At 30.7% G+C, this 72,089-nt stretch overlaps 3 protein-coding genes across 3 annotated transcripts; all 3 read right to left on the reverse strand.

Moving 5' to 3' along the window:
* Window positions 1–24,417: 24,417 nt before the first annotated feature.
* LOC119605562 (suppressor protein SRP40) lies at window positions 24,418–25,822 on the reverse strand. Its single transcript, XM_037958753.1, has 2 exons — window positions 25,035–25,822; window positions 24,418–24,959 (listed from the first exon to the last, which is right to left on the reverse strand). The coding sequence occupies exons 1-2, from the start codon at window positions 25,537–25,539 to the stop codon at window positions 24,418–24,420; spliced, it is 1,047 nt and encodes a 348-aa protein (XP_037814681.1). The 5' UTR covers window positions 25,540–25,822.
* Window positions 25,823–46,555: 20,733 nt separating this feature from the next.
* LOC119605555 (serum factor response D) lies at window positions 46,556–47,829 on the reverse strand. The gene has a single exon (XM_037958744.1). It carries the CDS (start codon window positions 47,767–47,769, stop codon window positions 46,642–46,644), a length of 1,128 nt encoding a protein of 375 aa, XP_037814672.1. The 5' UTR covers window positions 47,770–47,829; the 3' UTR covers window positions 46,556–46,641.
* A 21,475-nt stretch (window positions 47,830–69,304) lies between these two features.
* On the reverse strand, window positions 69,305–69,844 carry LOC119605557. Its single transcript, XM_037958746.1, has 2 exons — window positions 69,733–69,844; window positions 69,305–69,654 (listed from the first exon to the last, which is right to left on the reverse strand). The coding sequence occupies exons 1-2, from the start codon at window positions 69,742–69,744 to the stop codon at window positions 69,430–69,432; spliced, it is 237 nt and encodes a 78-aa protein (XP_037814674.1). The 5' UTR covers window positions 69,745–69,844; the 3' UTR covers window positions 69,305–69,429.
* Between the last annotated feature and the right edge of the window lie 2,245 nt (window positions 69,845–72,089).

Genomic DNA, 72,089 nt, shown 5'->3' on the forward strand with positions numbered 1-72,089 from the left:
TATAGACTGAACTATAGACTGCACTATAGTGTAGACTATAGACTGAACTATAGACTGCACTTAGTGTAGACTATAGACTGTACTATATTTTGTTGACTACATATTCAACTATAGACTGTACTATAGTGTAGACTATAGACGGAACGATAGTCTAGACCATAGACTCGACTAAAGCCTAGTCTGTTGACTGAACTATAGTATAGACTATTGACTGAACTATGACCTTGACCATTGAAAGAACTATAGTCTAGACTATAGACTGAAATTTAGTCTAGGCTATAAATTGGAATATAGTCCTGTACTATAGCCTAGACTATGTAAATTCTGTAATATAGTCTAGACTATATGATGTACTACAGTCTAGGCTACTACTACCGCTGTACGATAGTCTAGACAATAGACTGTACTGTAGTATAGACTGTACTATAGTCTAGACTATAGACTGTCGTATAGTCTAGACTATAGACCGTCTAGATTATATACTGAACTATAGAATGTTCTATAGACTGAACTATAGTCTAGACTATAGACTAAACTATAGTCTAGAAAATAGACTGAAATATAGTCTATACTGAACTATAGACTGAACTATAATCTTAACAATAGACTGAACTATATCTGGACTATAGACTAAACTATAATCTGAAATATAATTTGGATTATAGACTGAAATATATCTAGACTATCCACTGAACTATAGTCTACAATATAGACTGAACTATAGTCTAGACTATAGACTGAACTATAGTACACTCTATAGTCTAGACTATAAACTGAAGTATAGTCTAGACTATACATTGAACCATAGTCTAGACTATAGAATCGACTGACTGAACTATAGTCTAGACTATTAACTGAACTATGATCTACACCATTGAATGAATTATTGACTAGACTATAGACTGAACTTTAGTCTAAGCTATAGACTGTACTATAGTCTAGACTATAGACTGTACTATAATCTAGACTATAGACTGTTCTATAGTTTAGACTATAGACTGTACTATAGTCTAGACTGCGCTATAGTCTAGAATATAGACTAGACTATAAACTAGACTATAGTCTATACTATGATTGGACTATAGTATGGACTATAGTCTATACTATGATTGGACTATAGTATGGACTATAGAATATAATCAAGTCTATTGACGGGACTAATGATTAGACTATACATAGTCTAGGGTGTAGACTTTACAATAGTCTAGACTATAGACCATATACTGAACCATGTATGGCCTAGAATATAGACTTGCCTATATTGTAGAGTATGGACCAAACTATGGTCTAGACTATAAACTGGACTATAGCGTGTCTGGAATATAGACCGACTATTGACTGTAGACTTTTTACTCTAGAATATAGACTGGAATATTGTCTATTGTTTACAGTCTAGACTTGACCAGATCATAGGCTGAACTATAGTCTAGACTATAGACTGGACTATATCCATTAGCATTTGTACTATACATTGTACTATAGTATAGACTGGGCTATAGTCTCGACAGAACTATAGTCTAGGCTACAGTCTAGAATTTTATTTTTCAATTTTATTACTTTTTTTTATGTATAGTGCTATAAAAAAGTTCTCGAAATGATAATATTTAATGTCGAAGGTATCAAATATGAAATTACTAAAAATAAACTTAAGAAATCCATCAATAATTCAATATCAATACAATTTGATTTGAACAGATTCAAAATATATTTTAACAAGCAAATAAAACATAAAATATAATTCATATGCATAGAGGAATAGTAATAATAACAATAAAATACTCTATTTTATGTGTGTCATGTTTTGTTGCGATTTTTAATTCATTTTCACATAATTTCACTTTGTTTTTGCATTTCTTTTGTTTTATGAAGCGATGTGTTTTTGAATATGTATAATTAACTCTTATTGTACATAAATAAAGCATTTATAATTGTTTCATAAAAATATGTTCACTGGGTAAATTTTCTTTTGAATGGATATTACATCTCTTATCGTATAAATACTTTTCTAGCATGCTATATTTTTTCTTGCATATGGACAAAGAGTAGTTAACAAGCATACGTACATACAAATATGTAAATATATATGTAAGATTGTTAATGCTGAGAATTTACACTCCAAAAGCTTAATATCTTTTATGATCGCATTTTTTTTGTCTTTCTTTAACTTTTGACATGTATGTAAGTTTGTTAACTCTGAGAGATTCAACATTTTTTTTTATTTTTTTTTATACTTATTTTGGTAATATTTTTGTCTTTTTTCAACTTTAATCAAATTAATGATAATTCCAATGTCATTCAGATCTCCTTGACAAAGTGCGTAATTTATTAAATGTGAGTAATTGATATGCAATGCCTATATTAATATTCTATTTTTGCGCTTTGGTCATTTCAAGGTAAAGTGTTTAAGAGTAAAGTAACTAACTCGCATTGTTAATATACAGTGATATACATACATATATAATTCGTTTTTAAAAGACATAAGTTTTCTTGATTAAAATTTGATCAAACTATTATAAATTAATAGAGCAATCAAGCTAATGTTTCAAAGTAGTGTTACTAAGAGAAAAATTGGAAAATTTTAAAGTCTCCAAACAACTACTACATGTCGAAATTTTTCTTGAGGTAAGATAATTTATTGGATCCATTATATAACTTTGTCGTCCTAACGTGGTTTCAACCTTTTATTAGGGAAGTGCATCTATTTCATAATTCAAAGTTCGTTTTAAAAGAAGATCCCACAACTATAGTGATTTTTAAGGCCATGTTCAGTACCCAGTATTATAACCTAAAAGTCTTTGAGAGGGTCTAAACATGTGTCTGGGAAACATACAACAGGCCAAGTCACATCACATGTCTACGATAATAAGTCTCACTAAGGCGCAGAAACCACGTGCTTAAAGCTTTATATTGCACATAATTTGGCATCAAATGCCACCGGAATCAAACTATATCATCATCAATTTCATCAAAGACAAATTCTACATCGGGCATAAGTACAGTGAACCAAATTCCAACAAGATATTGTATAAATTGCATATCTACTATTAGACATCAACATTTTCACCTAAATTCAATCTAATTCAAATAGTCCAAATTATACCTAAATAAGCCAATTAAAACATAACTTAAATCCACTAATTAAAAGCTAACCTATACATAATTTTAATCATGTTCTAAATTTATTCTAAATTTCCTAATTAAAACTATTGAAAATATGCAAAATTTAACCTAAATTCCCTAATTAAAACTATTGAAAATATGCAAAATTTAACCTAAATTCCCTAATTAAAACTATTGAAACTGTGCAAAATCTAACCTATATTCACGAATTTAAAACTATTACAAATATTTAAAACCTATTCTAAATTTTCTACTTAAAACTACATATATACATTTTCTAGTTAAAACTACTTATAATATTAAAACATATTCTAAATTTACTAAATAAGATTGTCTAAATATGTTTATATAATTTCCTAAACTTAAACTAATGAATTTATAAAAATATTATAACTAAAATTACTCAATTTAAAATTTCAATCAAATTGAATTACTTAAAATCATAATTTTAATTTTATAATCCTAATTATATATTCATTATTTCTCATATTACTTATAAGAAGAACTTTTTCCCATTATTAATTACTAATATTTATTCTTTAGTGTATATAAAAACACTATGAAATAGCTTTTTATATTTCTGAAACTAAAATATGTATGAAATCTCAGATTATAATTTATATTATTAAATTAAATTGATTTATAATTAACAACACTTTTTTGTTAAGTGTAAAATACGTATCTTTTCTTAAATTTTTTTCTAAACATTTTCCCATACTAATATCTAAATCAAATTGAATCAGTAATCATTATTCACATGTAGCAGAGATCATCACAATAACAACAACACTCTTTGAATTGCTGGGCCCATCATCTCAATAGAAGTGGAATGAAACATTGTAAGTTATTATGATTCTCTCTTATTTAATTTACTTTTAAGTATTTTCTTTATCATTATACGTATTTTGCGTTTGCCATTATGCATTGTCAGTCCGTATTCCATTTGTCCCCACTGTCCGACTTGTGAAATTTATTTTTAAGAAAGTTAAAAACCAAAACAAAACATAATATTATTTTTACATCGATTAGTTTATTTATGACTCTCATTGAGTAATGATCATTTCTTTATATTACGCTTTATTATCATTTTTCTACTTTGTTTTAATAAAGTTTTGTTAATTTTGAATTTACGAAAATGAATCTATAAATATTTTAATATGGGAAGGATAACTATAACTAAGCTGTGAGTATGAGGTAAAAATTGTGTCGTGTACAGGGACAGATTTTAAATTGTAGGGTATCCAGTCTGTCATAGGCGTCTGTTCGTACAGTAGGGAGGGAACAATGTACCCTATATGGCATACCACCTTGCCATCAATTCGTTTGTATGAAACTTGTTTTATTTTAATTGTAATTTGCTTCCTTTTTTTATCATACTCCATGGGTATGGGAGTATGATATATGCTTACGCGGCCAGACACAGGTTAAGAATCATCATGTAGAGCTAGCGGGTCACCATTTCTATGCCCCTTAACCATGTATTGGTATTGTCATATATTTTTTTCAACATACGAAACTTGTACAATTTTTATTTTTCGAAAGAAATTAGGCGGCGCGTAACATATATGGCGCCCAACGAAAAGGCCTTTTGTAAGGCCAGTGGAAGAAGTTTTGTTTAAAGCCTAAGCGGCTTATGATTTTGCACCGCTTTAAGATCTTCTATGTGATATTTTAAAACAGTTTTAATCAAATGTTAATGGTTAAAATATTTAGTAAAGTTTATGTTAATTTTACTGCTTATACTTTTTCCCTTGTAAGTCATAGCTTTTTATAGATATTAAAATCGTTAAACCTATTTGCAACATTAGGAAATAAGTATTTTAAATATTTTGCCAACACAAGTGGTTTGCTTGTTATTTGAAGTCCATGATTTGGAATCAAAATTTCAAACTTGAAGCATCTTAAACAAGTAAACTAAATATATGCTGTAATTAAGTCCATTAAACTTCAATTTATAAGATTGGTTAATGTTGTTGATTGCGATTTGCATAAAAATACAATTAGTTTGAAGTAGATCCGCAATCTTTGTATACAAAGAATTACGCTGCATTTTACTCTAATTGAGACACAATTTTTTACTTTTATGAACAGTTGATGTTATAGTTTATCTTTCCCAATAAATGAATATAATAGTTTGAAACTTAGATTGTTTTTTGTACACATACTTATATCATCTTTTGAACGTTTTCTTATAAGCGATAAGGAAAATTTATAAACACTTTTGAAACTTCGAATTTTTACAATTTATTGATTAGAATATTTTCATATTTTTTTAAAATTTGCATCCTATGTGTTGTTTGGCATTCATAAGCAAACTCTTGTGAATAGTTTCCATTGTCTTTGAGATACTTGACATACATTTTTTCCATTTTTTGTTTTTCTGAATTTGTAATGAATACTAGAAATTCCGCTCGTGGTAACCTAAGTAGTTCTGGAGTTCGAGGACGTTCTACTAGAAGAAGTATTTCTGGTTCTAGAAACAATATTTCGATAGAACTTCAAGATTCTTTACCCAAAACAAAACCAAGAGTTGTACACTCTCCCAAGGCCAATACATCAACCCACAGAAGCAATCCTAACGAAGAAGTTCAGGGCCCAAGTAATTTAGATTTGTCTTATACAAGTATATCAGGTCCTAAACTAGTACAAAGAACACAAAGTACAAATAGGCTAAACTCTCCATCTGCTAGCAACTCAGCTTCTAAACCTGTAGAAAGAACTCATAGTTCAACTAGTTTGCCTACATCTTCTCTATTTAATGATATTGTTATAATGGATAACCAAGATTTATCTGCAAATGCGAATGTGTTCGTTCCCCTTAGTGGAAGAATTTCAGATTCTGTTCAAACCCCTGTAACAAATCCTACATATCAAGCACCTCAAGGCGATGCTAATAATGCTCCCCTTGTTTCAAGCAATAATGCCAATTCAAATGTAGGCACTCCTTTTGACACCCTAATTGCTCTCATGGAACAATCTATGAGAACCACAAGAGAAGAGTTCCGAAAAGAACTCAACTCTATTAGAACCAGCATTTCCCAAATTGGTGTTACAAATCAGCCAACTACATTTCGTCCACCTGAATTCAACTATACTAACTCCAATACTCCAAATTCGAACAGTAATAGATCCTCTAATAACCAGAGTGACTCGTATAAAAACGAAGAAAACAACATAAAGTTAGAAAAGTGGAAAATCAGCTATGACGGCTTAGGATCGGTTTCTGATTTTCTTTTTAAAGTGGAAACACTTTGTACTCGATCCAAGTGCTCTGACGAACACTTGTTGTCGAATTTCCACGTACTTTTAGAAGGAAAGGCTGAAAATTGGTATTGGCTATTCACTAGGCAAAATAGAAATGTCACATATCCAATGTTACGTCATGCACTCACAAAGGAGTTTGGTCACCTGGAGTCCGACCACGATATCCTTTTAAAAATGTCGTTGCGAAAACAACAATTTAAAGAGTCATATGACGACTTCCATTCTGCCATCATATCTATGAATCTTCGACTTCAAAACCCTTTACCAGATACGACACTAATTGAGATTTTAAAGAAAAACTTGAACTCAAATTTACGTTTTTTATTGTTTAATGCAGAGTCGAGGGACATAAACCAATTCAGGGATACAGCACGAAAGGCTGAAAAGGTTATAAAAGATACCAAAACTCAAAATCCTACTGGTACATCTAGAAATGTAAACGAAATTGAGGCCTTGTGCCCAGATTCAGAAGACTCTGACCCTCAAATCGAAGCAATTAGTTACTCTCAAAGAAAATCAAACCATGATTATTCAAAAATACAGTGTTGGAACTGTTGTTCTTACGGGCATTCATATATTTATTGCTCAGAAGAGATTAAGCAACCTTTCTGTTTTAAATGTGGTAATAAGGGCGTTTTGACACCCAAGTGTCCAAACAACCACAATCAGGGAAACAGAAAAATGGGCGAACTGGCGACCGGGGACACTCGTCCATCCCACAAAACCCCGAGTTTCAATTAGAATATACAAATTCCAATAATTCTCAAAATATTTTACTCAAATCTGAATTAGTTAAATCTAATTCTATTTCTACCCAAACTTATTTACCTGATTTTGATCACAATTTTACCGCTGCCAAGAAACCTAATTTGAAAATTTTTAAATGTAGGTTAAGGTATAAGAAACGGAAACATTTTAGAAAGCTTTTAGAATCGACGTTTATTTCTGGACCTGATGATAGACCTTTTGCTAAGGTTAAAGTTTTTGATGAGTACCTAACTGGACTTTTGGACTCAGGAGCAAATATATCAGTTTTGGGAAAATCTTGTTTGGAGTTTTTACAAAAGATTAATATATCCTACAAACCTATAAAATCTTCAGTTAGAACTGCAAATAACTCAAAACAAAATGTAATTGGTTTTTGCTCCTTACCAATATTTTTCAAGGGTGTTTCCAAAAATATCGATTTTTACTTAGTCCCATCTCTAAGTCAGGAGGCTTACTTTGGAGTAAACTTTTGGCGGGAGTTTGCCTTAGCGCCGGAAATAGTTCCATGTATTTCTCCTAAAGTTTCAGAGTTGTCCCATGATTCAAATGATTCAGAAAACTTCCATGAGTTATCTCCAGAGCAGAAATTGGTTTTTGAACAGACAATACTAAAGTTTCCTTCGTATGAAAAGCTAGGCCTGGGATGTACAGATCTTTTAGAGCATCACATTGATACAGGTGATGCTGTCCCTATCAAGAGTAGGCATTATCCGCTGTCTCCGCCAAGGCAACAAGAAGCCTATGACGAAATAGATCGGTTGCTAAAAATGGGAGTTATAGAGGAATCGAATTCGCCTTGGTGTTCCCCAGCAGTCTTGGTAAGGAAACCAGGGAAGGTAAGGTTGTGCATAGACTGTAGAAAACTAAATGCAGTAACCAAAAAGGATTCGTACCCACTGCCACATATAAATGGCCTTTTAAGTAGGCTTAAGGATACTTTTTTCATTAGTGGTATTGACCTTAAGGACGCCTTTCTTCAAATAAGGCTCACAGAGTCCTCAAAGGAAAAAACTGCCTTTGCAATACCAGGCAAACCATTATACAACTACAAGTATATGCCCTTTGGTCTTTGCAATGGCCCACAGACCATGAGTCGCCTCATGGATAGGGTCATTCCATCGCGTCTGAGGGAAAATGTGTTCATCTATTTAGATGACTTACTTGTCTGTAGTCCAGACTTTCAGTCACACATGAACCTTTTGTCTCAGGTCGCCACTTGCCTAAAAAACGCTAAACTTACAATTAACGTTAGCAAAAGTAATTTCTGCAAAAAAGAAATTAGATATTTAGGCTATATAGTTGGCAATGGATGCCTAAAGGTAGATCCAGAAAAAGTTCAATCTATTGTGTCATTTCCATTACCTAGAACTCCAAAACAAGTCCGACGTTTTATCGGCATGACCAATTGGTATAGGTCATTTATAAACAATTTTTCAGATCTTTCCGGCCCACTAACAGATTGCATAAAAAAGTCTAACAAACCTTTCGTTTTAACCGATCTTGCAAAGTCCTCTTTTGAAAAACTCAAACTAGCCCTTACATCTGCACCTGTATTGGCCCAACCAAACTTTAATAGAGAATTCATCATACAATGTGATGCTTCTAAAGTTGGAGTTGGTGGTGTTTTATTTCAGCATGACGATCATGGCAATGAACATCCTATTGCATACGTCTCACAAAAGCTGAATAAAGCTCAAACTAACTATACGGTGACGGAACTAGAATGCCTAGCGGCAATTGTATGCGTGAAAAAGTTTCGTCCCTATATTGAAGGACTTCCCTTCCGTATTATAACCGACCATAGCTCCTTAAAATGGCTCATGTCACAAAAGGATTTGAGCGGACGGTTAGCCCGCTGGAGCCTTCAGCTACAAAGGTTTGATTTTGTGATTGAGCACAGAAAAGGGTCTCTAAATGTGGTACCCGATTGCCTTTCCAGAATGGATGTGGACGAGGTGGTTCAAACTGAACCGAACCTTGAAGTTGATTTATTGTCCCCAGAATTTAACAACGATGAATATAGCAACCTCAGGAAAAATATTGCTCAGAATAGTGAATCTCTGCCAGATATTAAAATCTTAGATAACCACGTATTCAAACGTGTAAAGTTTAGACAGCCTGGTGAAAACGAGGAAGACTTATGGCGTTTATGGATTCCAGAATCCCTTTCTGAAGCAGTAATCAGAGCTGCCCATGATTCTAATACTTCTTGTCATGGTGGATTCTCCAAAACATTATCAAGAATACGTCAAAAGTATTTTTGGCCTAAAATGGCAAAAGATGTAAAATCATTTATTGATAAATGCGACATTTGCAAATGTATAAAGTCTTCAAATGCAATTACAAAACCCTTAATGGGTGATCAATTTGTGACAAATAGGGCATTTCAAAGGTTTTATTGTGACTTTCTGGGTCCATATCCGTTCACAAAAGCTAAAAACTCTGTCATTTTTATTTGCTTGGATCATTTGACCAAATATATTTTCCTTAAACCTTTAAAATCAGCCACATCAACAAACGTTATTTTGTTTTTTCAAAACGAGATATTCCCAACATTTGGGGTCCCTCAGTACGTGCACAGTGATAATGCAAAGCAATTCACATCAAAAGAAATGAGTGATTTTTTCAAATTATATGAAATAAAACATATCACAACAGGTTTCTATGCCCCACATTCAAACGCTTCTGAGAGAGCAAATCGTGAAATTATTACAAAGATAAGATGTTTTTTGAAAGATCAAAAAGAACACTCAGATTGGGACAAATACATTCCGCAGATCTTATCGATTCTGAGAAGCGATTACCATTCGTCGATTGGCTGTTCCCCCTACTATGCCACCTTTGGTCAGAATATGATCCAACATGGCTCATCATATGGAATTCTGGAAAAGATTGGATGTATATCTGGAGAAGACTTTAATATTCAAAATAACGTTGATAAATTGTCAAAAATAAGGGAAACAATTAAGAAAAATTTGGATAATGCACATGAAAAGGCATCGAAAACATACAACTTAAGAAGTAAAGCAATAGAATATAATGTTGGTCAGGTAGTGTATAGGAAAAATCATATACTTAGTAATATGTCGAAACGTATAAATCGAAAATTCATGCCTAAATTCATAAAATGTAAAATTAGGGGAAAAATCGGCAAAAATTTATATGATATCGAAGATTTAAAAGGAAGGTATATTGGCAAATACCATACATCTGATTTAAAATCTTAAATAACTTAACCCGGCTTTGTGGATCGTGCCCCACGTTTTTGATTTCGTGGAATAATAAAAATTGTAACATTTTACTTGAAAATCGATTTACTGTTCGTACTTAAAAATAAATTATTTTCAATACGAAGCAGTTTTGTTGCGATTTTTAATTCATTTTCACATAATTTCACTTTGTTTTTGCATTTCTTTTGTTTTATGAAGCGATGTGTTTTTGAATATGTATAATTAACTCTTATTGTACATAAATAAAGCATTTATAATTGTTTCATAAAAATATGTTCACTGGGTAAATTTTCTTTTGAATGGATATTACATCTCTTATCGTATAAATACTTTTCTAGCATGCTATATTTTTTCTTGCATATGGACAAAGAGTAGTTAACAAGCATACGTACATACAAATATGTAAATATATATGTAAGATTGTTAATGCTGAGAATTTACACTCCAAAAGCTTAATATCTTTTATGATCGCATTTTTTTTGTCTTTCTTTAACTTTTGACATGTATGTAAGTTTGTTAACTCTGAGAGATTCAACATTTTTTTTTATTTTTTTTTATACTTATTTTGGTAATATTTTTGTCTTTTTTCAACTTTAATCAAATTAATGATAATTCCAATGTCATTCAGATCTCCTTGACAAAGTGCGTAATTTATTAAATGTGAGTAATTGATATGCAATGCCTATATTAATATTCTATTTTTGCGCTTTGGTCATTTCAAGGTAAAGTGTTTAAGAGTAAAGTAACTAACTCGCATTGTTAATATACAGTGATATACATACATATATAATTCGTTTTTAAAAGACATAAGTTTTCTTGATTAAAATTTGATCAAACTATTATAAATTAATAGAGCAATCAAGCTAATGTTTCAAAGTAGTGTTACTAAGAGAAAAATTGGAAAATTTTAAAGTCTCCAAACAACTACTACATGTCGAAATTTTTCTTGAGGTAAGATAATTTATTGGATCCATTATATAACTTTGTCGTCCTAACGTGGTTTCAACCTTTTATTAGGGAAGTGCATCTATTTCATAATTCAAAGTTCGTTTTAAAAGAAGATCCCACAACTATAGTGATTTTTAAGGCCATGTTCAGTACCCAGTATTATAACCTAAAAGTCTTTGAGAGGGTCTAAACATGTGTCTGGGAAACATACAACAGGCCAAGTCACATCACATGTCTACGATAATAAGTCTCACTAAGGCGCAGAAACCACGTGCTTAAAGCTTTATATTGCACATAATTTGGCATCAAATGCCACCGGAATCAAACTATATCATCATCAATTTCATCAAAGACAAATTCTACATCGGGCATAAGTACAGTGAACCAAATTCCAACAAGATATTGTATAAATTGCATATCTACTATTAGACATCAACATTTTCACCTAAATTCAATCTAATTCAAATAGTCCAAATTATACCTAAATAAGCCAATTAAAACATAACTTAAATCCACTAATTAAAAGCTAACCTATACATAATTTTAATCATGTTCTAAATTTATTCTAAATTTCCTAATTAAAACTATTGAAAATATGCAAAATTTAACCTAAATTCCCTAATTAAAACTATTGAAAATATGCAAAATTTAACCTAAATTCCCTAATTAAAACTATTGAAACTGTGCAAAATCTAACCTATATTCACGAATTTAAAACTATTACAAATATTTAAAACCTATTCTAAATTTTCTACTTAAAACTACATATATACATTTTCTAGTTAAAACTACTTATAATATTAAAACATATTCTAAATTTACTAAATAAGATTGTCTAAATATGTTTATATAATTTCCTAAACTTAAACTAATGAATTTATAAAAATATTATAACTAAAATTACTCAATTTAAAATTTCAATCAAATTGAATTACTTAAAATCATAATTTTAATTTTATAATCCTAATTATATATTCATTATTTCTCATATTACTTATAAGAAGAACTTTTTCCCATTATTAATTACTAATATTTATTCTTTAGTGTATATAAAAACACTATGAAATAGCTTTTTATATTTCTGAAACTAAAATATGTATGAAATCTCAGATTATAATTTATATTATTAAATTAAATTGATTTATAATTAACAACACTTTTTTGTTAAGTGTAAAATACGTATCTTTTCTTAAATTTTTTTCTAAACATTTTCCCATACTAATATCTAAATCAAATTGAATCAGTAATCATTATTCACATGTAGCAGAGATCATCACAATAACAACAACACTCTTTGAATTGCTGGGCCCATCATCTCAATAGAAGTGGAATGAAACATTGTAAGTTATTATGATTCTCTCTTATTTAATTTACTTTTAAGTATTTTCTTTATCATTATACGTATTTTGCATTTGCCATTATGCATTGTCAGTCCGTATTCCATTTGTCCCCACTGTCCGACTTGTGAAATTTATTTTTAAGAAAGTTAAAAACCAAAACAAAACATAATATTATTTTTACATCGATTAGTTTATTTATGACTCTCATTGAGTAATGATCATTTCTTTATATTACGCTTTATTATCATTTTTCTACTTTGTTTTAATAAAGTTTTGTTAATTTTGAATTTACGAAAATGAATCTATAAATATTTTAATATGGGAAGGATAACTATAACTAAGCTGTGAGTATGAGGTAAAAATTGTGTCGTGTACAGGGACAGATTTTAAATTGTAGGGTATCCAGTCTGTCATAGGCGTCTGTTCGTACAGTAGGGAGGGAACAATGTACCCTATATGGCATACCACCTTGCCATCAATTCGTTTGTATGAAACTTGTTTTATTTTAATTGTAATTTGCTTCCTTTTTTTATCATACTCCATGGGTATGGGAGTATGATATATGCTTACGCGGCCAGACACAGGTTAAGAATCATCATGTAGAGCTAGCGGGTCACCATTTCTATGCCCCTTAACCATGTATTGGTATTGTCATATATTTTTTTCAACATACGAAACTTGTACAATTTTTATTTTTCGAAAGAAATTAGGCGGCGCGTAACAGTTTATATGTGAGAATATTAGGGTGGTACCGTTAACAGAGAAATTTAGATATTTATAAAATATCAAAGTAAAAACTTTCTAGTTCTTGAAACAGTCAATAGTTTCGAATATTCTGTAAAATAGGGCACACCCTATTATATTTAAATGTTCCTGAACAAAAGAGCATCTGAATGTTTGTTTTACTTGTGTATGTATATAGAGCGGAAATTGAATTTTCATACACATTATGTTTCTTCCTCCATGTACTTTTCGACGACATAAATTGTAAAATGGCAAATACTGTTCGATAATGTGGCATATATTCAAACAGATAATAAAACTGGCAAAAAGAAAAAAAAACATACAACTGAATATCAATTAGACTTTCAAAAAACACTAGAATATATAAACCATTGCTATTTTTATCATTATTCTTGCTCGAATAAATACTGATAATAAAAATAAAACTGAAGTTACTTAAAACTAAGAAAGAATATAATGATGATAATAATGATGTTACTGATAGCTGAAACAAATCTAGCAAATAAATACATATGTATGTATGTAGGCAAGAACATACAACTTTACTAACATAATATGTATGGGTGTGTGTGTGTGTTTTGTCAAAGTAGGACACATTTCCTTTATTTCCGCTTTTGTTTGTATGTTTGTTTTCTGTAGGAGTGAGTATGTGTGCGTTGTTTTATTTCTAATAAAAGAAATCTGATACTTAATACTTTAATGTAAGAATGTTTATTTATTTGAATGTGTAAAAACAAAAATAAATTTTTGTTTGTAGCAAAATAATTATAGGAAATTTGTTTATAAAAATATAAATGTTAAACAAAAATAAACATATTTTTAGTATTTCTCTTACATACACCAGTTGTTACAAATTCTCCTTAATACAATCCCTAATTGAGTACTTCAATAATAAATTTTAAAATGAATAATGCTTTTGCTTAAAGAATTAAAAAAAAGGGAAAAAATATCAGCACTATCCCAGCAAAAACATACATTGAAAGGTAAGGGGCAGAAATATAAAAAATTTAAAGTGAAAAGAATAGTATTAAGGATTTGACCGACAAGTACTGAAAACCCTCGCTTGCAAATAGGAAGATAAGGAAGTACTTACTCCTGTCCTGATCGCCTGTAAATAGGGAGTAAAGTAATCAGTTTTGTTTTTGAAGAACAAATTTCTTTCTAGGATACGTCCAATGCGTCTTTTAATAGTTTTTACAAAAAATAGTTATTTAGTTAATTAGTTAGTTAGTTAGTTAGTTAGTTAGTTAGTTAGTTAGTTTAGTTAGTTAGTTTTAGTTAGTTAGTTCGTTAGTTAGTTAGTTAGTTAGTTAGTTAGTTAGTTCGTTAGTTAGTTTAGTTTAGTTCGTTCGTTTGTTTTAGTTAGTTTTAGTTCGTTAGTTAGTTTAGTTAGTTCGTTTTTTTTTTTAGTTAGTTCGTTAGTTAGTTAGTTCGTTCTTTCGTTAGTTAGTTTAGTTCGTTCGTTTTCGTTCGTTGTTCGTTCGTTCGTTTCGTTCGTTCGTTCGTTCGTTCTTTCGTTCGTTCGTTCGTTCGTTCGTTCTTAGTTCCTTCGTTCGTTGGTTCGTTGGTTCGTTCGTTCGTTCGTTCGTTCGTTCGTTCGTTCGTTTTGTTCGTTCGTTTCTTCGTTCTTCGTTTCGTTCGTTCGTTCGTTCGTTGTTCGTTCGTTCGTTCGTTCGTTCGTTCGTTCGTTTCGTTCGTTCGTTCTTAGTTCGTTCGTTCGTTGTTTCGTTCTTCGTTCGTCGTTTCGTTCGTTCGTTCGTTCGTTCGTTCTTCGTTCGTTTTTCGTTCTTCGTTCGTTCGTTCGTTGTTCGTTCGTTTCGTTCGTTCGTTCGTTCGTTCGTTCGTTCGTTCGTTCGTTCGTTCGTTCGTTTTCGTTCGTTCGTTCGTTCGTTCGTTCGTTCGTTCGTTCGTTCGTTCTCGTTCGTTTCGTTCGTTCGTTTCGTTCGTTCGTTCGTTCGTTCGTTCGTTCGTTCGTTCGTTCGTTCGTTCGTTCTCGTTCGTTCGTTTCGTTCGTTCGTTGTTCGTTCGTTCGTTAGTTCGTTCGTTCGTTCGTTCGTTCGTTCGTTCGTTCGTTCGTCGTTCGTTCGTTCGTTCGTTCGTTCGTTTCGTTCGTTCGTTCGTTCGTTCGTTCGTTCGTTCGTTGTTCGTTCGTTCGGTTAGTAGTTAGTAGTTAGTTAGTAGTTAGTTAGTTAGTTAGTTAGTTAGTTAGTTAGTAGTTAGTTAGTAGTTAGTTAGTTAGGTTAGTTAGTAGTTAGTTAGTTAGTTAGTGTTAGTTAGTTAGTTAGTTAGTTAGTAGTTAGTAGTTAGTTAGTAGTTAGTTAGTTAGTTAGTTAGTTAGTAGTAGTTCGGTAGTTAGTTAGTTAGTTAGTTAGTAGTTAGTTAGTTAGTTAGTTAGTTAGTTAGTTAGTTTAGTTACGTCAAATACGAAGACCTACATCTCAACCTCAATCGGTCCTGTAGTCCAAATAAAATTGTTCGGTCTAACAATTAATTTATTGATAATTGTAATCCAAATTTAGGCCTCTTTAAAAATTTTGTTAATTTTTTCTTACATAAAAATTCATTGCCTAAGAGCATAATTTATGTTTGTTATTACATTTTATAATTAACTCACAAATTTCTTTTCTATAAGATTAAAAGAACTATAAGGCAATATAGAAAGAAAAGACATGAATACATTACCTTATAATTACACATACTTCTGCTAATGAAATGCTGGTAATAAGATTACTAAAAAACAATTTCAAAATAAAAATATGGACATAAAGTATGTGCCCGAAAATGACTTTACAACTAACAATAATAAGAAAATTATACAAATTAAACGGCTATTCACCTTTCTTCTTCAAACACACTTTTAATGTAATCTCTTAATAAAATAAAACAACCCCCAGCGAAATTTATTTACTGTTAGTTACAGTTCTATATAAAAAATTCATAAAAAGAAACCAAATATCACCATGCCTGCATTAAAACAAAATCTTTCTTTAATTCAACAACTCAAAGGAAAGGTAACAAAAAAAACCTAATTTTGTTTTCTTGAAATAATTATTGTAAGGACCACCCAACGTATGATTAATATTTAATTTAAACATCAAGTTATCAACACTCATACGGCATTAGTTAGCATATCATCATATTGCCCATAGCAGTTGCATGTTGGTGATATAAATAAAAAAATAATTAAACTTAAAATTTTTAAATTGAATGTTAGAAATTTACACTGTGCTACAGTAATAAAAAAATGTGTTTTTGTAAGGTTAAAACGAAAACATTTTTTTTATCGTAAATAAAGGTGATTAGGAAACAAAATTAACTCTTTTACTGGACCTTAGACTAATCTATAGATTGTTGTCTTGACTATAGATCAATTCATAGTTTTTACTATAGACTGATCTGCAACATTTACTATAGACTGATATATAGTCTTGATTAACGACTGATCTACAAGTCTTGATTAGAAACTCATCTATAATTTTGATTAGAGAATATAGTTTTAACTATAGACTGATCTATAGTCTTGCCTATAGACTGATCTATAGTCTTAACTATAGACTGATCTATAGTCTTGCCTATAGACTGATTTATAGTCTTAACTGTAGACTGATCTATAATCTTGACTATAGATCGATCTATAGTATTGACTATGGACGGATCTAAAGTATTGACTACAGATTGATATATAGTCATATCTATAGACTCATCTACAGTTTTGACTATAGACTATGGACTGATCTATAGTCTTGACTATAGAGCCATCTATAGTCTTAACTATAGACTGATATATAGTCTTGACTATAGAGTCATCTATAGTCTTAACTATTGACTGATCTACAGTCTTAACTATATACTGATCTAAAATTTGACTTTAGACAGACCTATAGTCTTGACAATAGACTGATCTATAGTCTTGACTATAGACTGATCTATAATCTTAACAATGTACAGTCTTGACTATAGACTGATCTATAGCCTTTACTATAGACAGATCTATGGTCTTAACTATAGGTTGATCTATAGTCTTAACTAAAGGCTGATCTATAGTCTTAACTATAAACTGATATATAGCTTGACGATAGACTCATCTACAGTCTTGACTATAGACTGATCTATAGTATTTACTATAGACTGATCTATAATCTTGACTTTAGTCAGATCTATAGTCTTGACTATAGGCTGATCTATAATCTTGACTTTAGACAGATATGTTGTTTAGACAATAGACTGATCTATAGTCTTACCTATAGACTGATCTAAAATCTTGCTTATAGACTAACCTATAGTCTTTACTATAGACTGATCTAAAGTCTTGCTTATAGACAGACCTATAGTCTTTACTATAGACTTATCTATAGTCTTGGCTATATACTGATCTATAGTCTTGACTGTAGACTGATCTATAGTCTTCACTATAGAATGATCTATAGTATTGACTGTGGACCGATCTTTAAACTCCCTATTTGTAAGTACTTATTGAAGTTGTTATTTGTAAGCGAGCGTGAGAAGTACTTGCCTCTAATGTCCTCGTGTTAAATAAATAACTCATTACTTTTCAATGTAAATTTTTGCTAAAAACATAAGCTTTAAAAAATATATTCCCAATAAAACTCTCTATATATTTCGCATTTTTCAATAAAGTTTTTCTTTTATTAAATACTAAATTGTAATACTTTTTTTATATAAGTAAGTAATGTATAAGTATAATTTTAGGCGCAAGTACATTTCATGTATGTTTTTCTTTTTCATTAATATTATTTTTATACGAATAAAATAATATTTTTATTATTTTTTTTAATGTATAATAAATGCTGGTATTATTTTCGTTTATAATTTCTGGGGTTTTTATTGCAATTTAATGTCAATTTTAATTATAAGTAATAAATGCTTGTATTAATTTTAATAAATTAATATATAAATATTTGATGCTTTTTAATAATATTGCTTATTTAGTGTAATAAATATTTTATTTTAATTTTTTTTACGTAAAATTTTTATTATTGTGTGGTATTTGGTGTATTTGATATACTATTTTTGCTTTGCTCTTATTTTAAGTATATAAATTTAAGAAATTTTAATTTAGCCTTAAAAAAGCGATAGTAGGCAATTTGAGAGGATTTGTTTTGATAATAATTTTTCAAGGATGTTGATATTTGAAAATGCTTCTAACTAATATTTCTGAATTATTCTTTTAAGAAATTAAAACATTTCTTAATTATTTGTTTAATTTTTTCTAATTGCAGTCTTATCGCTTTTTTGTGGTAAATTGCTTTTTTTAATATTGTAAAAGTTTGTGGCAAAAAACGCAGCTAATTTAAATGCAATAAGTATTTTATATTGGCTTTTATAAAGTAGTTTGTAATTTTTTTTTGGTATATGTGGTTCTTAATTGTTTAAACTTTATTTTCAGATATATTTTTTTTAATATTTTTATTTGTGTATATTGTTTATTTTGAATATATTGTATAATTTTATTTATTTTTAAGTATTTATGTATATTATTAATGTCTTGTTAAATTTCACGGTTTGGGTTTTTATAATTAAGTTTAATTAAAAAGAAATATTAAATTAAATAATTTGGCTTTTATTCATCGTTCATTTATTATTTTAGTAAACTGTTTTACATATTAAAAGAAATGAAAAAAAAAAATAATAATTTAATAAATTTTAAAAGTTAAAAATATGTCGAATTTTATATATTTTTCTCCAATGCACAGTGGGATAGAATTAATATTTTTTAAATAAATCTACTATTTCAAAACGGCTATTCTGATCAGGATAAAATTTGACATGGACAAGCAGTTTCGAGCTTAAGATTTGAAAATGGACCGAAAACAATGGAAAATGAATGCTCCAGCGTGACATTGATAAAGACTAGACTATAGACTGGACTATGGACTAGATTATAGACTAGACTATAGACTAGTCTATAGTCTAGTCTATAGTCTAGTCTATAGTCTAGTCTATAGTCTAGTCTATAGTCTAGTCTATAGTCTAGTCTATAGTCTAGTCTATAGTCTAGTCTATAGTCTAGTCTAGTCTAGTCTAGTCTAGTCTATAGTCTAGTCTATAGTCTAGTCTATAGTCTAGTCTATAGTCTAGTCTATAGTCTAGTCTAGTCTAGTCTATAGTCTAGTCTATAGTCTAGTCTAGTCTAGTCTATAGTCTAGTCTATAGTCTAGTCTATAGTCTAGTCTATAGTCTAGTCTATAGTCTTGTCTATAGTCTAGTCTATAGTCTAGACTATAGTCTAGTCTATAGTCTTGTCTATAGTCTAGTCTATAGTCTAGTCTATAGTCTAGTCTATAGTATAGTCTATAGTCTAGTCTATAGTCTAGTCTATAGTCTAGTCTATAGTCTAGTCTATAGACTACACACGGCTGGCTCAAAACTGGCAGACATATACTTATGCAAATAAAACTTGCCGTTTTATTTGCATATTTTATTTGATTGCACTCTAGCAATTGTTGTTTTTCTGTCTGAAAACCAACCGCTTTTTTACTCCCTACGTGTAAGTACTTATTTAAGTAGTTACTTGTAAGCGTGGTAAGTTTTTGCCTGCCATATCGTTACCGTGTTAAAATTTTGAGCTAAAATTCTTAGGGAGAAGTAGTTAAAAGAATCTCTTTTTAGCTTTTCAACTCATTACTTTTCAATGTAAGTTTTTGGTGGGTGTTTAGACTTTTGGCCAAAATCTCAATAATATGAAAGCTTTTTATATCGCTTCCTGGTATTGTGTTTAAATAGAAAAACTGATAAAAAGGAGTATTTTTGCTTTTACCCCCAGATTACACTATTTAACGAAAGTCAAACCGTACTAATAATTATGACTTCTCACATTACATGATTATTAATTAAATTCGAATAATAGCGTGGGGATTTCAAGAAATTACTATGTGTTTTTGTTTTTAAAAATATATGTTTTTCTCTTATTTTACAAAATACATAAAAGAAAAAAATAATAAATCGTAGTTATTAAGAAATAACTATACTACTTGACTGCGTATTGTATTCTAGACCACCTGCTGTTTCAAACTAAAGTAACTTCCTTTCTTGGGTAGTTATTGTGAAAAAATGTTTTCGTTATAAAATCAAAATAAACAAATATACATACATACATATATATTTTATAAAAATTCCCTAGAATTTGATAAATAACTGGAAAAATGTTTACAATGTTGATTTAAAATTAAATATATATATTAAATTTTATATAATAATTTTTGGGTGTTTTTCATCTTAACTGAGGTTTATAAATAGGTTATTTAAATAACAAATTTCATAATTTTTCTTGGGGAATATTGAATTTTTTTTTTTAAGAATTTTGATAAATTAAACAGGGCAACAACATTTGATGAAATAGAAACCCAGTGCCATGTTTACGAGATATCGTGTCATAAAGATACTATTATCTGAACATTTTGTTATGCCATCCGAAAGTTTAATATATCTTCTTCCTTTCTTGAGATTAGGTTACAATATCTCAAAGAAGGAGTGAGAGATTAAGCCGTTATTCTAAAGTCCATAGATTGAACTTTGGGATGACAAAACAAATTTATATAATATTTATTTGTTGGTAAAAGTAATTTGTAAGAACAAATATAATTTATTCTGAGAGATATCTCTTCTCTATGAGGCCACTCATAATTTACCACTTTAACTCGAAAACTAACCCTCTATTCGTTTTTTTTTTTTTTGTCTGTAAAACATTGATTTTCTATATAAATATCTACATTTTTATTTAATTATATATTTATATATTTAAGAATTTTAAACAGTCTTTTTTGCTAACAAATCCTGTGTATAATATATATATATTTTTTTTAATTTGTTGCTTTTATGGTATAATTAATTTCGTTTTAATATAAAAAAGTAAGAAATTATTTATTTGAAGCTTATTATTTTTATAAGGATAAATTATGTGCAAAAATGTTTAAGTTAATTTGATTTTTATTTTTCTGTTATACTTACTAGTGGAAAAAAAACTTTATTAATAAAATTATTATTTAATTTAAACTACAAGTTATTAAACTAGACGATGTTGAGAATGATGAGTGATTTCTTTAAACATTTCCAATTACATTAATTTTAGAAGTTTCTGAATATAATTTAGAAAGTATTTAAAAATTTGGCAATGAACTGTAATGACTTGTACCTACATAACCACTTAATTTTCAATCCATTACTTTTGAGTACTCTTATAATGACTTTTATAAGACACGTAACTACATATTTAAGTAGTTATTTTTTAAGCGTGTGTGGTAAGTACTTGCTTCCAATAACATCACCGTGTTAAAATAATGAGTTAAAATGTTAATTAAGAAGCTAGTTTAGTTTTTGAACACATTACTTTTCTATGTAATTTTTTGCTGGAATCGGTTCCACATTACTTCAATGAAATATATATTTATTTTGAACCGTTTTACAACAAAAACTTTCTAGACAATGAAGTATTTAAAAAAAAAATTTTAAACTGGGTATAGAGACAAGTATATTAGGACTGTTTGTTTGTTAGGACATTATAGACAGCTAATCAGCTGGACCGATTTCTATGAAATTTGCACAGTGTCTTCCTGTATGTCTGCAAGGAACTATCGGCTACTAAACTTCAAAATAAGTATTAAAAGTCACATATCTCGGAAACTGCAAGAGCTAGAATCAAATTTTGTATGGACAACTTTGACATCCATATGTAAAGTGGGCGTGTCACCTCCCATATATTTGAGAAAATGGTATATTTGAGAAAATATAATAACTAGAGTCCGGAGCTAGAGGGCGAACTTTCATATGCAGGTCTTGGCACCTCCCGGAATGAACATAAAAATTTGTATATCTGAGAAACTATTAGAGCTAAAATTTTGCTACGAACTACTGTGGCATTCATGTGAACATTCGGGAAATTGGTGGATTCGATTTTAGGGGCGTGGTACCTACCATATAAAGTAAATTCAAAAATTTGTTAATCTAGGAAACTATTGGAGCTAGAATCTTAAAATTTTGTACGATGAATTTTAACATCTATTTGATCATTTGGGAGAAAAAAAGGACGGATTTTTATTAGGGGGCCTGTCACCTCCCATATGAATTAAATATAAAAATTCGTATATCTGGCTAACTGTTAGAGGTAGCAAAGCACACTGGGTATAGCTAGTGTCTATATAAATTTGCACCGAAATTCATATTGAGATAAACGTCAGAGTAGTTTTCTGAAAGGGACTTGCAGCATATAATGATAAGAGACGCGACATAATCAAGTTTTATAAGCACCGAAATCTTTATACAATATTTTATAAACATCGGTCTATAATAGACCCTACCCTTCATGTAAGGTCCCCTTTAGAAAATGAATTTAACGTTTATAACGGTCTAACAATATGTTTTGTAGTAATCAAAATCACTCTACCAAGTTTTTTTTAGATTCGGTCCATAATTGATGGTACCGCCTATATAAGGTTCTATTCAGAAAATTACTTTAACAGACATAAAAATGTCAGTATAGCAATGAGAATAAAAGTATCGAGTTTTACATCAACCGAAATCTCTATTCCAATTTGTATATACTATATCAGAGATGGGTCACCCTAATGTTATGTATCTTGCGCACAGACAGACGGCTAGGTAAATATGGTTTAGCTGGTTGTTAGTTTTAAAGGAGAACGTATGTTACGTCAAATCAGAAGAAATATATCTAGGCTTCTATTCGGCCTGTTGTGCACTCGTTCATAAGTGTCTTTGGTGGGAATCGAAGCCACTAGCTCCGGTCTGATAGACTAGAACACTAACCGCTAGCCTACCGAAGGTACAAACATTGACATAGCTTACTCGACTATGAAATTGACTCTGAGCCGATTCTGACATTTCGTGACGTCATCAAAATTGGAAGTCCAGAATGAGCAGTCCACGTCATATAAGACCAAAATTATTTGTAAATGTGTTATTTGTTAATGTCATGTCTTGATCATAAAAAATATATAAATATAAATTTCTGGAAATTACCTCGAGATTTTTGATGATAATTTTTGAATACAGTTGGAAATGGTGTATGAGTTTGAAAATAGAATAAAATGAGCAAAATTATATTTTAAATTTTGTAATGTTTTCAATATCACAGTTTAATAAATGAATAAATTAATGAGTTTTTTTCTGGAACAGAAGCCGAAAAAAAAACTTGTCCACATACCATTTATTCTGTTTAAGACCACTTCATTAAATGTTAATCCGAGAATTAGTTGATGATTTCTTGATTTCATTTACATGTATTTCCCTCAAAGGAATGATATCATAAACAATTCTTTGAAGGATGCTCTATAATGTGAATGAAAAATTCTCGGAATATTCGTGATAAAAATTATTTTCTCAGTTAAAGCTAAAATTGAAAAAGAAAAAATGGAATGAAATGATATGATCGTTTTAGCGGAGCTTATTTGAAATCACTAAATGTTGGCTAATAAACTATTTATCATAAATAAGTGGACCATTTATTTTCGGTTTCCATTAATAATGGTTATTTTTGGTTTTACTTGTATGAAACACATTTTGGTTTAATGATTGTGAATTATCTAAACCAGATTGCAAAGAAATTATATGTTAAAACTATGTAGTGTCCTGCTCTATAGATACACACACATTTATTTAATAAAATAAATGAGAATAAATTTCAACACAAATTTCTAATCAGTATTCTTATCACATACAAACTGAAATTTTATGACAACGAAAAAAAGAAAAATTAAATATTATTTTCTTTAATGTTTCTATCTACAATTGCATATGTATGTGTATTATTAAATACTGTGGTATGTACGTTATAAGTATGATATCATATGTGTATCTATTGTAAGTATAAATATGTGAGTATGTATGTATGTATGAACTTTAAACTTTCAATTATTTACTTAAGTATGTATGTGTATTGCACTATAACTGTTGTTTTACTGTCAGTCCCATCCTTGAAATTGTAGCTGCTGCTGCTGCTACTATATATTTTAAAAATGTCTCTAACAAACTTAACGTCTGGCATACTGACAACATACCGAATTACGTGGTACCCTCTGGGTTGGTAGACCCGAAATGCCCTTCAGATATGTATATGAGACTGGCTGACGTAGTATACGTTGTGGCGGTGGTTTTGTTTTGGTTTTTGAAGAAGACGATGATGAGGATGATGATGCTTTACCCGTTACCGAGGCTGAACAGGATGAAGCTGAACACGAAGAAGTTTTCTTAAGACATGAAGTTGTCGCTGCTGAGGAAGAAGTTTGTGATTTTTTATTGAGTTCTAGGTTAGAGGATGATTTCAAAGCAGATTTAATGGGTGTGCCATTGTTGGTGGATGCCGAAGCCGATGACGTGGGTAAAGTGGGTGGGGGTGTAACACCGCTGCAGGAAAGGGAACGTGATGATAGAGAGAATGCCTCAAAGGCTCGCCTTAAAGAGGTGGTGGAACGTCGGTGAAGGCGCGAAAAACTAGAACGTGCAAATGATTTACGCTCTTTATTGTAAGCATTAGGCTGTTTTACAGCTTCATCAGTATTCTCATTATTATCATCTGCAGCATTCTCATCTGTATTATTGTCACCAGTCTCCTCATCAGTATTCGCCACAAACGAACTATTTACTTTACTAGCACTTTGCCGCTGTTGTTGTTGCAACTGCAATTGCTGCAGTTGTTCATCAATATCAACTGTACTGCTAGTTTCACTCGAGGCACACGATACATACTCACTGGCTGCACAGGCCGCAGTAGAAGAAGAGTTAAGCAATAGATTAGTATCTTTTTTATTGTTATCGCCTGTCGCTGATGATGTTGATGATGCTGCTGATGCTATTGCCGATGAAGGTGGTGTATGCGATGAACACGAATCGGTCGATGAACTTTGATTGTCCTCCTCATTGCTGGCCGTATAAACTAGGTCATCATTTGACCTCAAACCAAAACGTCGACTCAGTTGACGAAAGAAGCCCATATTACGTTCATAACGAGGTATTGGCGAATTGCCACTACAATTGGGTGATATACTGCGGCTGTGATGTATTGCGTCATCATTTAAGGCATCCAGGGGTGTATGGCCTTCTCGAACAGCCGCTGCCACTGGCATATCGGCAAAATATACATGAGTTGTACTCATTGTTATCTAGAAATGTTGCTATTTTTTAAATTTTAATAGATTTTTTTTTAATTCCAATACCTTCTTTTTAATTTATGTATCTATTGTTTTTAGATCTTTTCTAATTTTAATATTTATTTATGCATTTTATTGCATTTATACCGGTATCATGTTTTTTTTTTGTTGTTTTGATTTGCTCTATTTTCTATTTACACTCACTCTTTCTCTTTAGTGTCTGCAATTTGTTTGTATTTATTTCATTTACCGTTACTTTTACTTTATTTTACTTTCATTTAACTTTGTTGTTTTCCTTTTTCACTTTTTTCTCAACCACCACTCACTTTGACTGTCCTTAAAGTACTGAAGGATTTTTCTGCAAGCGGCTTACTTTTATACCACTTGCTCTCTTTTTGTCTTTATGCTACAATTTTTCTCCATTTCTCTGTGTAACAGTTTTTACACATGCTAAATTTTCTGCATACTATGTTTATGTTTTTATTTTGCACTAGTCTGCAAAGTTAATGTGCGTTAAATTTATATTTAGTATGTGTAGAAAAAGTACATTTTGAGTACTTTTTTAGAAACATTAGTAAAAGTACCGCTAACAAAATTAAAAATAGCTATAATTTTAAAACGTTTTGAAGGCTGAGAATATTATATTTATAGGCTTCTAGGGCACATAAATGACTACATTTTCCAAAAACGATATTTATTTAACGTAAATCACTAAAATAGTGGGGTGTAAAAAATGTTCATTAATTTAGCATATGTACACTTTCAATACAAGAAATCCTTACTAACAACTAGATCAAAATCATTTAAAGCATGAAATTTATTCCAATTGGCTTAAGATTACTTTTTGAGTCGATTAATTCCTGCTCGCTAGTGAATATGATCGTTAAAGGTATTTTCTGAATAGGCCTTTATATGGGTGGTAGCATCAATAATGGACCGATTCTCATAAAACTTGGTAGAGTGATTTTACTGCCAACAGACTAACTAACTAACTAACTAACTAACTAACTAACTAACTAACTAACTAACTAACTAACTAACTAACTAACTAACTAACTAACTAACTAACTAACTAACTAACTAACTAACTAACTAACTAACTAACTAACTACTAACTAACTAACTAACTACTAACTAACTACTAACTAACTACTAACTAACTAACTAACTAACTAACTAACTAACTAACTAACTAACTAACTAACTAACTAACTAACTAACTAACTAACTAACTAACTAACTAACTAACTACTAACTAACTAACTAACTACTAACTACTACTAACTAACTAACTAACTAACTAACTAACTAACTAACTAACTAACTAACTAACTAACTAACTAACTACTAACTAACTAACTAACTAACTAACTACTAACTAACTAACTAACTAACTAACTAACTAACTAACTAACTAACTAACTAACTAACTAACTAACTACTAACTAACTAACTAACTAACTAACTAACTAACTAACTAACTAACTAACTAACTTAACTAACTAACTAACTAACTAACTACTAACTAACTAACTAACTAACTAACTAACTAACTAACTAACTAACTAACTAACTAACTAACTAACTAACTAACTAACTAACTAACTAACTAACTAACTAACTAACTAACTAACTAACTAACTAACTAACTAACTAACTAACTAACTAACTAACTAACTAACTAACTAACTAACTAACTAACTACTAACTAACTACTAACTAACTAACTAACTAACTAACTAACTAACTAACTAACTAACTAACTAACTAACTAACTAACTAACTAACTAACTAACTAACTACTAACTAACTAACTAACTAACTAACTAACTAACTAACTAACTAACTAACTAACTAACTAACTACTAACTAACTAACTAACTACTAACTAACTAACTAACTAACTAACTACTAACTAACTAACTAACTAACTAACTACTAACTAACTAACTAACTAACTAACTAACTAACTAACTAACTAACTAACTAACTAACTAACTAACTAACTAACTAACTAACTAACTAACTAACTAACTAACTAACTAACTAACTAACTAACTAACTAACTAACTAACTAACTAACTAACTAACTAACTAACTAACTAACTAACTAACTAACTAACTACTAACTAACTAACTAACTAACTAACTAACTAACTAACTAACTAACTAACTAACTAACTACTAACTAACTAACTAACTAACTACTAACTAACTAACTAACTACTAACTAACTAACTAACTAACTAACTACTAACTAACTAACTAACTACTAACTAACTAACTAACTAACTAACTACTAACTACTAACTAACTAACTAACTAACTAACTACTAACTAACTAACTAACTAACTAACTAACTAACTAACTAACTAACTAACTAACTAACTAACTAACTAACTAACTAACTAACTAACTACTAACTAACTAACTACTAACTAACTAACTAACTAACTAACTAACTAACTAACTAACTAACTAACTAACTAACTAACTAACTAACTAACTAACTAACTAACTAACTAACTAACTAACTAACTACTAACTAACTAACTACTAACTAACTAACTAACTACTACTAACTAACTAACTAACTAACTAACTAACTAACTACTAACTACTAACTAACTAACTAACTAACTAACTAACTAACTAACTAACTAACTAACTAACTAACTAACTAACTAACTAACTACTAACTAACTAACTAACTAACTAACTAACTAACTAACTAACTAACTAACTACTAACTAACTAACTAACTAACTAACTACTAACTAACTAACTAACTAACTAACTACTAACTAACTAACTAACTAACTAACTAACTAACTAACTAACTAACTACTAACTAACTAACTAACTAACTAACTAACTAACTACTAACTACTAACTAACTAACTAACTACTAACTAACTAACTAACTAACTAACTAACTAACTAACTAACTACTAACTAACAACTAACTAACTAACTAACTAACTAACTAACTAACTAACTAACTAACTAACTAACTAAACTACTAACTAAACTAACTACCTAACTAACTAACTAATAACTAACTAACTAACTAACTAATTAACTAACTAAAACTAAATAAACTAACTAAACTAACTAAACTAAAAACTAACTAACTAACTAACTAAACTAACTAAATAACCTAACTAACTAACTACTACTAACTAACTAACTAACTAACTAACTAACTAACTAAACTAACTAACTAACTAACTAACTAACTAACTACCTAACTAACTGGTTTACTGGCGGGTCCAAACACACAGACTGGTGATACTGGAGCAGGCATTTGTGGTCTTCAATCTTCATGGGAAAATATCCCTCAATCTTTCAGGTGGAAATCTACGCCATCTTCTTCTGTGCTAGAGAGTGCGTGAGGAGAAAGTTAAGGGGTCTGAGAATTTACATAATGTCAGACAGCCGAGCAGCCCTCAAGGCCTTACTTTCGTATGAAGTTAGGTCGGAAAATCCCAAAAGTTGTTACCTACATCAGTTGATAGGACTATCTTTAGGCATTTTAATCAATAATCACCCCATTGGGGTTCTAATCGTGTTGCGTGTCCATTAGGGAGATAACTGTTAACTTTTTTTTGCAAATGTGGAAGTTGGCATGGGAAAGTCGAATAGAACATTAAAAGATATGAAAAACGACGGTATTCTTTTTTCGCGATTATTAAAACAGTTCAGGCACCTAATGTCTGTCTGTCTGTTTTTGGAGGCCCCACATATCTTTGGAATCCCAAGCTTAGATGGTTTCATTAGATAGGATTTTAGGACCTTAGCTGTTTAGCTTTCGATTAGGGTATGTAAAATTTTATATTTGCAAAAAAAAAAAAAAAAAACAGAAAGTCATTACCCTAATGAATGTGCATTTCCACATCGGTGGAAATGCCTGCATTTTAAATAAAAACTATTAAATTTAATGTATTAAAAAAATATAAAATTTTTCATTACTTATACGACGTGGTGGTATATCAAAAATTTCGTAAAATTTTATATCCCTAATGTTAGAAACTAGATTACGAAATCAGTATCAATTAGAAGAGTGTAAAAAAGAACCATTTCCCATAAAATAGAAATTAATTACACATTTTACATCGATTTCTTATGTTTTTGCTAATTTATTTTTATTAATTTTTTAAATTCAGTAATTTCGTACCTATTTCATAAAGTACCAAATATTAAATCCTATGCATATGTTGTATTGTAAATGCATACATACTAATATTGTAAAATTTTCTCCTGCACAATTTACAATTCTCTTCGAATTTTAAACTAACGTTAAGATTTAGATAATGTACATTTAGGTTTGTTACTTAGTTTGTAACAGTTTCGAACTGCTAGCGATTGGAAGACTGGTTTTCAATGGTTTAAATACATATTAAGAACACATGTTTACGTTTTTGTTGTAAGTAGTTTCTTTCCATATTATTTGTTTTATCATAGAAGGGTGTTTAAGATTCGTTTTTGTCAACTTCTACGTCATTATCTACGTCTCATACCCATCCCATAGTTTAACAGTTAAATGCATAGTGTTGTCTTAAATAAACGAAATAATGTGTTTACTTCCGTTGTTTACAATTGTTGACAAACCAAAAGAAACAAAAAAAAAAAACATTTTTATACAAAAAAAAAAAAAAAATCTCATGCCATTATAATGTCTCTTTACAGAACGAAGTCATTGTCCTGTAGCAAGTTGTAATCATTTCTATTGACAAATATTTGTACTTTCAATTAATTGCATTTTCTACAATGCAATTAAATGTTTGTAAGAATGTGTCGATAGGAAGCATTAATTACATTTTAAGGCAATGGACAAAAGATCTTCTTCCAATGACAGACAACAATATACAAGAAGTTGCTGCTGACAATATAATTGCTTTTTTTAGTTTTTGTATTTTGGGAGTAGGAGTTGGAAAAAATATTCAATTAGATTGTTTTATTCTTATCGAACAAGGAATTTTTGAGTATTGAACTTTAATTAACACAAGTTACCAAGTTTATGTGTTATGAAAGCTTAACAAACTATAGTATTATTTCAAACTATAGAGAGTTGTTTGGGAGGTCAACGTTCAGAGTGTCCACAGTCCTAGGGGTTTCGTAGAAAAGAGGTTCAGTTCTAGTTCAGTTCGAGTTCTGTACTAGTTCAGTTCTAGTTTAGATCTAGTTCAGTTCTAGTTCAGTTCTCGTTCAGTTCTAGTTCAGTTCTAGTTCAGTTCTAGTTCAGTTGTAGTTCAGTTCTAGTTCAGTTCTAGTTCAGTCTAGTTCAGTCTAGTTCAGTTCTAGTTCAGTTCTAGTTCAGTTCTAGTTCAGTTCTAGTTCAGTTCTAGTTCAGTTCTAGTTCAGTTCTAGTTCAGTTCTCGTTCAGTTCTAGTTCAGTTCTAGTTCAATTCTAGTTCAGTTCTAGTTCAGTTCTAGTTCAGTTCTAGTTCAGTTCTAGTTCAGTTCTAGTTCAGTTCTAGTTCAGTTCTAGTTCAGTTCTAGTTCAGTTCTAGTTCAGTTCTAGTTCAGTTCTAGTTCAGTTCTAGTTCAGTTCTCGTTCAGTTCTAGTTCAGTTCTAGTTCAATTCTAGTTCAGTTCTAGTTCAGTTCTAGTTCAGTTCTAGTTCAGTTCTAGTTCAGTTCTAGTTCAGTTCTAGTTCAGTTCTAGTTCAGTTCTAGTTCAGTTCTAGTTCAGTTCTAGTTCAGTTCTAGTTCAGTTCTAGTTCAGTTCTAGTTCAGTTCTAGTTCAGTTCTAGTTCAGTTCTAGTTCAGTTCTAGTTCAGTTCTAGTTCAGTTCTAGTTCAGTTCTAGTTCAGTTCTAGTTCAGTTCTAGTTCAGTTCTAGTTCAGTTCTAGTTCAGTTCTAGTTCAGTTCTAGTTCAGTTCTAGTTCAGTTCTAGTTCAGTTCTAGTTCAGTTCTAGTTCACTTCTAGTTCAGTTCTAGTTCAGTTCTAGTTCAGTTCTAGTTCAGTTCTAGTTCAGTTCTAGTTCAGTTCTAGTTCAGTTCTAGTTCAGTTCTAGTTCAGTTCTAGTTCAGTTCTAGTTCAGTTCTAGTTCAGTTCTAGTTCAGTTCTAGTTCAGTTCTAGTTCAGTTCTAGTTCAGTTCTAGTTCAGTTCTAGTTCAGTTCTAGTTCAGTTCTAGTTCAGTTCTAGTTCAGTTCTAGTTCAGTTCTAGTTCAGTTCTAGTTCAGTTCTAGTTCAGTTCTAGTTCAGTTCTAGTTCAGTTCTAGTTCAGTTCTAGTTCAGTTCTAGTTCAGTTCTAGTTCAGTTCTAGTTCAGTTCTAGTTCAGTTCTAGTTCAGTTCTAGTTCAGTTCTAGTTCAGTTCTAGTTCAGTTCTAGTTCAGTTCTAGTTCAGTTCTAGTTCAGTTCTAGTTCAGTTCTAGTTCAGTTCTAGTTCAGTTCTAGTTCAGTTCTAGTTCAGTTCTAGTTCAGTTCTAGTTCGTTCTAGTTCAGTTCTAGTTCAGTTCTAGTTCATCTAGTCAGTTCTAGTTCAGTTCTAGTTCAGTTCTAGTTCAGTTCTAGTTCAGTTCTAGTTCAGTTCTAGTTCAGTTCTAGTTCAGTTCTAGTTCAGTTCTAGTTCAGTTCTAGTTCAGTTCTAGTTCGTTCTAGTTCAGTTCTAGTTCAGTTCTAGTTCAGTTCTGGTTCAGTTCTAGTTCTAGTTCAGTTCTAGTTCTGTTCTAGTTCAGTTCTAGTTTAGTTTCAAAGTAAGTTCTAGTTCATTTCCAATTCAGTTCTGGTTAGATTTTTGACTTTCTCTAAAAATTCGTCAATATACTAAAAAATCCGATTTTTAATTAAAAAATACATTTTTATTACAAAAACTTAATTTTGGAAATCTGGCTATTCAAAGATTTATTATAATTTAATCACAAAGTGAACAACGAGTGGTATGAGTAATTTTATTCATCATACGTATTAGTATATGTAATTTCCAAATTTTAACTATGAGGAATTCAAATGGATTTTGTGTTTTGAATGCAATTAATATTAATTTACTTTTGATTCTAATTGTATTCAAATTACATATCACCCCTTAAACAAATTTGTTCGTTCATTGCCCCAAAATATTCTTAAATTTTCAATAGCATATTGAACATTTTGCCGTCAGATGCAACTGTCATTCAAGCAACCTACACAAGAAAATTGGTCTGCTGAGCGATGATAAGGATGATGTATGTATCTTATAGAAATTGATTATCTATTGGTGATAATCAACAGCAGTAACAACCAAAATATCAGCGACGTCGATGACGTCATTAGTTTACAGTCATTAACCTTTATATTTTCATGTAGAATATTTTTGTTTAAAAATAAAGCATAACCTTATATACCACCACTTAGAAATTGTGACAACTAACAGGAAAACTATAATCCATTCCAGTGTTTGGCTAAGACAATGACACTAAATTATTAATATAAGCTCAGGAAGGTTGAACTCACTTGTTTATATTGCAGATTTTAGTACAATTACCCTTAACCTGTACCCAAGCTTTAAATAGATTTTATGTTATTAAGTAATATAGGTAAGTTCATAGAAATAGTTGGGTAAAATGTTAATAAACTGAAATTTATATTTTAGATGTTTATGGCATTTGTCTATTGTTAGTTAATGTTGAAAATTAAAATGAATTAAATTTAGTCATAATTTCCAGATAAACATTATAGATATATTGGTATAAGTAATGCTGGAATTAATATTACTTATACCACTGGTAGTTCTCTTATTTTCTCTTATTTATTTAAATCTAAGTTTTTAATTAAAAAAGAAGGTCAACATAATCCAATATTATGTCTTTCCATCCTCAAAACTTAACTAATAATAACCTATAATAAAATATTGAATAATAAGTGTATATTTTATAAAAATATAACAATATTATTTATTATTAAAATACATGAATATTTTATGAATGAATGAATAACATTCATTTAATAGCCACGTGTCACTCACTTCCTTCAACATATGTATACATGTGTACATGAACAACCACATTCAAATTATACACATTTATATGTTTATGTATACATTTGTATTTTATTTACTATACAAACTTACACATGCACCACTCGCTAACACCATGAATGGAAGTTAAAACAAAAGGACATAATTTAAATTTATTAATAAATTACTATTTATTAATAAATATAAAAATAAAATAAATGTCTCTCCATTTTAACTGTTGAGTAGCATTTATCCTGCCATTTCGTTTATGACTCTTTCGCACTTGAAAGAATGATGAAAACTGATATAAACTATTTTTTTCGGTTGCACCGGCATTGTTTTTTTCAACACAGAATTATGGAATATTTTAACCTTCTAGTTCAGTTCTAGTTCAGTTCTAGTTCAGTTCTAGTTCAGTTCTAGTTCAGTTCTAGTTCAGTTCTAGTTCAGTTCTAGTTCAGTTCTAGTTCTAGTTCAGTTCTAGTTCTAGTTCTAGTTCTAGTTCTAGTTCTAGTTCAGTTCAGTTCTAGTTCTAGTTCAGTTCTAGTTCAGTTCTAGTTCAGTTCTAGTTCAGTTCTAGTTCTAGTTCAGTTCTAGTTCTAGTTCAGTTCTAGTTCAGTTCTAGTTAAGTTCTAGTTCAGTTCTAGTTCAGTTCTAGTTCAGTTCTAGTTCAGTTCTAGTTCAGTTCTAGTTCAGTTCTAGTTCAGTTCTAGTTCAGTTCTAGTTCAGTTCTTTCAGTTCTAGTTCAGTTCTAGTTCAGTTCTAGTTCAGTTCTAGTTCAGTTCTAGTTCAGTTCTAGTTCAGTTCTAGTTCAGTTCTAGTTCAGTTCTAGTTCAGTTCTAGTTCAGTTCTAGTTCAGTTCTAGTTCAGTTCTAGTTCAGTTCTAGTTCAGTTCTAGTTCAGTTCTAGTTCAGTTCTAGTTCAGTTCTAGTTCAGTTCTAGTTCAGTTCAGTTCAGTTCTAGTTCAGTTCTAGTTCAGTTCTAGTTCAGTTCTAGTTCAGTTCTAGTTCAGTTCTAGTTCAGTTCTAGTTCAGTTCTAGTTTCATTCTAGTTCAGTTCTAGTTCAGTTCTAGTTCAGTTCTAGTTCAGTTCTAGTTCAGTTCTAGTTCAGTTCTAGTTCAGTTCTAGTTCAGTTCTAGTTCAGTTCTAGTTCAGTTCTAGTTCATTCTAGTTCAGTTTCTAGTTCAGTTCTAGTTCAGTTCTAGTTCAGTTCTAGTTAGTTCTAGTTCAGTTCTAGTTCAGTTCGTTCAGTTCGAGTTTCAGTTCTAGTTCTTCAGTCTAAGTTCAGTTCTAGTTCAGTTCTAGTTCAGTTCTAGTTCAGTTCTAGTTCAGTTCTAGTTCAGTTCTAGATTCAGTTCTAGTTCAGTTCTAGTTCAGTTCTAGTTCAGTTCTAGGTTCAGTTCTAGTTCAGTTCTAGTTCAGTTTCTATTCAGTTCTAGTTCAGTTTCTAGTTCAGTTCTAGTTCAGTTCTAGTTCAGTTCTAGTTCATCTAGTTCAGTTCTAGTTCAGTTCTAGTTCAGTTCTAGGTTCAGTTCTAGTTCATTCTAGCTTTCAGCTTCAGTCTAGTTTCATTCTAGTTCAGCTAGTTCAGTTCTAGTTCAGTTCTAGTTCAGTTCGAGTTCAGTTTCAGTTCTAGTTCAGTTCTAGTTCAGTTCTAGTTCAGTTCTAGTTCAGTTCTAGTTCAGTTCTAGTTCAGTTCTAGTTCAGTTCTAGTTCAGTTCTAGTTCAGTTCTAGTTCAGTTCTAGTTCAGTTTAGTTCAGTTCTAGTTCAGTTCTAGTTCAGTTCTAGTTCAGTTCTAGTTCAGTTCTAGTTCAGTTCTAGTTCAGTTCTAGTTCAGTTCTAGTTCAGTTCTAGTTCAGTTCTAGTTCAGTTCTAGTTCAGTTCTAGTTCAGTTCTAGTTCAGTTCTAGTTCAGTTCTAGTTCAGTTCTAGTTCAGTTCTAGTTCAGTTCTAGTTCAGTTCTAGTTCAGTTCTAGTTCAGTTCTAGTTCAGTTCTAGTTCAGTTCTAGTTCAGTTCTAGTTCAGTTCTAGTTCAGTTCTAGTTCAGTTCTAGTTCAGTTCTAGTTCGGTTCTAGTTCAGTTCTAGTTCAGTTCTAGTTCAGTTCTAGTTCAGTTCTAGTTCAGTTCTAGTTCAGTTCTAGTTCAGTTCTAGTTCAGTTCTAGTTCAGTTCTAGTTCAGTTCTAGTTCAGTTCTAGTTCAGTTCTAGTTCAGTTCTAGTTCAGTTCTAGTTCAGTTCTAGTTCAGTTCTAGTTCAGTTCTAGTTCAGTTCTAGTTCAGTTCTAGTTCAGTTCTAGTTCAGTTCTAGTTCAGTTCTAGTTCAGTTCTAGTTCAGTTCTAGTTCAGTTCTAGTTCAGTTCTAGGTCAGTTCTAGTTCAGTTCTAGTTCAGTTCTAGTTCAGTTCTAGTTCAGTTCTAGGTCAGTTCTAGTTGAGTTCTAGTTGAGTTCTAGTTGAGTTCTAGTTCAGTTCTAGTTCAGTTCTAGTTCAGTTCTAGTTCAGTTCTAGTTCAGTTCTAGTTCAGTTCTAGTTCAGTTCTAGTTCAGTTCTAGTTCAGTTCTAGTTCAGTTCTAGTTCAGTTCTAGTTAAGTTCTAGTTCAGTTCTAGTTCAGTTCTAGTTCAGTTCTAGTTCAGTTCTAGTTCAGTTCTAGTTCAGTTCTAGGTCAGTTCTAGTTCAGTTCTAGTTCAGTTCTAGTTCAGTTCTAGTTCAGTTCTAGTTCAGTTCTAGTTCAGTTTCTAGTTCAGTTCTAGTTCAGTTCTAGTTCAGTTCTAGTTCAGTTCTAGTTCAGTTCTAGTTCAGTTCTAGTTTCAGTTCTAGTTCAGTTCTAGTTCAGTTCTAGTTCAGTTCTAGTTCAGTTCTAGTTCAGTTCTAGTTCAGTTCTAGTTCAGTTCTAGTTCAGTTCTAGTTCAGTTCTAGTTCAGTTCTAGTTCAGTTCTAGTTCAGTTCTAGTTCAGTTCTAGTTCAGTTTCTAGTTCAGTTCTAGTTCAGTTCTAGTTCAGTTCTAGTTCAGTTCTAGCGTTCTAGTTCAGTTCTAGTTCAGTTCTAGTTCAGTTCTAGTTCAGTTCTAGTTCAGTTCTAGTTCAGTTCTAGTTCAGTTCTAGTTCAGTTCTAGTTCAGTTCTAGTTCAGTCAGTTCAGTTCAGTTCAGTTCTAGTTCAGTTCTAAGTTCTAGTTCTAGTTCAGTTCTAGTTCAGTTCTAGTTCAGTTCTAGTTCAGTTCTAGTTCAGTTTCTAGTTCAGTTCTAGTTCAGTTCTAGTTCAGTTCTAGTTCAGTTCTAGTTCAGTTCTAGTTCAGTTCTAGTTCAGTTCTAGTTCAGTTCTAGTTCAGTTCTAGTTCAATTCTAGTTCAGTTCTAGTTCAGTTCTAGTTCAGTTCTAGTTCAGTTCTAGTTCAGTTCTAGTTCAGTTCTAGTTCAGTTCTAGTTCAGTTCTAGTTCAGTTCTATTTCAGTTCTAGTTCACTTCTTGTGCAGTTCTAGTTCAGTTCTAGTTTAGTTTTAATTCAGGTTTAGTTCATTAAGTTTTTTTTACATTAATCAGTCTATGTTTATTTAATATTTTTAAATAGGTCAGCATTTCTTTAGATTTATGACATAACATATGTTTTTTCATAACTCCATAAAACGTATTTGTTCAATTATGACTTTAGCTAGTTACTAACAACTCTTAAAGCCCCTTTGGGAAATGGTGTAAATAAATTTGTTTAATACAATAAGTAAATGCGTCAGTTATGTATTATGTGTGATTTATTGTGAGATAGCATGAAGGTAAGTTAAGTACAATTGATACTAATACTCTAGAACAATCTTTGAATAATGTTTGTTATTTCCAAGAAATAGTTTATTACTAATAAATGATTAACGAGATATGTAAATAAAATATAAATGATTTTTAAGTTATGTAAATAAAATATAAATGATTTTTAAGTTCAGTATGCGTACATATTAATTAAATTTTTCTAATAATATGCTGTTTTAATAACTGACCTTAACTTAAATTGAAAAATCCAACAATTATGAATTTTTTTTTTGGTAATTTTCAACTTCTAGTAATGTTTTATGTTTTGCATCGTTTGCGTATTCTTATAGGAAATGCGTCGCATTTCTTAGCTGTTTCTAGAGAAAGGCCTAAAAAGTTCACCATACTCTAAAGTCTTTGGGATGTTTTTTTTTTTTTTTACTGAAATTTTATATGTTTTGCTTTAGAAAGAAAACAAAGAAGAAATATTTATTTGTTTTGTCTTTTTCTCATTATTTGTTTAACCATAGTGCGCAGTATAATCATTTATTCCTGAGGGTTAAAGGTTTTTATTGTTAAAGATCTTTTTTTTTGGTAAAGAGGTTTTTGATGAATTTTTGCTGTTGTCTTTAAATGATATAATGATGAAATTGTTTACATGATTGTATAAGAGTTATTTTGCTAAATTTCTAAGAACTTATAAAAGAAAATAAACATAGTTAAAAAGTTTTAAAAATGATGTCCGCCCTTAAAAAAATCCCACAAAGAAAATGATTGTTTAGTTAGATGAAATTCAAGAGAAACAACTTTTAAGACAAGCTAAAGGCTTTATAACTATTGATAATTGCAGCTAACCCTTACTAAACTATTAAAAGGTAATGTTAATGGTATATAGTACTCATTACCTGTTGTTTATTTACTAAAACTAAAAGCCTGCTTTGTATTCAATATTATTTAATAAGAATCATTTTGTTTTAAATTTTTTGTTTATTTTCTTAAACAAATAGATTCACCCATTGTCATTTTATGCCTGATGCTACATAAATTTTGCTTGACAAATGTTAAGAAAAGAAAAATAGGAATAATCAACCAAAACAATACTCCAATGAAAACAAACAAAATTCTATTAAATATTTGCTATAAGAAAAATTCATTGAACTTAAAAATTATAAATCGTTTTGTTATTGTCTAGTAAATAGTCTACATGTGTTACGATATCTGTATTTGAATTGCATCTTTTATATTTGGAAAAAAAAGACATACAAATACAATTATTTAACAATTACAATAAATTTTGAAAGTCTGGTATGAAAAACGTACCAAGACATATTTACAAATATATTTTTTTGCAAGTACAAATGTTTTTATTTTCTTATTTAATTACACCCGATGTTTCGTACTGTACAGTGGATAGAATTTTCAGATAAGTTTTTTTCAATTATATAGTGAACTAGCATACCCTGGGTGCTTCGCTACCCTAACTTAAATTAAATACATACAAAATTTTTTTTACTTTTATAGAAAATTAAAATTGATTAAACATTTTTTAATGTTTCAGTTTTATACGTTCAATATATAGTATTTGAAAAAAAGTACCTCTAATAGATTATAATTTAATCAAAAATTTTATTTTAATGAATGAAACATTACCAAAAGTCCCTTTCAGTGGATTCTTATTCACTAAGGTCCCTACATTTTAAATTTTATTTTCAATATCTATGTTCAATATCGTAAATATATCAAAAAGTACCATCGGAAAAACGAAAAAGTACAAAAATCTCTCTAAATAAATTCTCCTTTAATAAGGACCATGTGTTCCGGTTAACCATTATAAAGAATCTAAAAGGTACTATTTGAAGAATAGAAAAGTACCAAATAGTTCCCACTTACAGAATATTATTCAGTCAAGACCATGTATGTTAAAATTAATGTTCCTAGGTTGAATATTTTAGAAAATTAAAAAAGTACCATTTATGAGCTAAAAAGTCCTAAAAAGTTTTCTCTTAAAGAATCTTATTCAATGAGGAAGTTATGTTTAATAATCATATGTTTTGAATTCATATTAAAGAACATACAAAGAGTATAATTTGAAGAAAGAAAAAGTACCAAAAGTGGAATAAAATTTACCTAAGTGGAAAGTACTAATAAAGAATACAATTTTTCCCCTTTTCGCTTAGAAATATACTTTTTTGAGAATTAAGTTTACAAAATGTTCCGTATTTAAATCTATATATCACAGATAAAATTCAAACGATTCAAATCTGCATTCATTTGTTTCAGAAAAATAGTGCCTTCAAAAAGTACCAAACAATTTACTCGAATTTGGTCCTATATAGGACTTAGTACTCAAATTCCAAAATAATATACCAACAGCCTATTTTGTGTGAGTAAATAAACTACTTTTTCAAATTTTATAAAAATTTTTTATAAATTAAATTTCCCGTTTTTCCCCTTTTTGGTACTTTTTTCCCCAGTGAAATAGCAAACATTTTATTACAATATTACAGAGTTAGTCCGTAATTTAATAGGAATAATTCAATAAACCGAAAAAGTTTTCATAATGTGCTAAAAAAAAAGTACCATAAATACAGTTTTCTCCCGTTTACACCCAAAAAGGACTGAATTATAAAAAAGTACGAAACAGGTGTCTCATAATTTTGGGAGATGTATCCAAAATATTTATGAAAATTTTATTATGTTAATTAGTTCAAAAATTATAAGGGGCCAAAAAAGGTACCAAAATCACCTTTGTTACACATTTTTACCCCTTAAAAGTACGAATTTCAAAAAAGACATTCATCTGCTCATTTTAAGAGTATATACCGGTGCATTTAAAATTTTTCTTGTATCACTAATATTGTGTACGATAATTAAGAAAACCTGTTTTACCCGTTTTTTCCCTTTTTACCCGTAAATGTACAAATTTCCAAAAATCCCTCCTTAATGGATCTACATAACCAAAAACACATCTATTGTCAAAATTTCATGATTCTAGGTTCAGCCGATTGGGCTGTGCGATGATGAATCAGTCAGTCAGTATCGCTACTATTTTATATATATAGATAATAAACCAGACTTAGTCTCATCAAAACAAACTGCTTATGATTAGGCCCTGGTCCTAGAAGGAATATCATGACCAAGCGGAACATTAGAGTAAATACCCATTGCTACAAATATGGCTCTAAACTGGGAGAAATAGCGCTCCTGTGGATTTACATTGAAAACTAAGACACAGAAATTTACTACCGACTACATAACCACAACTAGGCAGAACAGAGGTTAACATATTACCGACAGCTAACTATTTGTATTTGAAAATGTTATTAGTTATAATTCTAAACGACCCACTGTGCCTGTGCATAAAAGTAAAAAATATACAGTTGAAAGTTTTATTCAATTCAATAACATTCAAAATCTAACACACTTATAAACTAAAGTCCATTACACCTAAAATAAAATATCACAACGCAATTTATGGGGATTTACATAAAAACCCCAAACTTTAACGCATAAACAAATTTTCTAGGACAACAAAAAGGTAAGGTAAATAAACATTGAACTTGATCAATATATGTATTTGTTTATTAACACGTTCTTTTTTAACTCACCAAAAAAAAAAACTTCAAAAAGGTGTTTTCTTTCTTTTCAATGATTGGTCTTGTACCCATGCCTATTAAAGTAATTTAAGAAAACCTTATATTCTTTGCAAAAATCATAGTAGTGTGTTCTATTTTGTTTGACTTAATTAGAGAAATGATTGCAGGACTTTATAAATATGTATGTATGTGTGCTTGTACGTAAGTGCCTTGAATATGAGATTCTTTTCATTTTATTTCATAATAAAACATGTTTAATTTTCTTGTCTGCTGTTATATCCTTGACATACACAGCATTAGATTTTAAATGGCTTTCTATGGGTGTGTGTGTGTGGAATAGTTGTTGATGTATAAAGGTTAAACTTTACCCTGCAGTTCCGAAGTACTAAAACTGAACGAGAACTGAACTAGAACTGAACTAGAACTGAACTAGAACTGAACTAGAACTGAACTAGAACTGAACTAGAACTGAACTAGAACTGAACTAGAACTGAACTAGAACTGAACTAGAACTGAACTAGAACTGAACTAGAAATGAACTAGAACTGAACTAGAACTGAACTAGAACTGAACTAGAACTGAACTAGAACTGAACTAGAACTGAACTAGAACTGAACTAGAACTGAACTAGAACTGAACTAGAACTGAACTAGAACTGAACTAGAACTGAACTAGAACTGACTAGAACTGAACTAGAACTGAACTAGAACTGAACTAGAACTGAACTAGAACTGAACTAGAACTGAACTAGAACTGAACTAGAACTGAACTAGAAACTGAACTAGAACTGAACTAGAACTGAACTAGAACTGAACTAGAACTGAACTAGAACTGAACTAGAACTGAACTAGAACTGAACTAGAACTGAACTAGAACTGAACTAGAACTAGAACTGAACTGCAACTGAACTACAACTGAACTAGAACTGAGCTAGAACTGAACTAGAACTGAACTAGAACTGAACTAGAACTGAACTAGAACTGAACTAGAACTGAACTAGAACTGAACTAGAACTGAACTAGAACTGAACTAGAACTGAACTAGAACTGAACTAGAACTGAACTAGAACTGAACTAGAACTGAACTACGAAACTAGAACTGAACTAGAACTGAACTAGAACTGAACTAGAACTGAACTAGAACTGAACTAGAACTGAACTAGAACTGAACTAGAACTGAACTAGAACTGAACTAGAACTGAACTAGAACTGAACTAGAACTGAACTAGAACTGAACTAGAACTGAACTAGAACTGAACTAGAACTGAACTAGAACTGAACTAGAACTGAACTAGAACTGAACTGGAACTGAACTAGAACTGAACTAGAACTGAATTAGAACTGAACTAGAACTGAACTAGAACTGAACTAGAACTGAACTAGAACTGAACTAGAACTGAACTAGAACTGAACTAGAACTGAACTAGAACTGAACTAGAACTGAACTAGAACTGAACTAGAACTGAACTAGAACTGAACTAGAACTGAACTAGAACTGAACTAGAACTGAACTAGAACTGAACTAGAACTGAACTAGAACTGAACTAGAACTGAACTAGAACTGAACTAGAACTGAACTAGAACTGAACTAAACTGAACTAGAACTGAACTAGAACTGAACTAGAACTGAACTAGAACTGAACTAGAACTGAACTAAACTGAACTAGAACTGAGCTAGAACTGAACTAGAACTGAACTAGAACTGAACTAGAACTGAACTAGAACTGAACTAGAACTGAACTAGAACTGAACTAGAACTGAACTAGAACTGAACTAGAACTGAACTAGAACTGAACTAAACTGAACTAGAACTGAACTAGAACTGAACTAGAACTGAACTAGAACTGAACTAGAACTGAACTAGAACTGAACTAGAACTGAACTAGAACTGAACTAGAACTGAACTAGAACTGAACTAGAACTGAACTAGAACTGAACTAGAACTGACTAGAAACTGAACTAGAACTGAACTAGAACTGAACTAGAACTGACTAGAACTGAACTGGAACTGAACTAGAACTGAACTAGAACTGAACTAGAACTGAACTAGAACTGATCTAGAACTGAACTAGAACTGAACTAGAACTGAAGTAGAACTGAACTAGAACTGAATTAGAACTGAACTAGAACTGAATTAGAACTGAACTAGAACTGAACTAGAACTGAACTAGAACTGAACTAGAACTGAACTAGAACTGAACTAGAACTGAACTAGAACTGAACTAGAACTGAACTAGAACTGAACTAGAACTGAACTAGAACTGAACTAGAACTGAACTAGAACTGAACTAGAACTGAACTAGAACTGAACTAGAACTGAACTAGAACTGAACTAGAACTGAACTAGAACTGAACTAGAACTGAACTAGAACTGAACTAGAACTGAACTAGAACTGAACTAGAACTGAACTAGAACTGAACTAGAACTGAACTAGAACTGAACTAGAACTGAACTAGAACTGAACTAGAACTGAACTAGAACTGAACTAGAACTGAACTAGAACTGAATTAGAACTGAACTAGAACTGAACTAGAACTGAACTAGAACTGAACTAGAACTGAACTAGAACTGAACTAGAACTGAACTAGAACTGAACTAGAACTGAGCTAAAATTGAACTAGAACTGAACTAGAATTTGAACTAAGATCTTTAACAGATAATATAAAATTGAAATTAAGTTCTATTAAAACTGCAGGGTATAAAATATTTACTACAATATTATACACACAGTGAGACAATATTATATGCATTGTAGGAAAGGGCATTATGTTATAGTGGATGTAGCAAATATTTCCAAATCAAAGAAATTGTTTGGTAATTAATAGGCCTAATGTTGGGAAATTCCACTTATTTATTGTGTAAATTCGTTTAAGAAAAGTATTACTTATATTGTTTGATAAGAAGGATTAAATGCTCACTTACCAGAATTGCTCTTAAGTTACCAGAGTTGTGATATGATATCTGTAATATGGAAAAGAAAAAAACAGAATTTAGAAAAAAAAAGTTTAAAGATTTTTTTTCATAGGCTAATAGTAAAAGTTAAAATCTTAATAATGAAAAAAGAAATATAAAAACATGATACATAATATAATTGTTGAAAGGCCTTGCAAAAATAATATCTTTGATTTGTTAAAAATTTTATTGGAAATATGGTCATGGAAGACTACAGAAATGATAATAACATAGGGCAACAAAATGTGAAAAAAAAAAATTAAAATTAAAAACACAAAGACCAAAGTATACTTTTTCTAAAGGATACTAATTAAAGGTGTCTTAGCAAATCGACCAACAACGGGGGTTTTTCAAACTTCATGACATGACATCTGTTCTGCTCAATCCTTTAGAAAACTTAACTTTAGTCTCTGGGTAAAATAATTTATGTAATCTTGGAAAAATTTTTATGCAAATCCCTGTTTCGAACAAAATGTCTATCCTGCTTTTTAAAGACAAGCTAAAATGCGACATAGTATAAACAAAGGAATTCAGAAATTTGAAATTTAGGAGGAGTATACCCTTGACTACGGATCAAACAGGTTGTAAACTTTAAAAAGTGGATTCTGAAGAAATCTCAACTTGTCTTTTTTATCATTACACAGAGTAGGCTGTGGTATAAAATGTTGGAACTGAGCTGATAATGCAAAGATTGGGTGTAGGAAGAGATGGATGTTGATGATGTGGATGGATGGAATTCTGGATGTAATGTTACAGTTGATGAATGCTGTAAGTTGCATGTTGAGTAGATGGTACTTTCATCTGTTTTTCGTTTATGGTTCGCTGTATTTGGAGTTTATTTTTATCATGCTTGACCCAAAACAGTGGGTCAATGTGGTCCAATGAAATAAGACTACGGTCTACGTCTAGGCTACTGTTGCCTAACCAACAGGGACCATCCCATTTGCGTGGTTGTAAAATGAAGTGATGTTTTTGCATTTCGGAATCTACGTAACGGGGAAGCATTGGCCAGAGATTAGATAACTCGAGCACTTGAACAAAGTGCTCGTACATGGATATTGCCAACTGCGTGTAAGAAACTCAAAGGAATGGTGGTGAGTCGCCTAAAACTACCTAAGATCGTCATGACAGATGTTCACGTAGAGCATGGACAGACGGACAGACGGACAGGCGGACAGATAGATAGACGGACAGACAGACAGACAGACAGACAGACAGACAGATAGATAGACGGACAGACAGATATACAGACGGACGGACAGACAGACATGACAAATATTATCAAATGAAGTCAAACTCATTTATAAAATTAATTTTTGAATATTTTGACAACCACTTGGACTTAAAGTTTAAAAGTTTTAAAACCCTGCCCTGTTGAAATGTTTAAAATTTTGCAATTTAAACAGTTAACACAGTTGGAGTCAAAGTTTTAAAATATTCTGTAGAATCGTTTTGATCCTAATCGTGTAAAATAAAAAATTTAAAAAATCTTTGCTTCAATATCATTATTAAATCTATAGAAATGTTTCACTAAAATTTTGTCAAAAACCAATAATAAAACTAATAGTGATGCTTTAGTATAAAATTTTTTTAAATTTTGACCTTTGACTCTAAGTTTTGAAATGTCATCTTTAAAAAGACTTCAGAGTTTAAAATAACAATATAAAATCCTAGTAATTGAACATATTTAAAAAAATCACCAAAGTTTATTGAAGACTTAGCCCAAGTCTTTTAAATATTACATATTCAATATTATGACCTTTGACCTCTGTTTTCTAAAAATTTTTAAAATGCGTTGCATTTCGCCTAAAAACGTTTAATATGTTTTTTTCCCTAGAATTGTATTTTAAGAAATAAAAAACTCATTTCATTTGTTTTTAATATTTTCAATAATTTGTTTTTATTATTTATTTTGTTTTGAAATTTGTTTTTTCTTAAAAATTTAAGACTTAAAGCTAAAATAAATAATAAAAATATAATTTTAGTAATTTAAAGCTAGAGTAGGAAAAATAAATTTTAGGTTTTATATTTACTAATTAAGTTTAATAATTTAATAGTTTTATATACAAAAGTAATTTTTTTTACAATTTTATAATTATTTTATTTATAATAAATTTTGCCTAATATAAACATTTTATTTTACTTTAAGTAAATATGTTTTTTTTTTTTTTTTTTGTTAATAATAAATTCGTAGTATTGGAAATAAATAAGCTTTTAGAAGAAATGGAAATTAAGGAAAAAAGATATGTTTAAATATTTAGTTTTAAAGAGTTTGTTGGTATTTGTGGAGTTTAAGAGATATAAACAGCAATTTAAGACAGAAGTTAAATTTTAAGAATTTTTTGTTTTTTGAAAGAAATTTTAAAGTATTGCTGTTTAGTTTTATTTAATTTTTATAAAATTATGTGTGTATATTTGGCTAAGTTTTTGGGGTTATGTTTATTATATTCTTTTTGTAGCTAATTTTTGAACTGTTTTATATTATTATTAAGTGCCTGTGCTTTCCTTTATATAATTTTTTTAAATTTTCTAAATATTTTTTTTTTTTAAATTTTTTAGTAATAAATTTATAGAAAACTTGGTTTTCTTTATTTTTAAGTTTAATTTGTTTTAAACAAAACGCTGTTAGTTTTTTTCTATAAGTATAAATAAGTCCCTAAAGCTTTTTTTTATCATAAATAACATACCATAGTCTAATTAAACTTTTAATCATTTCTATTAAATTATTTTGTCGAACTTAGGCACTGCATTACTTTTGTTGTTATTTCGTTTGTAACCAACTCCTTGTCATTTTTTTCTATTATTATTATTATTATTATTAAGACTTATAAAAATAATTGGTGCTACTGGGTTTTGTTAGTCAGTGTATAGATTTTCGGCTTAAAGTTTAAGCCCATTGTTGGGTGCCATAGGGACAGCAGACAGAATAACGGGGCACTCTTGAGTATAAACCAGACATACCCTTCATATAGACATAATTAATGGGTGGTCTTAAAATACTCTGCTGTTTCTTTTCTGCTTTCTTGGAGGAGGCAGAAGAATTGGAAGATGTGGAATTTGAAGCTGAAGAACGTGTGGAAGATTTATTTGATTTGGCAGCACTATTGCTATTCGATGAACTACTGGCTGGTGAAGAATTGGATTTTTTACACTTAGAATCCCATACCCGTTTTAAGGGGGTACTGGAGCAGGATAAAGAACGTGTTGAACTGGCTGATACTGAGGAGATATGCTGGAAGATGCTTCTCACAGAAGATGTTATAGATATGCGACTCAAATGTAAACCCTTGGCCGAAGAAGTGGTTAGATTAGAGGAAGGTGTATTGGCTACCGAGGCTGGTGAAGATTTTGATTTGCCATTGACCACATTTTGATTGAAGATATTCTCTTGATTTTGCTGTAAATTGTTTTGCTCATTTTCATCACTGCTGGAGTTACCGCTATCCGATTCACTGTAATCCTCCTCCAAATCATCATGACAATCCAAAGAACTAGAAGGTCTATAGATGGTAGTGGAGATATAAATATGATGCTGTTTATTTGTGTAATTCTTATTTGTGGAATTTTCCATTTCCTCCTGCTCGGGTGAAAATCGAGAACAGGCTGAGGTTGAAGAAGCCCTAGAGGTACGTTCCTCACTGCTAATATCAAAACTGGAAGTGCCCGTGCCATTGGAATTAGTTTGCTGCATAGAACCATCCAAACGAGAATTACGTTCATAACTCAAGGAAAAAGAATCGGTCGAAGAGGATCTCAACTCCTCTTGACTATTATAAACAATAGTTTGACCATTTTGATGCACCGTATGATGATGAGGATGATGATGTATAAAATGACGACCCAAATGTCGGCTAAGACAATGCAGAAAAGATCTGGAACGCATGCCAGCTGGTTTATTATCCAAACGCTGGCTTTTATAGGAATTTTTTATATCCGTAGTCGAGGATGAGGCCGAGCAGCCAGAGCTACTGGAACTGCTGGGTTTGGAGTTTTTATGCGGTGATAGAGTATCCATTTTCAGGTATTTATAATCCAGAGTTTTTTTGTTATAAACTTTTTATTTAATTTTTAACTCACAGTTAATCTTTTAAATGTTTTTTTGAAAGTTTTTTTATTTTTATTTAAAATAGTTTTTCAAAAATGTTTATTTTAGTTTTTTTAACAAAATATTTTTGTTTTTTAATATTTTTTTTTAAATCCACTTGTGATATATTTCAATTGAATTTTTATTTATTATTTCAATTTTCTTAAAACCGTTAAGTTTTTTAATTTGATTTCAGATTTTCGCAATATTAATATTGACCGTAACTGTTCAAAGTCCGCTAGAGAACTAACATTTTACTGTTAGAAAGCGTTTGCTTTTATAGTTTATTCCATGGTCGTTAGTTGCTGCTACTAACCTTCGTGTGTTAAAGCTTTTCTACGACATCAGGCGCAGACTCGTGTTTGTTTTACTCTAACACATACGCACACAGAAACACAAATATCCTTACACTGTCTAAGGCTAAAGTAAGTCAAAAAGAAAAGCTTTTCAATGTTCACAGAAAATTTTCAACATAAAACAGGACTCTTATGTTTAGTATATTTCGTTTGGCCTTAAACGAAACAACGTGATTTGTGACATTCACTTGTTTTATTATAGAAAAACATGACGACGTTGAACGCGTTGTGGGAAATTTCTGCATACAGTTGTTTTGAAAACTTACGAAACATGTGTTTCTTCCGGTATGCTGGTACTACATGGTCTCTGACAGTCAGGGTTTATTGTCCCATTTTCATTTCTTTCTCTACGAACAAAAAATCAAACGGAAAAAACAAGTACCCAAAAACACCTGTTGTTCTTTGATGTTTCATGACGATGTCATTTGGTGGCGTTGATGATGGTGCTACTGTGACGATGTTTTCCATTTTTTTTTTTACTTTCCTGAAGGCATTTTTGCTGCTGTTTTGCCTCCTCTCCTCCAATTTACTTGTTTTTTTTTTTTTTTTTGTGGAAGTTTTAAAATTTTTCAACGTGACTTTTCATTTTCCTTTTATTGTTTTACATTTCACGCTACAAGTACATTTCTTTTTTGGTCGTGCGTTTAAAAGTGTTTGTTGTGTATTGTCCTTTACAATTTAATCCTGTGTATTTCCTGCGAAAATAAACGTATTCTGTGATTTTCCTTTAAATGCTAATATGTACATGGAAAATGTCTTAAATATATTGGGATCAAATGAACATTTTAGCACTTCATATGAATTTAAATAAATATTTAATCACATGCTTGGTGTGTATTGTGCTCGATAAAAAAGGCAAAATAATTATTCTCAAATATAATTTTTGGAAAATGAAACCTAAAATAAAATTTTATGAATTCTGTGTAAAAAAATCGTCTGTTGTCAGGTTGTATTTAGATTTTTATTTTAACTTTTTATATACTGCTAAATACTGGGCCTAAAATTATGCTTCGAAATAAGGCAATAAATAAATTGATATCACCTGTAGGGTCAAAGGTCAAATTTATCCTTAACAAATATTCCGCGAAATTTTAAGATAAAATTGCAAAAAAATATTACTTTCTTCTTAAAAATAAATTTCAACTTTTTAGCTTTAGGAATACGAGCAGACTATGACTAGACTATGACTAGACTATGACTAGACTATGACTAGACTATGACTATACTAGACTATGACTAGACTATGACTAGACTATGACTAGACTATGACTAGACTATGACTAGACTATGACTAGACTATGACTAGACTATGACTAGACTATGACTAGACTATGACTAGACTATGACTAGACTATGACTAGACTATGACTAGACTATGACTAGACTATGACTAGACTATGACTAGACTATGACTAGACTATGACTAGACTATGACTAGACTATGACTAGACTATGACTAGACTATGACTAGACTATGACTAGACTATGACTAGACTATGACTAGACTATGACTAGACTATGACTAGACTATGACTAGACTATGACTAGACTATGACTAGACTATGACTAGACTATGACTAGACTATGACTAGACTATGACTAGACTATGACTAGACTATGACTAGACTATGACTAGACTATGACTAGACTATGACTAGACTATGACTAGACTATGACTAGACTATGACTAGACTATGACTAGACTATGACTAGACTATGACTAGACTATGACTAGACTATGACTAGACTATGACTAGACTATGACTAGACTATGACTAGACTATGACTAGACTATGACTAGACTATGACTAGACTATGACTAGACTATGACTAGACTATGACTAGACTATGACTAGACTATGACTAGACTATGACTAGACTATGACTAGACTATGACTAGACTATGACTAGACTATGACTAGACTATGACTAGACTATGACTAGACTATGACTAGACTATGACTAGACTATGACTAGACTAGACTGACTGACTAGACTATGACTAGACTATGACTAGACTATGACTAGACTATGACTAGACTATGACTTGACTAGACTATGACTAGACTATGACTAGACTATGACTAGACTATGACTAGACTATGACTAGACTATGACTAGACAATGACTGTAATTTCACTAGATTCTTTCTAGACTACGAAAATACAATTTCGAGACTATAACTTCCAAACTAGTGTTTATAAACCGGTTAACCGGTTAACCGAAAAACCGGTTTTTATTGCATATTTCGGTTTTTCGCAAACCGGTTTTTTAAAACATTGGTTTTCGGTTAACCGGGTTATCCGGTTTTTAAGTCTCGGTTAACCGGTTTCAAAAAAATCTAATTTTTAGTACAAAATTGTATGTTTTCTTTGATATTTTATTGTGATTTTTAAAAATTTTGGATAGATAATTTTAAACATTATTTTCCGTTTGTGCATATGAAAACAGACCTAAGATTGTTAAACAAATATTATCTATATACTTACTTGTTTACTGCGTGAGTATAGTAAAAATCGAGAAGTTTCTCAAACGTTCTCAAAACGGACTTTATTTATCGAAACATAAGGATTGTTGTTGCCGTCCGAGAACTTATGCTGCTGGGGTTTTTCACAAACTGTAATGGCGCTTAGGTTGATTGACAGGAAGTCAGAATGACACCTGTCAATATTCCTAAGCGTCATTCACAGTAATTTGAACAACCACAGGCGTAGTGAGTGGAGGGAGGTCACTGTCTATGTCGAGACAATCGTCGCGAACCTGAACACTGTTTATAGTTCTGGGCATAATTTTTGCTATTGATATATATGGTCAATTTATCCCTCGTATGGCAACTTCCATATACCTAACGAATCAATAATATCTTCAGATCTATATAAGTTTGTTTTCTTATGATATATTAATGTACATATCTATACTAAAAAATGCAAATATCTTATTAAGTAATTTATAATATTTCGCAAAATGACATTTTTCAACTATATATTATAATATTTTAAAGATTTCCAAACATTTCGGTTAACCGGTTTAACCGGTTTTTTATACTCGGTTAACCGACAAACCGGTTTTTTAGAAATGGTTAATTTTCGGTTAACCGAAAAACCGGTTTTTCCAAAAGTCGGTTTTTTATAAACACTATTCCAAACTCAGTAAGATTCGTCATATAAAATTTCCTTTTTGAAATTTTCATTCCCGATTTAGATGCATTGGATAATGCTGACAAAAGTAAATCACATACTATTGTACTTTTTCCACATATTATCAATAAGAAAAGTATTCTTCTTTTGCGTTTTCCCGAGAATAAGCACATAATAATTCACGTGTTAAGCCCCCACAAAAATTATAAAAATAATGTGATAGAATGAATTCAATAGTATTATAGAAACACATATGAATACGTTAATGTGACTTAAAGTATGACAATGAAGGACAGAATAAATCGTAGTGGTGTTATAAAATCAATGATGGGGATTTCGACATACACATGATTATTAACGAAAAAAAGAAAGAAATTAAAATGATATGCATGATATTGATACGTAGGTAGGTATATAGAGGTATTTAAAAGATATCGTAACAGATGCTAAAGAATTTTTTTAATTTCAAAAACTCCTTAAAAAATGCATATAAAAGGTTTTGCTACTTATTGTTATAAGTACAGATAATGAGAAACAAACTGACCTTTTCGGTAATATTAAGGATATGAATGCTTACCACTCAAACTTTGAAGATTTCATATTTAACTTCTGCATATATGTATGTATGCATAGTCTGTCATATGACCAGAAAACCTGATACGTTATTTTTGTGTTATTATACCTTTTTCAATAAGCTTACATACTGGGAAAGTGACAGTTTAGAACTATAAATAGTCTCAATGTTACTATTTCCATTCCAATTGTACTTTGTACAAGGTACAAAATAATGTGATAGTTGATATAATCCAAATGAATACATACAATACATACAATCTATAAACGTGTTTTTTATTTTGAATCATTTTTAAAGGGAATTGTAAAATAAGTGCAAAAAAAATCTTCACAACAGACAACAAGTTATAAGACAACTGGATTACAGTGGGTCATTTGTAAATTGTGTGATGATAAACATAACTTATGATAAATCATGCCCCACTATTACTTCTTAGGCTAGTAATAGTCTAGTCTACAGTCTAGTCTATAGTCTAGTCTATAGTTTAGTCTATAGTTTAGTCTATAGTCTAGTCTATAGTCTAGTCTATAGTCTAGACTATAGTCTAGTCTACAGTCTAGTCTATAGTCATAGTCTAGTCGTAGTCTAGTCATAGTCTAGTCATAGTCTAGTCATAGTCTAGTCATAGTCTAGTCATAGTCTAGTCATAGTCTAGTCATAGTCTAGTCATAGTCTAGTCATAGTCTAGTCATAGTCTAGTCATAGTCTAGTCATTCTAGTCATAGTCTAGTCATAGTCTAGTCATAGTCTAGTCATAGTCTAGTCATAGTCTAGTCATAGTCTAGTCATAGTCTAGTCATAGTCTAGTCATAGTCTAGTCATAGTCTAGTCTAGTCTAGTCATAGTCTAGTCATAGTCTAGTCATAGTCTAGTCATAGTCTAGTCATAGTCTAGTCCTAGTCTAGTCATAGTCTAGTCATAGTCTAGTCATAGTCTAGTCATAGTCTAGTCATAGTCTAGTCATAGTCCTAGTCATAGTAGTCATAGTCAGTAGTCTAGTCATAGTCTAGTCATAGTCTAGTCATAGTCTAGTCAAGTCTAGGCATAGTCTAGTCATAGTCTAGTCATAGTCTAGTCATAGTCTAGTCATAGTCTAGTCATAGTCTAGTCTAGTCTAGTCATAGTCTATCATAGTCTAGTCATAGTCTAGTCATAGTCTAGTCATAGTCTAGTCATAGTCTAAGTCATAGTCTAGTCATAGTCTAGTCATAGTCTAGTCATAGTCTAGTCATAGTCTAGTCATAGTCTAGTCATAGTCTAGTCATAGTCTAGTCATAGTCATAGTCTAGTCATAGTCTAGTCATAGTCTAGTCATAGTCTAGTCATAGTCTAGTCATAGTCTAGTCATAGTCTAGTCATAGTCTAGTCATAGTCTAGTCATAGTCTAGTCATAGTCTAGTCATAGTCTAGTCATAGTCTAGTCATAGTCTAGTCATAGTCTAGTCATAGTCTAGTCATAGTCTAGTCATAGTCTAGTCATAGTCTAGTCATAGTCTAGTCATAGTCTAGTCATAGTCTAGTCATAGTCTAGTCTAGTCATAGTCTAGTCATAGTCTAATCATTAATCATTTATCATTCAGCACATACAATCAAAGTATAATCTGTTGAGAACTAAGTCTCCAAATATTTACTTTTGACGATCCCACTGTACAGTTTACACATCACTTTTACCTACAAAATTTATGCCTTACAAACCAGTACTGTTTTCCTTCTATATTAAGACAAAACAAAACTATAAATAAAGGAATTTTATTGGAATTTTGGACTAAAATAACTAACTAGTAGCTGAGAAACAAAAGTAGTAGATACAAACAACACAAATGAATGGCCAAAAACAAAAACACGTTTAGAAGTCTTTGGTTTAGAATGTAATGAAGTGCAAAAGAATTAAAACAGACAAAGCGATGCAACAGCAAGTTCAAGGTTTGTAATCATAATAAATGGGAAAAAAGGAAGGTTCTAGCCACGAAATAAAACCAGTTACCGGATAGTTCTTGTTTTTAGTTTCAATAGTCTAGTAAAATCCAGGAGATGCTTAAAGAAATAGGCGTGAAGTTAATTTGTAAACAGAACAAGTGTCAGAGTATAAAAAGCCTTTGTCTGACTAGAACACAAATTTTGCAAACAGTTGCAAAGTCTATACAAGTTGCACAACAACTAAACCCGTTAAGCAGGAAAATGACGCTCTTATATAAATTGGTGTGTAAAAAAATCCTATAGATTTGTTATATAAAATTTTAATATATTTTTGTTTAAATTTTTAATTCCAGTTACTTTTTTTCTGTTTGCTGAGTGTGGTTGTTTCAGTTCCCATTATATCGGCTGGTATTACCTTTGGTTCACCCATCTATCGACCCATTGGTACTCCAATTTATTACGAAAGACCTTATACTTATTATCATGATGATTACTATCACAATGGACACTCAACATATCCCTATGATTATTCACCTAATTATGAATATGTTGGTGGTGGTATAGGTGGATTCCATGGTTCTATTGGTTATTCTCCTTATATATTTTAATCATTAAATATTGTAAATTTTGTGCTTACTTAGTAGTGAGAGAGAATGTTTTAATTTCAATAAAGACTGATAGAGATAAAAAGTGAAATTAAAAGTGGTTTGAATTAAAAAGTTTTATAAATTTCAAGGATATTTTATGAAAATAAACAAAAGGATGTATTTCTATGTAATAAATATTATCTAATTTAAAATGACAATATTTAACATTTATAAGAATATACAATTGTCCAGAAAACAGCTACAATATGCACAAGTTATTAAGAAAAACCCTATCAACTATTTATAAATATTAAAATTCAATTTAATTTGTAAAATTATATAAGAGAAAACAACCCACTAAATAGTACCACAATTACCCAGAAACACCAATATTGTAAAAAAAATCAATTAGCAATACTTTGAAATCAATATAGGAAGTGAAATGATAACAATAGTTTGTCATTAATTAAAAAGCAACCATAATTAATAGGAAAATAATACTGTATACGTATTATAATAAGTACAAAAATCTAATTAAAAATTTTCAATATCTTGATAAAAAATTGAAAATTTTATATCCCTCAACGCATACATATACATATGTATATATGATTGTGCATCTTTTAATGTAAAATAATATACACATGTATGTTTTCACACTCACATGTATAATAATCATCCCAAACGAAATGTGTAGTTTGTGGAAAATTCTTTTGAAAAAAAACCACACACATTCATATTTGTTTTTCTTTTACTTTTCCTCAAACTTACACTTTAGGAAAAACGATAAAATTACACTGAAATACAGGAGTTTGTTTATGTGTGTTTAGGAAAAAGTTTCTTGTAGTTCCGCATAAACGCGTAAATCGAATATGAAATGATGTAAATATTCCATGTGACTTTCAAGATTGTCACGTTTTCTTGTCATAAAGTGGCGGAAAAATGGCATAAACTACATCATAAGTCACACTTCTACTACAATGATTTAAAATAAACCTACGTACCTGTGACTGCATTCGAATAGTTTAAACTCTCAATGAAAAAATATTAGTAATTTACTTAAAACATTGGAAATACTTTTATTAACAAAGTGAAAAGATTAGGCAATCTTAGTTTTTCTTGACTAAATTATAGACTAGACTATCTACTAGACCACTGACAAGACTTCGAACTATACCATAGACTAGACTATACACTAGACTATAGACTAGGCTATAGTCTAGACTATAGACTAGGCTATAGACTAGACTATAGACTTGACTACAGACTAGACTATAGACTAGACTATAGTCTAGACTATAGACTAGACTATAGACTAGACTATAGACTAGACTATAGACAAGACTATAGACTAGACTATAGACTAGACTATAGACTAGACTATAGACTAGACTATAGACTAGACTATAGACTAGACTATAGACTAGACTACAGACTAGACTATAGACTAGACTATAGACTAGACTATAGACTAGACTATAGATAGACTATAGACTAGACTATACTAGACTATAGACTTGACTATAGACTAGACTATAGACTCGACTATAGACTAGACTATAGTCTTGACTATAGACTAGACTATAGACTCGACTATAGACTAGACTATAGACTAGACTATAGACTAGACTATAGACTAGACTATAGACTAGACTATAGACTAGACTATAGACTAGACTATAGACTAGACTATAGACTAGACTATAGACTAGACTATAGACTAGACTATAGACTAGACTATAGACTAGACCATAGACTAGACTATAGACTAGACTATAGACTAGACTATAGACTAGACTATAGACTAGACTATAGACTAGACTATAGACTAGACTATAGACTAGACTAGACTAGACTATAGACTAGACTAGACTATAGACTAGACTATAGACTAGACTATAGACTAGACTATAGACTAGACTATAGACTAGACTATAGACTAGACTATAGACTAGACTATAGACTAGACTATAGACTAGACTATAGACTAGACTAACTAGACTAGACTAGACTAAGAGACTAGACTATAGACTAGACTATAGACTAGACTATAGACTAGACTAGAGACTAGAACTATAGACTAGACTAGAGACTAGACTATATACATAGACTATAGAATAGACTATAGACTAGACTATAGACTAGAATATAGACTAGACTATAGACTATGACCTATAGACTAGACCTATAAGACTAGACTATAGACTAGACTAGAACTAGACTATACTATAGACTAGACTATAGACTAGACTAAGACTAACTATAGACTAACTAAGACTAACTATAGACTAGACTATAGACTAGACTATAAAAGAAAAACCCCTAGACTATAGACAGACTATAGACTAGACTATAGACTAGACTATAGACTAGACTATAGACTAGACTATAGACTAGACTATAGACTAGACTATAGACTAGACTATAGACTACTAGACTATAGACTAGACTATAGACTAGACTATAGACTAGACTATAGACTAGACTATAGACTAGACTATAGACTAGACTATAGACTACTATAGACTAGACTATAGACTAGACTATAGACTAGACTATAGACTAGACTATAGACTAGACTATAGACTAGACTATAGACTAAACTATAGACTAGACTATAGACTAGACTATAGACTAGACTATAGACTAGACTATAGACTAGACTATAGACTAGACTATAGAGTAGACTATAGACTAGACTATAGACTAGACTTTAGACTAGACTATAGACTAGACTATATACTAGACTATAGACTAGACTATAACTAGACTATAGACTAGACTATAGACTAGACTATAGACTAGACTATAAACTAGACTATAGACTAGACTATAGACTAGACTATAGACTAGACTATAGACTAGACTATAGACTAGACTATAGACTAGACTATAGACTAGACTACAGACTAGACTAAAGACTAGACTATAGACTAGACTATAGACTAGACTATAGACTAGACTATAGACTAGACTATAGACTAGACTATAGACTAGACTATAGACTAGACTATAGACTAGACTATAGACTAGACTATAGACTAGACTATAGACTAGACTATAGACTAGACTATAGACTAGACTATAGACTAGACTATAGACTAGACTATAGACTAGATTATAGACTAGACTAGATTATAGACTAGACTAGATTATAGACTAGACTAGACTATAGACTAGACTATAGACTAGACTATAGACTAGACTACAGACTAGACTATAGACTAGACTATAGACTAGACTATAGACTGGACTATAGACTAGACTATAGACTAGACTATAGACTAGACTATAGACTAGACTATAGACTAGACTATAGACTAGACTATAGACTAGACTATAGACTAGACTATACTAGACTATAGACTAGACTATAGACTAGACTATAGACTAGACTATAGACTAGACTATAGACTAGACAATAGACGACTATAGACTAGACAATAGACTAGACTATAGACTAGACTATAGACTAGACTATAGACTAGACTATAGACTAGACTATAGACTAGACTATAGACTAGACTATAGACTAGACTATAGACTAGACTATAGACTAGACTATAGACTAGACTATAGACTAGACTATAGACTAGACTATAGACTAGACTATAGACTAGACTATAGACTAGACTATAGACTAGACTATAGACTAGACTATAGACTAGACTATAGACTAGACTATAGACTAGACTATAGACTAGACTATAGACTAGACTATAGACTAGACTATAGACTAGACTATAGACTAGACTATAGACTAGACTATAGCCTAGACTTTAGACTAGACTATAGATTAGACTATAGACTAGCCTATAGACTAGACCATAGACTAGACTATAGACTAGACTATAGACTAGACTATAGACTAGACTATAGACTAGACTATAGACTAGACTATAGACTAGACTATAGACTAGACTATAGACTAGACTATAGACTAGACTATAGACTAGACTATAGACTAGACTATAGACTAGACTATAGACTAGACTATAGACTAGACTATAGACTAGACTATAGACTAGACTATAGACTAGACTATAGACTAGACTATAGACTAGACTATAGACTAGACTATAGACTAGACTATAGACTAGACTATAGAGTAGACTATAGACTAGACTATAGACTAGACTATAGAGTAGACTATAGACTAGACTATAGACTAGCCCATAGACTAGACTATAGACTAGACTATAGACTAGACTATAGACTAGACTATAGACTAGACTATAGACTAGACTATAGACTAGACTATAGACTAGACTATAGACTAGACTATAGACTAGACTATAGACTAGACTATAGACTAGACTATAGACTAGACTATAGACTAGACTATAGACTAGACTATAGACTAGACTATAGACTAGACTATAGACTAGACTATAGACTAGACTATAGACTAGACTATAGAGTAGACTATAGACTAGACTATAGACTAGACTAGAGACTAGACTTTAGACTAGACTATAGACTAGACTATAGACTAGCCCATAGACTAGACTATAGACTAGACTATAGACTAGACTATAGACTAGACTATAGACTAGACTATAAACTAGACTATAGACTAGACTATAGACTAGACTATAGACTAGACTATAGACTAGACTATAGACTAGACTATAGACTAACTATAGACTAGACTAGACTATAGACTAGACTATAGACTACATAGACTAGACTATAGACTAGACTACTATAGACTAGACTATAGACTAGACTATAACAGACTATAGACTAGACTAGACTATAGACTAGACTATAACTAGACTATAGACTAGACTATAGACTAGACTATAGACTAGACTAGACTATAGACTAGACTATAGACTAGACTATAGACTACACTATAGACTAGACTATAGACTAGACTAAGACCTAGACATACTAGAGACCATACTATAGACTAGACTATAGACTATAGACTAGACTATAGACTAGACTATAGACTAGACTATAGACTAGACTATAGACTAGACTATAGACTAGACTATAGACTAGACTATAGACTAGACTATAGACTAGACTATAGACTAGACTATAGACTAGACTATAGACTAGACTATAGACTAGACTATAGACTAGACTATAGACTAGACTATAGACTAGACTATAGACTAGACTATAGACTAGATTATAGACTAGACTATAGACTAGACTATAGACTAGACTATAGACTAGACTATAGACTAGACTATAGACTAGACTATAGACTAGACTATAGACTAGACTATAGACTAGACTATAGACTAGACTATAGACTAGACTATAGACTAGACTATAGACTAGACTATAGACTAGACTATAGACTAGACTATAGACTAGACTATAGACTAGACTATAGACTAGACTATAGACTAGACTATAGACTAGACTATAGACTAGACTATAGACTAGACTATAGACTAGACTATAGACTAGACTATAGACTAGACTATAGACTAGACTATAGACTAGACTATAGACTAGACTATAGACTAGACTATAGACTAGACTATAGACTAGACTTTAGACTAGACTATAGACTAGACTATAGACTAGACTTAGACTAGACTTTAGACTAGACTATAGACTAAGACTAGACTTTAGACTAGACTATAGACTAGACTATAGACTAGACTATAGACTAGACTATAGACTAGACTATAGACTATACTATAGACTATACTATAGACTAGACTATAGACTAGACTATAGACTAGACTATAGACTAGACTATAGACTAGACTATAGACTAGACTATAGACTAGACTATAGACTAGACTATAGACTAGACTATAGACTAGACTATAGACTAGACTATAGACTAGTCTAGACTGTAGACTAGACTATATTTGAGATTAATATTTTCCTCGAGTGTAAAAGAACATTTATAAATATTCCAACATCAATAGTTATGAAGTGTTGCACTTTTGTTTGCACCAAAGTCTGATTGTTCGAATGTCTGTACTGTAGCAACATTATTGCTACGTTCGTTTAGTTCTCTTTATATTTAGCTACAATTTTTATTCTTATTGTGGTTTACCACCAATAAGTAAATTGGCTTGAAGGGTTTCATTTTAATACCTGTTCGATGAGGAAGAGGGAACAAGTGGCAACGTGTTTAATTTTAAAATTAATTATTGCCAAGAACTACAAATACAAACACTAGAAGAGTATCAAATAAATGTGACGTGCTTAAAAGAAATGAAAATGTTGAAAAAGAAATATAAATTAGTTATTAGGCAGGCATTGGTATTAGGATTAGATGTTTAAGGTAAAGATATTTTAAACTAAAATGTAGGTTTTATATTTCCAGAAGGGAATGAAACTGACTTAAACCTAAGCCCGTAACTAGTTCTTTGGTGATAGATATACAGAGGTTCTAGTTTTAACATTAATCTTGTTTCTTTAGCAAGGTGATTTAATGAAATTTTTGGTTCCATTCTAATGTATTTTAATATGTATATACACTACTGGTATTGTTACTATTTTTGAAAATAACAGATTTATGCTATTATAGTTAAAATATGACTATTATATCACCTTGCCAATTAAAGTCTCAGATCATATCTTAATAAACAACTAAGAGTGTTATATTTGAATATGCCGAATCTTATACACCCACCATATCATATGCATGCATATCCAATCAGTGAGATTATTGGAAAATTACCTTTTTTGGGGGCTTGACTCAATTATGAATTCCATCACTTTACTACTAACTAATTATTAAATTTAAACTTATATTCTAACAATATTTTCAAACTAACATTATTAACACATTAACAACATTTTCGATTATATTTCACAGTTTACAACCTGTTAGACAAACAAAGGTCAGATCGTCTTAGAATTCAGTAAGGATCCTGAAAGAAAAGGAGACTAAGTTCGTTTTAAATTCACTTACTTACTTAACTTTATGAACGTGATTAGGCTGCTAGATTGCAGCATAATCCAAGCAAAAGCAATGGCCAATAAAATAACTGCGAAACTGATTCATTATCATGGAATACGACATACATAATCGAATTGCTTTTCGGGAATACTTTCCTTGAAGGTCTTATTTCACTGTGGTATTTTTACGAGCTGCTATAGTCTAGTCTATAGTCTAGTCTATAGTCTAGTCTATTGTCTAGTCTATAGTCTAGTCTATAGTCTAGTCTATAGTCTAGTCTATAGTCTAGTCTATAGTCTAGTCTATAGTCTAGTCTATAGTCTAGTCTATAGTCTAGTCTATAGTCTAGTCTATAGTCTAGTCTATAGTCTAGTCTATAGTCTAGTCTATAGTCTAGTCTATAGTCTAGTCTATAGTCTAGTCTATAGTCTAGTCTATAGTCTAGTCTATAGTCTAGTCTATAGTCTAGTCTATAGTCTAGTCTATAGTCTAGTCTATAGTCTAGTCTATAGTCTAGTCTATAGTCTAGTCTATAGTCTAGTCTATAGTCTAGTCTATAGTCTAGTCTATAGTCTAGTCTATAGTCTAGTCTATAGTCTAGTCTATAGTCTAGTCTATAGTCTAGTCTATAGTCTAGTCTATAGTCTAGTCTATAGTCTAGTCTATAGTCTAGTCTATAGTCTAGTCTATAGTCTAGTCTATAGTCTAGTCTATAGTCTAGTCTATAGTCTAGTCTATAGTCTAGTCTATAGTCTAGTCTATAGTCTAGTCTATAGTCTAGTCTATAGTCTAGTCTATAGTCTAGTCTATAGTCTAGTCTATAGTCTAGTCTATAGTCTAGTCTATAGTCTAGTCTATAGTCTAGTCTATAGTCTAGTCTATAGTCTAGTCTATAGTCTAGTCTATAGTCTAGTCTATAGTCTAGTCTATAGTCTAGTCTATAGTCTAGTCTATAGTCTAGTCTATAGTCTAGTCTATAGTCTAGTCTATAGTCTAGTCTATAGTCTAGTCTATAGTCTAGTCTATAGTCTAGTATTTAGTCTAGTCTTGTCTAGTCTAGTCTATAGTCTATAGTCTAGTCTATAGTCTAGTTTATAGTCTAGTCTATAGTCTAGTTTATAGTCTAGTCTATAGTCTAGTCTATAGTCTAGTCTATAGTCTAGTCTATAGTCTAGTTTATAGTCTAGTTTATAGTCTAGTCTATAGTCTAGTCTATAGTCTAGTCTATAGTCTAGTCTATAGTCTAGTCTATAGTCTAGTCTATAGTCTAGTCTATAGTCTAGTCTATAGTCTAGTCTATAGTCTAGTCTATAGTCTTATCTATAGTCTAGTCTATAGTCTATTCGATAGTCTAGTCTTTAATCTAGTCTTTAATCTAGTCTATAGTCTAGACTATTTTCGGTAGCCTAGTCCATAGTCGATTGATTAGATTTGACGTTTTAAACATATTTACAAAATACTTTGAACCATTTCAACCACCAACAAAATTTAAACACTCTTTGCAACTCACAATTTGCATAGACAAAACGTGTACCTTAGCAACAATTTAGCAAGAATAAATTTCTTTACACAATTTACCAGCAATTTCTGAAATTTGATAACTCAATTGTGACAAAAACACATCATTGTTGTGGCTTGTTGTAATAAATCAATATAAAGAACCAACAAATTATATTAACAATAAAACTTTTCAATGATTGTGGCAAATTAACTCTTCTACAATCATATTTACAATATAGTCGAAGGTGTTTTTTTTTATTTTTTCAGATGTTGCGCTTGACTTCATAATGATTCTAATGATGAAGTTGTTGCTGTTATTATTTGCCTAAAGAGTCAAGAGCCCCTAAGGTAAAAGTTCAGCAGTTCAACTATGTTCAATGACAAATTAGAAAAGAAAACAAAATCATACCAAACACTTTAAAAGATCAGTGACCAAGGTCTGTTTTATGGTTTTTAATACATTTCTATTGTTATGGCCAGTTACCTTATTGAGAGGGGAATGATGAGATCTTTTGCATGTTCATTTTGCAAAGTAAGAATAGGAAATTGCTAAAGAGGCTGGTTTTGTTTTGTTTGTTTATTTTTTTCGAAATCAAAACAGACAAGAGAACTCTTAGAAATGTACAATTGTTTGGTTTGATATCAATATCTAATTGTCTAGTCGGCGACATTGATTTTGAATTGAGTTGAGTTAAAGGCAGTTTTTGGTTTCATTTCTTTTTGTTGGAATTTTATGGAAAATTTTTAGGTGGGGGTGGGAGTGATTTGGTTTTTGTAATGTGTAGACTACATATGTGAATTCATCCCCTCACAAGCAACAGCTTTTTTAAACAAGCTTTTTTTGGGAAAAGACACGTTGGTTTAGAAAAATCATAACTAATTGCAAAAGTAATGTTTAGCATGTGAGCCCTAACTTATTTCCTTATTTCAAACAACGTTTTTCCTTCAAAGAGATCCTAAAGAAACAATTCTATGACGTTGTTTTTTTGCAACACCGTGTTTTTTAATTTTTCCACACCATTTTCATTGTTTTCAACGTTTAGAGATGACTGACTGCATAGAAAGAAATAGAAATTTTAAACGTGATGGCAATGGTATGGCAAAATCATCATGACATATACATGGCCGTCTAAAAATCACGTGAAATTCTTAAGAAAACTTGTTCATATACAAAGAAAGATTTATGCAACTAACAAACGTTTTATATGTAATATCTCCAATAACACATGACACATATACTTATTGTGGCATGTGATATGTGCAGCATGCATATAACATTTTCCTTTAGAAATGTGTGTTGCAAAGTGTTAAAGGATGGTCAATATGGTGTAAGTGAAATGAAATTAAACATAACAGAACTTATATAAACATTTGGAGAAATCTTCATTGTATTGTTAGAACGTTTTGACCTCCAACAAACCCTTACTTCTTCTATTTTATATTATTTACAGATCAAATTTGGAAAATATTTATTTTAGGAATATTCTTTTTTTTTTTGGGTAATTTTTTATTAAAATAGTACAGAAAATTTTCCAAAAATGTTTATTTATTTGTTCATTCTAGGGTGACGATGACAATATGTCGGATGTATGTAAAAAAACCATAATTTCTCCATGATTCCAAAACTGATAGACTCTCTACACAGCGGGAAAAAGAAATATACACACCTGGTACCAAATTGACACCAAACTTTTTATAATTTCAAAACCATCCGTTGTCAAAGTATATACATACGTACGACAACACTATATAATATTGTCAACATTGCAACAATTAGTTGTCGAAATCTAAATTTTATACACATCCGTTGTCTAAAAGTTAACAAACGTGTTAAGCTCACTATTGACAAACAATCCGTTGCCAATAGTACGTATGTATATACTTTGACAACGGATGTTATTGACAAATTATAAACTCTTTGGTGTCAATTTTGGTATCAGGCGTGCATATTTCCTTTTCTCTCTGTGTAGTTGCTCTATACAGAATATTTGATAAATTCTCTTTTTATAGAAAATTTTTTCCCTAAAATTTTCGAAAATGCGGAAAAAAATTCGTTCTTTATGAACGGAATTTAATAACTAAATGTTGGCCGGGAATTTTGAAACACTAATTTCAAATAGAGTATCATGTTCAAGAGGTACATTAGAACAAATACCCTTTGGAATCCGTTGCTACACGGATGGCTTTAAATTGGTTACAAACACTAGCGTCCAGGCATAAGTCCTAACAATAACGTAATGAGTGAATCGGAATAAATATGTTGCCAACAGGCGTTAATGTATTTACCGACAGTTAGAGGGAAATTATGGCGATATCAGGTGATAAAGTTGAATCTAAAGCCTAATTCGATTGTAAGAAAGCTTTTACTGAATACACTCCCAGAGGTAAGGTTTTATATATTTTGGATATCAGGTCGCTCGCGAGTAGACGGCAAAGAAAAAACCAATTTAATAGATTTAATAAGAAGGGAGCTCGAGGTAGATAACCTGATGAACGCAGAACCATTTGACGCAACGAGGTTTAAATTAAAAATGTGGGTGAGAGGATCCCAAAAGAACTATTAAAATAATGAAACGGTGTGTATAGCCACAAATATCCTATGTGGTGACCATAACTAAAGCAGGGCGAGAAGCCTTCTCAAAATGGATATAAAAAGACATTGGATCACAGGATCACTCTAATTTCTGATCGAAATTCATTAGACAGAAAAAACTAGGTTAGGTTAAATCGAGAGAAAAAAGATCGATTTGTGATCATTCATGTTTCTGACTAAAATATTTATGTCAATAGTTTAGTGATACGTACATAATTCTTAAAAAAAAAAACTAAATTTTAGAGTAATTAATTGTCAAAAGATCGATCCAACGAAGAAAATCGAGTGCTAAATGATCAATCCAACTTCAGATCAAAATTCGTCAGTAGCTTGGTGGTGAAGAAGGGGGATAAAATAGATTTTTTATTTTAGGGGAATATTTACGTTCATATAAAAGGATCTTTTAGCGGATTTCATAACTGCACTCGTATTTTTAAAGCCAGCAATGATCGTTAAGGTTATTTTCTGAAGGGGACCAGTATGAGCGTTAAAGTAGTTTTCTAAATGGGGGGAGGTGTCTAGGGTCAATTATGAACCGATCCTCAAATTCATAGAGAGATTTTGGCTAGTAAGTATAAAAATTTTGTCGAATGTCTTCGCTATACTCATATTTTGCAGGCATTAATGACCATTAAGGCCATTTTTCGAAGGGGACCTTATATGGGGGGTAGGATCAATTATGGGCCGATTCTCGTTGAGAGGTTTTGAGACATATAAAACTTATTTATGTCGAATTTCATCGTTAGACTCGTACTTTTAAAACAGTTTTTACTGTTAAAGCTGTTTTTCGGGGGGCCCCTTGTATGGGGGCTAAATAAATAAGTTATGGCAAGTTAAAGTTCATTTAGTGATCATCCAGATTCTATAAAAACAACAAGTAAACAAGTAAGAGGGTTATATTCGGTCATGTCGAATCTAACATACCCACCATCAAATCATTGCCGAAAAAGAATAAACTGTAAAAACTGTGTTTCTTGTAAGAAGGGCGTTAAAGTCATATTCTGAAGAACCTATATGGGGAGTGGGGTCAATTAAGGACCGATCCTTAATAAATTTGTTAAAGAGGTTCGCACAAAACTTATTTATGTAGAATTTCATCGCTGTACTCTCAGTTTTAAGGTAGTAATGGGCGTTAAAGTCATTTTCTGCAGGAGACCTTTTATGAGGGGTAGAGTTAATTATGGACCCATCATCTTAAAATTTAAGAAATTTATTTTAGTTCCTATAAATCTTTTTTATGTCGAATTTTATTGCTATATTTAGTTAGAAGCGTTTAAGTCATTTTCTAAAGGGGACTTGTATGGGGTGTAGGGTCAATTATGGGCCTGTATTAATTTTAATAGTAAAGCATTTATGTTGAATTTTTCCACAATTTCGATATAATTTTGATGAAAAAATCAAAATTTGGTGTTAATTATGCCGAATTTCCTTGAAATACACGTGTTTATAAGGGAATTAACGGCGTTCAAGCATTTTCATAGGGGGCTTTGCAAGGGGGCTATTGTTATATAAGGGTCGTTCATTACGAAATTTTGCAGTATCATTTATGCTTGTATAAAACGTAATTGTGCCTATTTTTATAGGGATATTAGTATATATGGCATAATTATGAGATCCAAATTAGGGGGTCTGGTTATATGGGAGTTAAGTGAAATAATATACCGATATCAACCAAAATCAATAGGGTTCGTCCTTGCGTGTACCAAAATTGCATCCAATAATTTTCAAAATTGTGACTTTTAGTTTCGTTACAAGGTTTACATGGACAGACAGACAGACGGACGGACATGGCTTAATCGACTTAGAAAATGATTCTGAGCTGATTGATATAGGTAGGACCATTAATTCTATGCGTTGCAAACATCAGCACAAATCCAATATATCTTTCCCACTAAAGTGGCGTAGGGTATAATTAGTGATAGGCAAAACCAACCTTCGTGATAAAGTTATAATCTATATATATAAAAGAGTAGCGTTACTGACTGACTGATTCATCATCGCACAGCCCAAACGGCTGAACCTAGAATCATGAAATTTTGACAGTAGATGTGTGGAGGGATTTTTGGAAATTTGTACATTTACGGGTAAAAAGGGAAAAAAACGGGTAAAACAGGTTTTCTTAATTATCGTACACAATATTAGTGATACAAGAAAAATTTTAAATGCACCTGTATCTACTCTTAAAATGAGCAGATGGGTGTCTGGCACTTTTTTGAAATTCGTACTTTTAAGGGGTAAAAATGTGTAACAAAGGTGATTTTGGTACCTTTTTTGGCCCTTTATAACTTTTGAAATAATTAAAATTCAGTCTTTTTTGGGTGTAAAAGGGAGAAAACTGTATATATGGTACTTTTTTAAACACATTAAGAAAACTTTTTCGGTTTATTGAATTATTCCTATTAAATTACGGACTAACTCTGTAATATTTATTGTAATAAAATTTTTGCTATTTCTCTGGGGTAAAAACAGGAAATTTAATTTTATTCAAACTAATTGAATATGAAAAAGTAGTTTATTTACTAACACAAAATAAGCTGTTGGTATATTATTTTGGAATTCGAGTACTAAAGCCTATATAGGACCAAATTCGAGTAAATTGTTTGGTACTTTTTGAAAGCACTATTTTTCTAGAACAAATGAATGCATTTTTTTATTCGTTTGAGTTTTATCTGTGATATATAGATTTAAATACGGCACATTTTGTAAACTTAATTCTCGAAAAAGTATAATTCTAAGCGAAAAGGGGAAACATTGTACTCTTTTTATTAGTACTTTCCACTTAGGTAAAATTTATTCCATTTTTGGTACTTTTTCTTCCTTCAAATGATACTCTTTGTATGTTCTTTAATATGAACTCAAAACACATGATTATTAAACATACACGGTCCTCATTGAATAAGATTCTTTAAGAGACAACTTTTTAGGACTTTTTAGCTCATAGATGGTACTTTTTTAATTTTCTAAAATATTCAACCTAGGAACATTAATTTTAACATACATGGCCTTGACTGAATAATATTCTATAAGTGGGAACTATTTGGTACTTTTCTATTCTTCAAATGGTACCTTTTAGATTCTTTATAATGGTTAACCGGAACACACGGTCCTTATTAAATGAGAATTTATTGAAAGAGATTTTTTGTACTTTTTCGTTTTTCCTATGGTACTTTTTGATATTTTTACGATATTGAACATAGATATTGAAATAAAATTTAAAATTTAAGGACCTTAGTCAATAAGTATCTACTGAAAGGGACTTTTGGTACTTTTTCATTTATCAAATTATATTTTTTGAATTGTATATAATATTGAACACAGAAACACAAAATTTTTTTTATTAAATGATGATCTATTAGAGGTATTTTATGGTACTTTTTTTTCAAATATTACTTTCGAAATTTTCTATAATGTGGAAGCTAAATGAATGAAACTAAAAATACCAACTTCTTACTGAATGCGAATTTAATCACGTGATATTGAACGGATAAAACTGAAACATTAAAAAAAATGTTTAATCAATTTCTAATTTTCTATAAAAGTAAACAAAATTTTGAATGTGTTTATTTTAAGTTAGGGTAGCGAAGCACCCAGGGTATGCTAGTTTTAAATAACATAGAATTGGAAAATGGTAGTTGATCTACAATTTAGAATCGCCAGTCTAAAGTATTCACGATCACACCCTTTCTCTTATTATTTGAGACTTCGGCTCAAATATTTAGTATCGTCAATATGAACTTAATTAATCCCTGAGAGTTTACGATCACTCTCTTCGTCTTGCATATACTGTCGACATGTTTTCCGTTTAAACAAAGACTCAAAACATAAGTGATAAGCTTAATCATTACTAGGTAATGTCTTAAGTATGAATTATATATAACTACAATCACAAAAGTATTAAAACTCTATTAAGTTTTTCCAATTAATATAACAAGACAATTAAGTAAAAATTTATTAAATGCATTCAACCAATTAACAAAGCCAATTTACAATATAAAACAAATATTTGTTTTTTTTTTTCAAATTTGTCTTTAGTGACTGTATCTAATAAAGACCATGATGATAAGAGCCATGAAGGGAGCTGCCATGTAATATAGCTGGCTGATGATGAATCAATGGAGCAGCAACAACACTATGGGCTGAAACCACAGGACGTACAACATGTGCTATGGGCACAGTGGCGGTATGATGATAAGATGTCAAAACAGGAGCTGAGTGTATGTAGCCGGGTTTGGCAAAAGCCAAAGCCAAAAGAGTTAAAAAGACAAACTGGAAAAAAAGGATAATTTTGTTTAAAACTTTTTCTCTTCCTTCTTGTTATCATCAATTAAAAAAAAAAAAACTTACGATTTTAAACATTTTGAAATGTAATAACTTTTATTTTTCAATACGTGGAAAAAAGAACTGTGTGCGTGTTAAGATGCTGTGTATTAGACAAATACTAATAATTTTGTTAAGTTATCAACAACATTTTATAGTAAAAAAATATTAAATAAATTCTAAGAAAAAGGGCCTTGGTTTTTTTTTTTATTAATGTTTTTTACTGTAATATAATATTTTTGTTTAAAGTGCTACAATAGACCAACTTTATGACAAAAACTTGACAAAATAAATTTGATATTTTTAAAAAAACTACCGGCTCTTTTTTATTATTGTTAAACGCTGACTACAAGCGTATTAAGTAACCAAAATGTGTGATGTGTGGTTGCTTGCTTTACTTTAGTCTATTCCTTCTTCAAACTTTAGTTAAGTTAACTTTTTTTAACAATTCATTTTAAAACCCATAAAGTTCAATAACCGTTAGCGTTACTTTAGGTTTATTTTATTTAGGCTCTAAACTTAAGTATTATTTTACATAAGAAGTTTATTACAAAATTTTGTTTTAAATAATTTTTCATAATTACTTTGTCTACCTTAAGTTTAACCCATTCAACCGAATTGGCCAGATGTTTGAAAGTTTGCGGTAAAACCAAGTGTAAAAGTTAAATTTGCAAAAGGTTTAAAGCAACAAATATTTTCCACAAACTGTTGTACGAGGCTGACAAAGGGTCGTGGTGGTAAAAATAAACGCACTATACGCACTACAAAAGTGGCAAGTTTATAGGGAACTCCTGGTATTAAAGGTGTAATAAATAATTCCACTAACAGCCAGGGATTAGTTGCAGGCATTAGAGCGGTAGAATTGTGATAAACGAAATAGGTAGAATTTTGAAAAACATATTCATAAAAATTATTCAAAATATCTTTATTAAGCTCTAGTATATCCAATGTGTTTGCCCACTCCACACTAAATATTAGCAATAAAATCTGTAAATATACATATATTAACAACTTTAAAATATGTGTTTTTTAATTAGCAATATGTTAGTTTAACACTTACCACTTTTAACATTTTCAGTGGTTAATCCTGTTGTTTCAAATCGTATATTTGTAATACTGTTCAGTTTTATAAGTTTACCTTTTTATATCTAAAATCACTGTTATATAATTTATTGCCCTTAATTTATATTTTTCAAGTAGCTGCGTACTTTGTAGGCGTATTTCTCTTATGTTTATTGTCAGTAAACGTCAGAAGTCATAATATTTTATTAATTAAAGTTTTATAATAATTATAAAACATAAATGCAATCGCTTTAAGAAATTTGTATGTCAGCAACATAGTATTTAGTGCGATGGAGTTTTTTTTTTACAAAATAAATAAACAAGTTATACGAAGAACCCATTATAAAGAGCCATTAGTACAACTTGCCAATAAAATAATTCGTTTTTCGTTATAATGCGTATACGGCATGATACGGCATTGATACGGCTTGATACTTTAAATCCGGAAAAAAAGATATGCGGGTTCAATGTCTAACAACAAACTAAATGAAAACTTCAAGATCGAAACAATGAGCGCGATCATAGATCAGCCAAGAGGGGCTGATCTATGATTAATTAATTAATTAATTAACTAATTAACTAACTAACTAACTATGTAACTAACTAACTAACTAACTAACTAACTAACTAACTAACTAACTAACTAACTAACTAACTAACTAACTAACTAACTAACTAACTAACTAACTAACTAACTAACTAACTAACTAACTAACTAACTAACTAACTAACTAACTAACTAACTAACTAACTAACTACTACTAACTAACTAACTAACTAACTAACTAACTAACTAACTAACTAACTAACTAACTAACTAACTAACTAACTAACTAACTAACTAACTAACTAACTAACTAACTAACTAACTAACTAACTACTAACTAACTAACTAACTAACTAACTAACTAACTACTACTAACTAACTAACTAACTAACTAACTAACTAACTAACTAACTAACTACACTAACTAACTACTAACTAACTAACTAACTAACTAACTACTACTAACTAACTACTAACTAACTAACTACTAACTAACTACTAACTAACTAACTAACTAACTAACTAACTAACTAACTAACTAACTAACTAACTAACTAACTAACTAACTACTAACTAACTAACTAACTAACTAACTAACTAACTAACTAACTAACTAACTAACTAACTAACTAACTAACTAACTAACTAACTAACTAACTAACTAACTAACTAACTAACTAACTAACTAACTAACTAACTAACTACTAACTAACTAACTAACTAACTAACTAACTAACTAACTAACTACTAACTAACTAACTAACTAACTAACTAA

The sequence above is a fragment of the Lucilia sericata genome, unplaced genomic scaffold (genome assembly GCF_015586225.1).
Source record: "Lucilia sericata isolate MDLA Ls3-8-SP2 unplaced genomic scaffold, ASM1558622v1 Contig000496F_arrow, whole genome shotgun sequence".
Taxonomy (NCBI): domain Eukaryota; kingdom Metazoa; phylum Arthropoda; class Insecta; order Diptera; family Calliphoridae; genus Lucilia; species Lucilia sericata.

Excerpts from the sequence above, each read along its gene's own strand:
- LOC119605555 (XM_037958744.1), bottom strand. The coding sequence starts at position 47,769 with ATGGATACTCTATCACCGCATAAAAACTCCAAACCCAGCAGTTCCAGT.
- LOC119605562 (XM_037958753.1), bottom strand. The coding sequence starts at position 25,539 with ATGAGTACAACTCATGTATATTTTGCCGATATGCCAGTGGCAGCGGCT. Across the intron at positions 24,960-25,034 it reads ACAACAGCGGCAAAGTGCTA|ATGATAATAATGAGAATACT; the intron begins GTAAAGTAAATA and ends AGAATGCTGCAG.